The 60,803-nt window shown below is 60.5% G+C and overlaps 1 protein-coding gene across 1 annotated transcript; it reads right to left on the bottom strand.

Moving 5' to 3' along the window:
- Window positions 1-29,754: 29,754 nt before the first annotated feature.
- On the bottom strand, window positions 29,755-56,378 carry EPHA2 (EPH receptor A2). Its single transcript, XM_058304326.1, has 17 exons — window positions 56,235-56,378; window positions 51,781-51,848; window positions 49,367-50,036; window positions 41,215-41,370; window positions 40,759-41,091; window positions 40,158-40,273; window positions 39,536-39,689; window positions 38,900-38,999; window positions 38,420-38,475; window positions 38,031-38,156; window positions 37,730-37,915; window positions 37,359-37,420; window positions 37,067-37,276; window positions 36,725-36,874; window positions 35,762-35,955; window positions 34,983-35,138; window positions 29,755-30,738 (listed from the first exon to the last, which is right to left on the bottom strand). The coding sequence occupies exons 1-17, from the start codon at window positions 56,311-56,313 to the stop codon at window positions 30,633-30,635; spliced, it is 2,922 nt and encodes a 973-aa protein (XP_058160309.1). The 5' UTR covers window positions 56,314-56,378; the 3' UTR covers window positions 29,755-30,632.
- Window positions 56,379-60,803: the final 4,425 nt, after the last annotated feature.

Below are 60,803 nucleotides of genomic sequence, written 5' to 3'. Positions count from 1 at the left end.
TATGCTCTCGGGGGCTCAGAGTCCCCAAACCCCCAGAAAGGTGGCTGCAGAGGGACAAGTCTGCCCTGCTCCCCGTGCAGGTGTAGGTGTGTGCTGCCCCCGTGTGGAGCAGGGAGGACGGGGCTGCCTGTGGCCCGGGGCCAGGCTCCGGGGTCAGGCTCCGGGGTCCCGGCCTGTGGGCGTGGGAGTGGGGGAGGCAGAGGTGTCCTTTCTCTCTGTCCTGGAGAGCCTGGGGCTGGCTTGGGGGGAGGGCTCTGACTCACCATGACGCAGGCCGCTCTGTCACAGCTGCTGATGCTCCAGCTGGCAGCCTGGCAGCTTTGGGGACAGAGGGGTCAGCGAGAGGAACCCCTGCAGAGAGGAAGGGGTGGCTCACAGCGGGGAGGAGGCTGGGGACCCCGCTGTGCCCCCTACAGCCTAAGACAGGGGCAGTGGATGACACTGGGCGGTGTCCCCCCCCCACCATGGCCCATGGCCGACCAATGCAGAGAAATGGCTGGAGTGGGGGGAGTATTCTGGCCCCAGACATTTGTACTAGTCAGTTTCATGCTGACTGGTGTTCAGAGAGGGACAGGGCTGGCCCAAGGTCACACAGCAAGTCCTTGGCAGAGTGAGGACTGGAACCCAGGTCTCCTCCCAGCCAGCCCAGCCCTGGCGGCCTTGAGGCTGGGCCAAGAGGGGAGGGCAGCTCCCCCTTGTGCTCCCTCATTCACCTTCCCAGTCCTTGGACTTCTGCTGATGCTGACGATTCCCAGTCAATTCCAAGATGTGTGGTTGCCCTTCCCCAGGGGCAGGCTGTCCTTTCCCGGCTCACCCCATCTGCCCCGGGACCGTTCACCGCCCACCCCAGTGCCCTCCCTGCTCCACCCCTCCAAGGAAGGGCGAGGAGGGCGGGAGCGAGCACCCCGCCGTGCCCTTCACGTCCTGAATCTCCTTCTCCCATCATGGTTTTGGGGCTCCAGGCTGAGCCCCCGCTCCAGCGGCTGCCCCACTGGCCCTCACCGGCCCTGAGAGCCAGCCCTGGGCGGGGCATGGGAGCGTGGAGAGGAGATGCTGCGGGGTTCGCACAGCGAAAGATTAATCAACAGGAGTCGTTACAGTGATGAATCAGAGCCGGGGGGGGGGGAGGCCATGTGCAGAAATAACTCGGGGTCAGCGTGGACAACAGCCAAGTGCAGAGAGGACAGCCGCTGCTGCCAAGGGCCACGGGGATGACTTCAAGGCGATGATGACCCTGGAAGCAGAGTTTGAAGGTGGAGTAGGGTGTTGGCACACAGAGATGGTGGAGGGCTTGGGAAGCCAGAACTACAGAGGCAGGGATGCGGGAGGGTACCCAGGAAACTGGCATATGTGAGGTTTGGGGGTACTCAGGGGGAGAAGAAGAGCTTTCAGATGGCAGAGTGCCCTTCCCCAGTCCTCAAACTCCTCCTCAGTATTGGTTTTCTCTGGAAAGACAGAGCTAGATAAGTAGAAAGAGAAGAGAATTTGAAGCTAGACAGATCCTGCGCCCAGAACAATACGTAGAAGAGACTCAATAAATGTTTGTTGAATGAAGGCAAGAAAGTAAGACTTGTCCAAGGTCACATATCTCGGAAGAGGTTATAGCTAGGACTGACTGCATTCACCTGGCAAATATTTGTTGAGCAACTGCTTTGTGCCAGACCCTGACTGGTGCTGAGATTTCTTCCTGAATGAGACAGGAAGCCCCCTGCGCACTGAAGCTTACAGCTCTGGGGGGGGGGGGGGGGAGGCTGGCATCGGTCAAGTCATGACCCTGATGAACTTAGAATTACAGCTCTGAGAAGTGCTAGGGAACAGGCGTCTGATTTGATCTTGGGCTTGGAGGGAGCACTCAGGAGCGTGTGACAATAACTGAGCCCAGAGCTGAAGGAAGAGTAGGGCTTGGATAAGCAAAGGGAAGACCCTCCAGCTCACAGCAGACAGTGCAGGCTGAGATCAGGGGGAGGAGGGGAGAGGGGCTGGCAGGAGCACCATGGAGAGACCAGCTGGGTGAGTTAACAGGAGCTCTGAGGTCGTCTGTTAAACGCCTGGCCCGGGTCTGGCCCGGGGTGGCTGCTTCATGACGGCTGTTTCTCAGGGTTTGGAGGTCTGGTGTACCGACTCAGGGGTGTCAAGATGTCTGCAGGCGAGGAGGAGACCCTCGGCTCCAACCCAGGTGGGGCGCCCCAGAGTCGGTTTTCCTGGACCATGGGTGTCATGCATGAGGTGACCACCAGGGGGCAGCCGAGACAGCACCATTTTTAACTGCTTTCATTTTTTTTCCTCCCTTGGCCACTTGACCCAGAAAGTACCTGGCTAGCAACCCAGCCACCTCTCAAGCCTGCGCATCTTGTGCCCTGCACAAAGGTGTCCAGCTGAGGGGCAGGGGATCGGAACCCCACCTGTGCTCTGATCACCAAACCCTGAGCTCTGGCATGGGAGTGTGTCTGTCCCAGTTCAGGGAGCCTTTTTCTTAGCACGAAGGTGTCATCTCCTGGCTAAGCGTGTGCGCCAGGAGGTGCCCACCCATAGGGAAGGCTTTCTCTAGTGTGCACAGAGTGTCTGTGCAGGGCAGCAGCAATCCTGCCCTGGGACCTCACCGTCTCAGTCCCCACTGTGCAGAAGTGGAGGCCGGAACCAGAGGGCATCAGGGCCCCCTGGGCATTGGGGAGCAGAGCTGAGACTGGACGCCCCCTGCCGGCTGGAGTGCCTGCTTCAGTCCAGAGAGTTGCAGGGCTCTGTGCTACCTCGGGAGGCCAGGCCTTGCCTGGGAGGCCCTGAGGTCAGGCCTCGGGGACCTTTTTGAGGAGTCTAAGAAGGAAGTCTATAGACTGACCTTGGGAAGCGTCCACTCCCAGCTCTGCCCTGCGATTGTGCCAGGACAGGCACCCCGCAGCTCCTTGAGGACGCGCTCTTGCAGACATACCAGGTCTGTGCCCAGCGGGGAGAGCCCTGCCGTCCCAGGTGGGGCCCTGGGGAGGGGCTGGAGGCAGTTCTTGATGTCTGCGTTTACAACAGCAACGATAATAGCCCTGGCAGCGGAGGACATCCTGCGGGCTGGGCACTGCACCCGTCCCGTCCCGCCTACTCCTCTCAGGAGCCATGGCGGGCAGCACTGCCCTCTAGCTTGACCTCTGGGGTGACTCTGAATCTGGAAACTTCTGGGGCCTCAGGAGGTCCAGGAGCCCCTCCATTCCTGCCTCTGGATGTTTGCACAGCTGTGGGCCCCCCCCCCCGATCCATTCCCATCACACGTGGCCTTTGAGTCCCACCCCCGGAGGCCTTGCCTGTTTTACTCCCTCGCTCATCCTTCATTCACCGAAAGTTGATTGAATCAGCGTCTGTCGCCTGCTGACTGCCCACACACCGGGGGGGGGGGGGGGACAGCTGAGAGTAAACAGGCAAGGCCTGCTGCTGTCTGGGAGATTGGAGCAGGTGTCTGCAAACTACAGCCCGCGGGACAAATCTGGGTCACTGCCTGCTTTTGTAAATAAAGTTTTATTGAAACACATCCATCCTCATTAGTTTATGTCACATATGTGACTGCTTTTGCGTTACAGTAACAGAGTGGAGTGGTTGCCTCAAAGGCCATACGGCCCTCAAAACTGACAATATTTGTTATCTGGCCCTTGGCAGGAAAAGTAAGCCAACCCCTGGCTTCGAGTGTGGCAGAGGAGACAGGCACGACCAATAAGCAGACTGACAAACTGTGACCCGGAAGTTAGCCTGGCCGGCCGTTTCTTCTGGTCTCCCTCTGGTGATGGTGCTGGGACCCTGACCAGGGCTCAAGGGCATATCAAATCCTGGCCCCTCTGAAGGCCAAGCCTCCGGTGGGAGTCTCCTCCCGGGTTGGCGTTGATGGCAGCCCAGGTGAGGGTCCTGCTGACATGTGCAGTTTGGGTCAGTGCCCCTTGCCCCCTTCGCTGCCTGGCCCCTGGTCCCCCCTGGCCCCCGACCTTCACAGCTGACGTGGGTGCTCATCTCCCGAGAGGGAGGAAGGAGCGGGAAGTCTGTTGCTTTCACAAATGGGACACCGAGGCTTGCTGTATTTCCTGACTTGGCCGAAACCTCGCTGCGCTGCAGGCGAAGGTCTTGATGTCGTGGGAAAGCCCCAGACGGTATTTAGCTCATCTGAGTTCTAGCGCCAGCACTCATTCGGGCACGTCTGTTCTTCTGGCCTCAGTTTGTCTGTCTATAGCCGAGAGGGTTGGGTCAACGGGCCCGTAAGTTCTTTTCTGTAAGACCTGCCAGGGGCACGCTGGGGCTCGTCCGGCCTCTCTCCGGCCTGGGTTCCTCTCTGTAGAATGGGGAGAGGAAAGCTGGGGCCTCCCACACTCCTGGGCTGGTCCTGGGCCAGGGAGATCACAGATGGGAAAGTGCGCTGAGCGTGGGGGAAGAACGGCGCTCTATAAATCGGGCGTTATTAGGGCGCAGGCGGTCCTGGGGGTGGGGATGCGGCGGGGGGGGGGGGGGGGGGGCGACGGCCCCGCAGCCCTGGGGCAGGTTTTAGGTCTGGCCAGCAGGGGGTGCTGTGACGGACGCCAAAGCCAATCCTGAGCCAGACTCCACTTTGTGCTGCCCAGGGCCCGTCCTGAGGCCCTACTGTGTGCTACACCGGCAGTGCTGGGTGTGGGGACACGGTGGGAATGAATGGGGCAGAGAGCACAAGGGCGAACAGGCCACACGGTGAGATGGGAGCTATCGTGGGGCCTGGGTGGGAACAGTGCCCCTCACCCCTTGCAGGAGGCCCGTGGGAAATCGGCAGGAGGGGCACTCGGAGAAGTCCAGCTCGGGGTCCGGGCCCAGGCTGCCTAGGTTCAGGTCTGGGCTCTGCCACTTACTGGCAAGTTAGGTCGCCTCTCAGCTTGCTCACCTGTGAAATGGGAACAGCAATGGCACCCAGCTCTCAGCACTGCTGTGAGGATTACGTTAGCCCAGCCCGTGCGGGCTCCTCACAGGCTGGCTATTCCCACGTGAAGCTGGCAGTGTGGACACTGACAGCGGAAGCCACTCTGTGGGAGAGTGCTGGGGACGGAGGAGCAGAACACTCTGAGAGCTTTGGGGAAGGAGCATAAGGACGGGGTCCTGTCGAGGAGGGAGAGAGTCACAAGGACTCTGTACAGCCCCTAACTAAGCCCCTAACCAAGCCCCTCCCAGCCCCCTTCTCGGCTGTGTGCCCTTGGGTAAGTCCAAGGGCCTTTCTGAGCCTCAGTTTCCTCCTCTATAAAATGGGGGATAGGCGGTGGACTTGGCCCAGTGGTTAGGGTGTCCATCTACCACATGGGAGGTCCGCGGTTCAAACCCCAGGCCTCCTTGACCCGTGTGGAGCTGGCCCATGCGCAGTGCTGGTGCACACGGGGAGTGCCCTGCCACGCAGGGGTGTCCCCCGCGTAGGGGAGCCCCACGCGCAAGGAGTGCGCCCCGTAAGGAGAGCCGCCTAGCGCGAAAGAAAGTGCAGCCTGCCCAGGAATGGCGCCGCACACACGGAGAGCTGACACAACAAGATGACGCAACAAAAAGAAACACAGATTCCCGTGCCGCTGACAACAAAGTGGACAAAGACGCAGCAAATAGACACAGAGAACAGACAACTGGGGTGGGGGGGCAAGGGGAGAGAAATAAATAAACAAATAAATCTTAAAAAATAAAAATGGGGGATAGCTCCAGTCTCACAGGGCTCCAAAAACAGCCGGGCTCTGGGCCCAGTATAGACACCGCCCCCCCCTCCCCCCCCCCCCCCCCCCCCCCCCCCCGCCCAGCCGCCACTTGGATTGTACCTCCCTGGCCCCCTGAGGGGCTGGGCTCCCTGGCTCTGATTTCACAACCACCCAAGTTTTTGTTTAGAAAAATCAGCCGAAAAGGAAAACCCCAAAAACAAACACAGCCCAGCTGGGCTCCCCTGCCCAGCCCTGCCCAGCCCTGCCCTGCCCACTCCTGCCTTCCCAGCCCAAAGCGGGGCGGGGTGGGGGGACGAAACCACCGCTCTGGGAAAGCGTTGTTCCCAGCAAAGCTGGTGGGGTACAGCAAAACCGGCTCGGGCTGGTGCTGCCAGAGGGGCCCCCAGGACGCGCTGAGGTCGCGCCTGCTCCAGGGGGCGGAGCAGGGGACCTCAGAATCCACTGGGTGTCCGTGAAGCATGAGGATCCCAGAGCCCGCTCTCCCCCACCTCCCACTGCGATCCCAGTGAGGAGTCCCAGCCCCCGGGGGCTCTGACTTCGGAGGTCCAGCACCCAGGTGTTGAGACCCGGCAGGAAGGACAGAAGCTGATCTGGGGAGGGGGCAGAGGTGGGTGGGGAGAAGCAGGTCCCAAGGCAGGCCCTCTCTGAGGGTGGGAGACACTTCCAGCAGCCTTGGAGGCTGAGGAGGTGGCAGCTGTGGAGATAAGGGAGTCAGATGCGCAGGTGAGCAAGGGACGGGCGAGGACGTGCAGACGCTGGCAACCCAATTCAATTAAAAACAACTTCTGGTGGGTCTGCACCCGCCACGCGCCGGGGAGGCACCCAGGAGCACCGTCTCTTTGTCCCCCGGCCTGGAAAGCAGGGATTGTTTCGAGGCCCATTGTGCAGGGGAGGAAACTGAGGCCCAGGGAGGCAAAGGGCCGGGATGGCAAGTCCCACCCGCCTGACACCCGGGCGGGGCTCTTGCCATCAGGAGGTGGCGACGGGAGGGACGGCGGGGAGGATGGGCTATGGGGCTGGTCCCCTGGGTCCCTGAGCTTTGGCGCAGGGTCACTGGCGACGCGGCCAGGGCCTGGCTGAACAGGATGGCGGTCAGGGCTGCGCAGGGGACGGCGGAGGCTCCTGGTCCTGGGCGCGTGGGGGTGGGGACGGGGTGGGCATCGGGCATGTCTGCCAAGCCTTGGACCCCGAGCCCGAGGACAGGGGAGATGTGTGGCTGCTTGCCCCCCACCCCACTGAGTGGAGGGGTCCAAAGTCGGGCCCCGGGTCCCAGGGTTGGGGTTGGAGAGGCTGCTCTGAGTTTGGAGGGGAAGAAGTTGGATGGGGCAGTGGAGGGGAAGGTGGTGAGGAAGGAGGGGGTGTAGGCCACAGGCCGGGGAGTTCTGGAAAACGCCCTGGCGTCGGCGGCATCGGGGACTTGCCAAGGCATTCTCGGCCCCATGCAGGCCGGCTGCTTCCACTTCCCCCGCTCTCGGCCCCCCTAACTGCCCGCTCCCCACCAGCTCAGCCAGCAGGCCTGGACCAACCTCCCGCAGGTGCCCTGGGAGCTCCCTTGCAGCTTCCAGCGCTTCCTCCCATTTCCCCAAGCCGCCACCCCCCCCACCCCCCCCCCCCCACCCCCGACCGGTGCCTCCTGGGAGGGTGAGGGGGACGATCCCAGAGCAAGAGAGAGGGAAGAAGCTCTGAGATTTGGGGCACAAAAGGAAGACTCAGCTGTGGCCAAGTGACTAACCGCGCTGCAGCAAGGAAGCCCATCGAGGCCCGACCCCCTGGGCCGCAGTGAAGATGCAGGGGTGCGGCAGCTAGCAGGTACTCAGCGCTCTAGGGAAGTTTGCTGTTATCATTCTCGGGAAGTGGCCTTGCCCGACCTTGGCTCACCCCCTCACTTCTCACTGGGAAAACCAAGGCTCAGAGAGGGTGTGGGCCCTGCCCTGGGTCACACAGGGCCCAGGAGGGCAGCGCTGGCGCCTCCCCAGGGCGGGTCCCTCGGGGCGCGCTCCATTGTGCTCTCCCCAGCAGGAAACCGCTGTGCTCAGCAGCCTGGGCCTCGCGGAGGAGGAACGAGTTTGGCTACGTGACTGGCAGGCCCTGGAGGCTGAGCCAGGCCCAGCGCCAGGAAAACAACCTGCTGGGGGCGGCCTGGGCAGGGCCAGCGGGTGGGCACCGGGGCCGAGAGGTCCCCAGCCAGAGATGAGCACGTGGGCCCAGCTGCACCCTTCTCTGGGGCCGTGCTGGGAGCAGGCCTGCACCCCTACCCGCCGGTGAGGGGGTGGCCCGCTGGCCCGCTGCTCCCCTGGGGAAGAGCGGGCTTGTGGGCGGGCGGCCAGGCCGCTGGGCGCGCGCAGCACCCGGGGCTGGTTGGAGCAGGGCGCCCGTCTGCCCGTCGGCTCTGGTTGTGAGGTCGTGGGCAGCAGCCAGGAGGCGAGAGGGCTGAGCCCTGCCCACAGGCATCTGGGCTCGCAGGCCCCAGGGCAAGGGGCCGGCCTCCGCTGGCCTGCCCTGTCCCGGGACCTGGAGCGAGGCAGAGTCCCTCTCGGGGGACGTTTCCCCTGGGGACCCATGAAACCCCTGCCTCCCTCCCCCCTGCTGGGAGACGCCCCCCCCCCCCCCCCCCCGTGGCCCCGCTGGTTGGGGGCGGCCCGGCCATTGCCCGCAGGGAGGGCCCTGACACCAGGCCTCGCTGCGGGGACTTTGGAGCAAAAGGGAGCTGCGGGAGGGACCTCGGCTCGGGGCAGAGGTCGGCTGAGGCTGCCGGGAGGGGCCCGGCTGGGAGCTGGCAGGCGAGAGGGAGGCAGGTACGGCTCAGGTGCAGGAGGCGGCACGGCTGGGGCAGCAGCCGGCCGGGAAGAGGAGGAAAGCGAAGAGAATAGAGGCCGCACGGACTATGGGAAAGAAAAGAAAAGAAAGTGAGCGCGCAGGAGCCGGAGCTCAGCTGCCCGCCGCTCCGGCCGTGACCTCGCGGTCCGAGCAGAACCCGCCGCATGTCCCTGACGGGGAATCGCCCCCTCCATCTTGTTCTTCGAACCGAGCAGAACAAAAGCCAGGTTGGACCTAGACAGACCCTCCCTGCCTCTCTCCAGGACACCCAGCACCTCATGCCCCTGGCAGAGGATGTCCTGAGTCCGGCAGGGTGCACCAGGGGACAGGGGACATCCCCTGGACAAAGCCGTGGGTGGCCTCCGTGTGCCGGGCTGGCGGGCACTGGGCAGTATCTCAGCAGGGGCCCGGCCGCCGAGCGTTACTTTCTGGGCCTTGTTAGGGGAGGCCACCTCTGCAGCCGGGACCCTTTCCCTAAGGAAGAGGACACGCCGCCCGGCTGATGGGACAACCCTGGCCTGTGCAGTCAGCCTCGTCCCCTTGCAGGATGCACTCTGTGGCCGCCTCCTTTGTCTGCACTCTGGGAAAGGAGGACAGGGCTGGCACCCCTCCTTGGGGGACAACGACTCTCCTGAGTCTAACTTGAATCCTTCCTACTTTTGCTGCCACCTGTTTTCCTGGTCCCTGTTTCCGGCCTTCAGGGCTGGCAAGTGGCAGACACCCTTACTGAGTGTGGAGACTCAATAAGATGCGGAGAAAGTGGCCTCCAACCCCTTCTCCAAGGCATCGCCCTTTCGGGCCGGGGGTGCCCTGATGCTGTGCCAGCCTCCGTGGACCCAAGAAAGAATCAGGCAGAGAGGGAATCAGGTGTCTGGTTTTAAGAAAGAGGCCAGGGTCCTCCTCTAGCCACTCCTTTCTGGTGCCCAACGGAACCAGGTGGGGGCCAGCCAGCCCCTCCTGGCACACCTGGCCAGGTGAGCAGGCAGCAGAGCCAAGAGCCAGCTCATCGCTTGGGTGTAAACAGCAGCCCAGTGGGAAGTTGGCAGCCGCCTCCTCGGTCCTGTCCCCCGTTCCTCTCCCCGTGAGCCCTGCCCGGAGGAAGGCGGGTGCGCTGACTTGTTGGGACTCTCCATCCCACACCTGCGTCCACACTGGGCGGGTGTGAGGACGGCTGGCAGAAGCCCAGGGCCCTGCCTGGGGCCTCGGAGAATCTTTGTCCTCCAGACCCGGCCCCTCACCTTTTCCCCTGGGCTGGTGCTGGTGCCAGGGCTCTCGAAATGCCGAGGCCCCATCCTCCACCCCAGATGCCTTTCTGCCTGCTCCCAGGGCCTGTGCCAGCACAGCAGAGCAGGATAAGCCCTCTGCCGAGACACGATGTCCTGCATTTCACAGACTTCACCTGGGAGTTGGGGATTGCCACTCCCACTCTAAAGATGAGGAAATTGAGGCTAGACTATTGGTGCATGAGGACCCAGCACTGGGTCTACCGCAGAGGCTCGAGAGGTGGATGAATGAGGCCCAGAGAGGGAACGTGACCTGCCCAGGGACACACAGCTAGAAAGTAGCTCACCTGGGAATGGACCCAGGCCAGTTTGAATCCTAAACCCATGCTGTTTCCCAGACTCACCCACCGAAGTGGGGGCATCACACAGGTGCATGTGCACGTGGGCCCATCTCACTGCGCACACACACATAAACCCATGGGTGTGCACGTGCCCACACACACACTTCAACTGCCAGCCCCCCCCCCCCCGCCATACTGCTCAAGCCCGCGTGACGCCCCTTCCCCCTCCCCCCACGCCACCTCCGGCTGGTGCACAAGCGCCCTTCTGTGCCGGTCTCGTTCTCACACCCTCCTCTGTCACCACCTCCTCCCCCACGCCCGGGGAAGGCAGGACGGCACATGTCCTCCTCCACCTCCGCAGCCCCGGTGTTCCCTCTGCCTCCCCAGGCCCCGGTGGCTACGTTGGCACCAAAAATGCTCCAGAATAAGCCAGAGAACCACAGAACATCCGCACTGGAACCCCCACCCCATGCCCATTGTACACACGGATGGACTCAGGCCCAAGGAAGGGGCAGCATCCTGCCCAAGGTGTGGAGCGGGTGCCTGGGCAGTGTCGGGGGGCTCAGCTACCTGCAGAGAAACTCCAGGATTGGGGGCCACCTCCTGGCTCCCCATGTGGTCCAGGCCTGGGGAGCAGCCAGAGGTGCAGGCCCAAAGGGCTCCAACTCCTGGGTCTCCTGCTCCAGCTGTGAAGAGCCTCAGTCCTGCTTGGGACCAGCTGGGGTCTCAGGTCCCTGGGCAAGGGGGCAAGACACTCCCTCTCCAGAGGAGGCTGAACGTGGAGTGGGCCCCGCCTGCTTCCCACTGAGAAAGGACCCATGAGGCAGGAGAGGGCAGGAGAGGTCTGGAGCAGGCCCCTCTGGGTTGTGCGGACAGCATCTGCCCAGCTCTGTGCTTGAGAGTCTACACACAGGCTTTCGTCTCCGCTCACGGCAACCCTGGGAGATAGGCGCCAATTCATCTTCCGTGCTGGAATCATCCCCATTTTCCAGAGGGAGAAGATGAGGCCCAGAGAGTTAAGGCGCTTGCCCTAAGTCCCCAGTCAGGGCATACAGGAGGTGCTCACTAAGTATTTATGGAGTGGATGACATTGCAAGAGGGTATGGCTTGCCCGAGAGCTAGGGTTCGAACCGTGGCCTGTCCTGGAGGCCTCTGCCACCTCGGGGCTGGCAGCCGGGGAACGGCAGTCGTTACCCCTCACGGACACCTGCGTGGTGCGGCCGTGCCAGGGGGCCGGGGCTCCCACTGCTTCCTTTCACATGCAGGCAGGTCAGAGCAGCCCAGCCGGCCAGGAGCTGGCCCGGCCCGGTGGCCAGCCCACGGTGTGTTGCGTCCTCTGAACATGACCTCTGCCCACCGACATTGGGCAAGGGCACTCTGTGACCACGATGGATCAGGACAAAAACCAAGGCCCATCCGCAACCGTGTACGAGCACAGACCAAAAAATGACCCGCTCGCCTTCATCCTGGCTACCTGAGGGACAGCTGCTTCTTTACAAATCATAGATTTGTCTTCAACTCACTCCCCGCCCCCACTTCTAGAGAAAAATTGAGATACCCAAGTCACAGAATGATCCCTGCTTCCTAATGGCATCCAATCCGGGGCAAAATCCCACTTCCTTGAACCCTCCCCCAAAGCACTGAGCGCAGGCCCAAATCCTTTAGTAAGCCTTGCTAGCACCCTCTTGCTGAGACGCCCCGCGGCTTCTCGGGGTTGTGGGTCCTCCTGTTGCAATGAGCAAGACACCCTGGTTCGTTCAGGTGTGTTTCTGGTGGTCTTTGGCTTGAAAGTTCTGGAAAAACCTTCAAAACTGAACCATCTGTGTTGTTGATGTCCGTTTTGTTGATGTCCTCGAGCCCCAGGCTCTGATGAGGGACGAGGGGTGGTGGAGGAGCCCAGAGTCTCAATCTGCTCCCCCAGAGACTTTATCTGCGGTCCTGGGGCTGGAGAGCAGGTCCCCTCTGGCTGGGACCAGTTGTCCTGCAGCACGCACAGCCCGTTCCACCACCGCGGAATGTGAGGCCCGACCCCCAGGACCACCGGGGGTCAGACACCCGTGCGGAGAGGGCTGGAGAAGGGAGGGGCGCCGGAGCAAGTGTCAGGAGACCTGAGTTCAGGTCCTGCCTCTGCCGGCCACTCCTGCGCCCTGGGACCTGAGCCTCTGTTTATCCACCTGGAGGATGGGGTGGGCTGAGGCTGTGTTAGGAGGACTCCACCCACCCCTGTGGTTAACCCTTCAGAGGTCGGGAAGGAAAGCTTCTGGTCTCCCCTCTCAACCTTTGGCTCCACCAGGGTGAACCCAGGGGTCTCCCTCCAGGTTGTGTTGAGGTGACCTTGGGGGAGGAAGGTCCTGGGGCTGCTGTACATCCCCAATCACCAGAGCCCTGGCTGCCTAGGACCCAGTGTTTGTGACCCTCCCGAGGGCTCAGGGTGCAGGGCTCTAGGCCCCACCCCCACCCTCCTTGTCCCCTGGATCAGGGACCGTGTCCAAGCCAAACAGGATGGTCAGGACAGAGCCGGAGGTGCCTGGGCAGGGCCCGGCCAGCCTCGGGGCTGGCGTGGACACCCTGGCAGGGGCCGTGGAGGAAGACCGACTCTGTAGCTTCATTCAGCTCGAAATCCTGCCGCTCTTGCGACAAAGGGATGTGGCGGTTCTCCAGGTGTGCCCCAGGCGGGAGCAGACCAAGAAGGCTGGAGCTGAGGCCGGGGTAGGAGCCAAGGACGTGGCCTCTCTCCCTACAGGGAATTGTTTCGTGCAGAGGATCACGGGAGCTTGCTTTCCCTGGAGCATAAGGTCCTTCGCTCCTCTGGGCCTGTCTTTGGGAGGCAAAAGGGGAGGGGAGGCCCCATAAAGACTGACAAGGGGCTTCAGCCCCCCAGCTGCCCCCGCTGGCCCCTTCCTCCCTCCCACCGCCTTCTTTTTTTTTTTTTAAGATTTATTTATTTTATTTTATTTCTCCCCACACCCCCTGCCCCAGTTGTCTGTTCTCTGTCTATTTACTGCGTATTCTTCTTTGTCCGCTTCTGTTGTCAGCGGCACGGGAATCTGTGTTTCTTTTCGTTGCGTCATCTTGTTGTGTCAGCTCTCCGTATGTGCAGCGCCATTCCTGGGCAGGCTGCACTTTCTTTCGCGCTGAGCGGCTCTCCTTGTGGGGTGCACTCCTTGAGCGTGGGGCTCCCCTACGCAGGGACACCTCTGCGTGGCAGGGCACTCCTTGCGCGCATGAGCACTGTGCATGGGCCAGCTCCCCACAGGTCAAGGAGGCCCGGGGTTTGAACCGCGGACCTCCCATGTGGTAGACGGATGCCCTATCCACTGGGCCAAGTCTGCTTCCCCCTACCACCTTCTGACTCACCGTCCCTCCCCTCCCTGCCGAGCCATCAGGGTGCTCTGCACCCTCCTGGGGCACCCTTCCCGCCCCAGCCCTGTTTGCCTGGCAACTCCCAAGCATCCTCCAAGCCTCCATTTAAACGTCACTTCCTCTAAGAAGCCCTCCTGGCCAGAACCCCGGGCCTCGTGGCCCCTGGCTCCTCTGCTTCTCCATCCCGACCTTGATGGCACGGGGTTGGAGCTCGCTGTTTGTCCCACCCCCGCAAGAACAAGGGCAGCCTCTGTTTTGTTCACAGCTGAGTCCCCAGGGCTTGGGACGGGCCTGGCGCACCGTGGGTGCCGCACGAATGTTGGATGACGAGTAAATGCAGTGATGGAGATCTGGACTGGAGGGCCAGAACTGAGAGGAGGGGACCTGGAGGCCAAGTTCTGCGCCAGGCCTTGGGAGCAGGAGTGCCTGAGACCAGCAGGGAGGAGGCGTCTGGGCCGGGCACAGCCGTGCACAGGCAGGAGGTGCCAGTGGGACGTTAACAGATTTGCAGGGGGCCTCTGCTTCCATTTCTATGAAGGCCGGGGGATTTGGACCTACTCCCCTGCCGTGGACCACCAAAGTCCCTAACTCCAATTTTTTTTTCAATCGTTTTTTTAGGAGGTACTGGCGCTCAAACTCGGGACCTTGTGCCAGGGAAGCAGGCGCTCAACCACTTGAGCTATATCCGAGCCCCTAAAATCATCTTTTTAAAACCATCAAGGAGTTAACACTCTAGTGTCGACTTCCCTAGCAAGGGTCTAGAAAGCAAGAACCCAGGGAGGAGAGAAAACCCAGTGTGGAAACCGCATTTGCCCCAAGGGCATTTGCCAATCTGGAAGAAAGAGCTTTGAAGGCGAGCTGGGGTTTTGATGGCCCCATAGGGTGAGAGTGGGGATGGAGGGATAAAAAGTAAGCCCAAGCTTTCATCCAAGTCCAGGAGTTTAATTCCTCATATCCTCTTTAGGCCAAGACACCCTCAGGATAAGAGCGAACCAGATGAAAACCAAGCCTTGAACCCAGTAACTTGGGTAATTCAAGGAAACTTAAGCCTCCAACTTAGGTTATGAGGGCTCTAGATAAGTAATGTCCCCAGGTTCTTGGTAGAAGCAAACAAATATCTTGAAGGAAGAGTCATTATCCTTGGCCTCAAATCATTCTCACAAATAATTTTCAAATGCAGTGAGCAGAACCATTCATGAAACAGGACGCCACGAGCAAGAATCAGCAGAAACAAAAGACAGCAGGAATAGCTGCGGAGTGATCTCAGCTATTGATATTATCAGAAAGGATGGCCTGAGAATGACAGGGTCACAGGCCCTCACGGACAAGCTGGTCCTAGAATTCATGTGGAAGCACACGGGACCCAGAATAGCCAAAACAATCTCAGAAAAAAAGAAAAAGGTTGAAGGACTACCCTTCCTGTTGTGTTTTTTTAAACCACATTTAGATATATATTTCAGGGCTGTTAGCACACTTCCTGGTTTTAAAAGCTACTTCAAAGCTACGGTAATCAAGATTGTGTGGTGCTGACACAAGGATACACTTATAGACCAAAGGAATAGAGCTGAGAGTCCAGAAATAAGCCCATACATTTACTGTCAATTGATTTTCAACAAGAATGTCAAGAAAATTCAATGAGGAAAGAATAGTCTTTTCAACAAATTGTGCTGGGAAAACTGGATTTCCACATGCAAAAGAATAATGTTAGACCCCTACCTCACACCATGTACAAAAATTAACTCCAAAGGGATCAAAGACCTAAATGTAAGTGCTAACACTATAAAACTCTCAGAAGAAAATGTAGGGGTAAACCTTTGTGACCTTGGGTTAAGCAATGGTTTCTTACATGTGACACCTCGAGCACAAACCAAAAAAAAAAAAAAAAGTAGATAAATCAGACTTCATCAAAATTTAAAAATTTTGTCCTTCAAAAGACACTACCAAGAAAGTGAAAAGACAACCCACAGAATGGGAGAAAATATTTGCAATTTATATCTGATAAAGGTCTAGTATCCAGAATACATAAAGAACTCTTTTCTTAAAAAAAATATTTATTTATTAATTTTCCCCCCTTCCCCATTGTCTGCCACTCATGTGCCCACCATTGGCTGTGTGTTCTTCTGTGTCTGCTTGTATTCTCATTTGGTAAATTCAGATGTGTTCATCTGTGTCTGCTTGTGTTCTCATTAGGTGGCTCTGGGAACCGATCCTGGGGCCTTCCGGAGGGGCAGAGAGGCGATCATTCTCTTGAGCCACCTCAGCTCCCTGATCTGTTGCATCTCTTATTGTCTCTCTTCTGTGTCTCTTTTTGTTGCATCATCTTGCTGCGCCAGCTCTCCGTGTGGGCCAGCACTCCTGTGCAGGGCAGCACTCCGCACGGGGCAGCCCTCCTGCGCAGGGCAGTATCCTGAGCAGGCCAGCACTCCGTGTGGGCCAGCTCACCAGATGGGCCAGCTTGCCTTCACTAAGAGGCCATGGGCATCGATCCCTGGATCTCGTATATGGTAGATGGGAGCCCAATTGCTTGACTCACATCCGCTTCCCATAAAGAACTCTTAAAACTCAATTCTAGGGAGCAGGTGTACCTCAGTGGTTGCATGCCTACTTGGCAAGTAAGAGGTCCTGGCTTCAATCCCCATTACCGCTTAAAAAAAAACAAAAACACAAAAACTCTAAAAGGTCAACCCAATTAAGAAATAGGCAAATGATTTGATTAGACATTTCTCCAGAGAAGATTTACAAATGACTGATAAGCACACGAAAAGATGTTCAACATCATTAGTCACTGGAAATGTAAATCAAACCGTGAAATACCACTTCACACCTACTAAGATGGCTCTAATTTAAAAAAAAAAGTCAAACAATAACAGGTGTTGCTGAAGATGTGGCGATTGGAGCACCAGTACATTGCTGGTGCAGCTGCTTTGGAAAACAGGTTCTCACAAAACTAAACATACCAAACATGGAGTTACCATCCGATCCAGCCATTCTACTCCTAGGTATATACCCCCAAAGAATAAAAGAATTGAAAATACATGTTCAGACAGAAACTTCTACACGAATGCTCATAGCAACATTATTCATAGCAGTCAAAAAGTGGAAACAACCCAAATGTTCATCAATGGGTAAACAAAATGTGGTATAGCCATACAGTGGAATATTATTCAGCTGTAAAAAGGAATGAAGTTCTGATATGTACTAGAACATGGGTGAACCTTGAAGACATGATGCTAAGTGACAGAAGCCAGACAAAATATGCCACATATTGTAGGAGTCCACTTAAAGAAAATATCTAGAATAGGCAAATCCTCAGAGACAAAAAGTGAATTAGTGGTTGCCAGGATGGGGTGGAGAACGGGGAGTGACTAATGGATATAGACTTTCTTTTTGAGTTGATGAAAGTGTTCTGGAAGTCAGTGGTGATCGTTGCACAACCTTATGAATATGCTAAAAACCACTGAATTGTATATTTAAAAGGGGTGAGAATTGTGGTGTGTAAATTATATCTCATTAAAAGATCTCCAGAGATAATGTTAGCTAATAAATGGCTACCATCTGCCGAGCACCAGGCATGACTCGGGCTTGCGCTAAATGCTTTCCATGTATTGACTCACTTAGTCCTTCTGCGTGAGTTGGGTACTACAATTATTCCATTTTACAGTCGAAAACTGGACAGAGGAACCTTAGATCAGGAAAAGGCAGAGTCAGGATCCACTGACCTCGTCAGCCTTCACTGTACTGATTCCCTGACATCATCCAAGCCAGCCGGTTGTTGTTCAGACAGGAAACCTGAGGCGCAGAGAGAGGCAGGGCAGGTGCGCAGCGGCAACGCAGGGCTGGAGCCCAGGACGCCTTCCTGCCCTTCCCCTCGGAGACCCTCACGATCAAGTCTTGCTTGGGTTGGGGGTTACCATTTGGGATCAGAAACTAATGTACTATCCAGGACGTTAGAGGACCTTCCTCTCTGTGTCCCGAGAGGCCTTGGAAAGTTCTCTCGGAGAATAAAGAGAACGGCTCCCACTGACAGAACATCTGCCACAAGCTGGACGCTGGGCGAAACGCTCCACTTGCCTCATCCCAAAGACTGCTCTGAACCCCACCTTCTCTTCCCCTGTTCACTGCTGCAAAAGGGGGCTCAGAGAGATGACAGGACTTGCCCAAGCTCACACGGCAAGTAGGTGGGGGAGCCAAAATATTAACTCAGCCACGTGGATCCAGCACCCATGCTTCAGCCACTACACTCCGAAAGAATGAAGGAATAAAGAAATGAGTGAGAATCAGAGTCCCCTGGCAGATCCCAGGCCCTGACTGTCACTTAACTGGCTCCACAAATGTGGGCGGAAGGGTCAAGGAAAGTTTGGGGAGACTGGGGCAGGACTGTGCGGCCGGAGGGTGAGTCGGGGAGGTGCTCGTGCCTGCAGAGGGGGTGCAGGGATGCGGGAGGGGGCTGTCAGCGGGCTCCCGACCAGAAGGGGCTTCCTGGCCAGGAATCTGGGCAGCTTCCGAGCCCCTCCTCCCACCCCCGACTGCACCCACAGCTTCCTGGTGAAGGTTTCCAGGGTCCCTCTAGGTCCCCCTTTTCAGTGCAGGGCTCGGCACGGCCCTCGGGGCCTGAGACCCACCCCAGCACCCAGCCCAGGGGGGGCTTGAGGGAGGTGGGTGCCTCGTCCCCAGTCCGCACGCAGCTCCTCCTGCCCAGCTTGGGGTCTCGGGGAGGGGCGGGAGCTGTTACAAGCCTGGGAGACTCCACGGTGACTCGGGGTGGTCCAAGTGCGGTGACTTAAGGCCTGGGGACCCCCGCGGGAGGAGCCCGCACAGCTGGCTCCTAAGCCCCTCGATACGGGGACCTGCCAAGAGGGTCCTCACCTCCCTGTGGACCCAGAGTTGCGGGGGAGGTCTCCTCAGCGGGGAGGAGAGAGGGGCCTGGGGTGCTGGGCTTGCTTCTGGGTGACTCCCTCACGCATTCCTCCAACTCCCGTTCACAGAGGGGCTGGAAAGGGCAGGAACTTGAACCAGCCCGGCGGGGTTCAGTTCCCAGCTCAAGCCTTGACTTTGGCCACTATTTGAGGTCTCTGGGCCTCAGTTTCCCCATCTGTGAAATGGGCATAATGACGTGTGAAATGAGTTAACACGTGCAAAGTGCTTGAGCGGTGCCAGGTGCTCCTGAGCGGACACCGCTGGGAGCCAAAGTCTCCAGCTTCCGTGGAGCTCATGGCCAAGTGGAAGGTAGACAAACTCTGAACAAGGATCTGAACAAATAAACAAGGGCGTCACAGCTGGGGGATAAGTGTTGGGAAGGAAGTAATCAGAGGTTTGTGAAATAGTGGGGCAGGGGTAGGGACGTCGGGGCAAGCGGCTCTTGGGAGGGGACATTTGAGCAGTTTCTTGAAGGAGGAGGAGGCAGCTCTGTGAAGATCTGGGGAAAGAGCAGTTAAGGCAGGGCTAAGGGCAAGTGCAAAGGCCCTGGGGCAGGAGCTGACTTGACCTTGCCTGGGAAGGGCAGGTGAGTGCGGCTGGAGAGCAGGGGTTAGGCTGGCTTCTCAGCCTCACGCCCCCACCATGCCAGGCTGGACAGTTCTTCGTTGGGGGGTGGGCTGCCCTGTGCCTTGTGGGATGGTCAGCAGCACCCCTCTCCACCCCCTAGCACCCAGTAGCACCCCCACACTCCACATCGGGACAACCAGTCATGTCTTTCCTCTCCGAACAGCTGGTTAGGAGAGCACGTGGTGGGGGTGAGCGGGGCAGGTTGCCGGGCCGGGGGGCCTCGTAAGCCCCTTTGAAGACTTGGATGATGGGCAGTCACTAGAGGGCCAAGGGGGCTGGGACGGGGCTGTCAAGGATGGCGTAGACGTCCTGCCCCGGTGGCCCCCGCCCAGGGGTGGACTCAGGCCTGCTCTGCACCAACTCCCCTGAGCCACAGCCCTCGGTGCCTGCTCCCCCACCCGTGTTGCCTAGGACCCCCTCCCTCTGCCCCTCTCTGGCCTCTCCTGGGACCACCCCCCCCACCCACCCACCCCCGGTCTCCAGCCTCTGAGCCTTGGCTCCTTCAAGCAGGCCCCACCCGTGGAGTGCAAACTAGAGATCCTCAGAAAACTGCCTTAGGAAGCAGGGGAGCCTGGACCCCCCAACCAGAAGAAAAGACAGGTGGAGGGGTGCTCCCTGCTGGGGGTTCGGGAGCGCAACCCCTTGGACAGCAGTCCCCTCCCTGGCCAGGGCGGCCGCCTCCCGGCCTCCGGGTCTCTGGGTCTCTGGCTCACTGGCCCCCACCTTGCCCTCTTGGCACCTCTTGGGCCCATCCTTGTCACCCAGCACACCCCGGCCCCCTGCGTCGTGGTCTGCCTGTCTGTCCTGTTCTGCCTCTGTCTCGTTCCTTTGTCTCCCCTCCCTGCCTGGGTCTCTTTCCCTCCCCCAGTCGAGCTCAGCTTCTCCAGCCTTCCAGCACCTTCCCCCATCTGTCTGTCTCTCCCTCCGTGGCTCCAGTGGTTTGGACAAGCTCGGGGCCCTTCTGCCCAGATGACCTCACTTCCCACCACACGCACGCACACAGGACACACAGACACGCTCCTCACCGTCGCAGACTCACGTGCACTGCCACACACAGTACACACAGGCACAAGCACAGGCACGCAAATACACAGGGACATAAACACACACACCAACGCAGACGCACACTGAAATACACACTGGCGCAAACTCTCCCCCCACCCCCCAATGTCTCAAGGCTGGCTTTCACTCTGAACCTGGGCGGCCCTGTCCCCAGCTGGCCCTTCACCCTGGCCAGGTCCCAGGGGAGTGGTGAGCAAAGCCACACGGGGGGCCCAGGCCAGGCTAGCAGAAGCCCCCCGGCTCAGAAGCCCCCCTGCCCACTCCCTCGCCAGCCTTTCTGCACAGAGACCCCCAGCCCCTCTCCCCAGGCCTCCCGCCCCCACCCCCACTTTCTGCAAAGGCTGCCAGCCCTGGGCTGGGAGAGGAGACATGGCTCAGCTGGTTCAGCCACCGTCGCCCTCTTGGAGCCTCAGTTTCCTCCTCTGTGAGCAGGCATCTTTCCATCAGACTTGCAGCCCTGCTGGGAGGCCCAAATGAGCTAATTCAGAGCAGGGCCTGGCACACAAGAGCACTCGGCAAACGGTGCCAGGCAGAGGATTCCGTACACAGCCGCCCTGCCCAGGCCTCTCAGACGCGCAACCCATCTGGGCACCTCTGGAGTTAGCCCCCCACCGACAGCCCCTCTCCAGGAGGACTTCCCGGCAGTCTCGGGGGTCAAAGGGAAGGGGGAGCGGGCCTCCTGCCTTCTAATTTAGATTCCTGCGTTTATGGCAGGAAGTGCAGGGAGGCTGACGCTGTAATTAAGGCCGATTCCAGAGGCTGTGGGAGGAGCAGGGAGAAGAGCCTGCCACGGGGCTGACCCCCACTTATCCCTACCCCTGCCAGAGGCCCCAACCTCAGACCTTCTGCAGGCGCCTCTGCCTTGGATCTCCTGCGCGAGCATGCCTTTTTCGGCCCAGGAATCCAGAGACAGGCAGTCACATACCAAGAATCACACAGCACGCAGCTGCCCCTCTGCCAGCTGGGGTCCAGCCTGGGGAGATGGGGGACTCTAGGCACGTGGCTCCGCTCTCCCGGCTGCCCTGGACCCCAGGCCCCATCTTCACGGAACTCCCTGCCCCCACATTCCTGAGGCATCCGGGCAGAGTCTGGTCAGGGCTGTGGCGGGGTGGGGGGTGGGGAGCGTTGCACCCTGCCCCAGGGTCAAGACCAGGGCAGCAGCCAGGGGACAGCAGTGGCCGAGAGGGGACCTGGAGGCTGGGCAACTCCAGGCATCTGTCCCTTCCGCAGGGCCCCCGGGCCCGAGCTCACGCCCTCCCTCTTCTCACGGGCAGCTGGGCCTCTCCTCTCCAGCCCGGGTTCTCCTCTGGGCTGTGCTGGGGGGCATGCGTGTGGCCTTTGCCAGCCCTGTGCCCCCCAACTCCCAGCCCTGCCCAGCTCTGCGGCCAGGGGCTCCCCAAGCCTCTTCCGGGCCTCAGGCTTTGGGATCTCAGCAGCCAATAACGATTCAGAAAAACAGGGGCAGTCCAGTGGGGCTGCGAGTTTTCGCTTTGCCACGTTAGGATATTTTTAAAAGCATCGTCAGCCTGCTCTCGTCACCCTTTCACAGCACGAAGACACGGGAACGGGGGTGGGGGGAGCCAGGGGGCAGGGCGTGAACCCAGGTGCTCGGCACACAATCCTGGACTCCCAGCCAGCTGGGGAGATCCTCACCCCAAGATACCTCGGCTTCTGGATGGGTTCTGGGATCAGACAGTGTGTGTGTGTGTGTGTGTGAGAGAGAGAGAGAGAGAGAGAGAAAGAGAGAGAAGGGGGCTGCCGAGGGGCAGGGCAGGCACCCCCACCACCCTGGAAAGGGCCCCACAGACTGGACCCCAGAGTCTGGGTCCAAGTAGCAGATACAGATCAGGGTGGGGGTGGGAGGGGGTGCCAGGCATTCCTTGGGCTTGGGAGAAAGGGGCTTTGTTGCCCGAAACTGAGCTGCCCCCAGCCTCCTTGCCTGCCTGGGCGCTCAGCCAAGGATGGAGAAACCCACACTGGTGAGAGTGGGCTGCACCAAGGGCTCTGCTGAAGCCCCTGCCCCCAAGGCCGGGGTCTCCCTCGTCAGCTGTGCCCTCCTCCTGGCCTGAGGCCTGGGAAGGGCAATCGAGGGTGCAGATGCCAGTCTGGAAGAGGGCTTGGCTGAGGCCCAGAGCCCAAGGAGAGATGGGGGTGCCAGGACCCGGGGGGCGGGCGGTGAGTGATGGGCTGGTGACTTGGTGCCACATTCCGGTGCTCTCCTCACTTTCGGTCCAGTCTGCACAACACCACCAGGAGACGGCTGTTGTTATGTCCATTTTACAGATGAGGCAGTGAAGGCTGAGCTGGGGAGGGTCCCCGAGAGCTGGTGGCCATTCAGGCCGGCTCTCCCCAGGGCTTGAACGTGAAGGAGACCTGCCCCCTCCTCCAGGCTGAAGGGGAGGCTCAGAGACACCTGGGAGAGAAAGGGGGGCCCCTAAGCTGTCCCCAGGCTGAGGCCTCCCTGCGAGTCTGTCCAGAGTGGCCAGGTCTGGGGTTGGTGGCAGCTAGGGTGCCAGGATGGCAAGGGTTGAAGGACCTGCATATGGCATCTAGCAGGTGTTTAATCAATGCTCACTGAGGCTGAGATGTGAGACAGGTCAAATCCCCGTCCTTCTCCAGGCCTCAGTCCCCCAGCGGGTCCCCGAGGCATCTGCCCGGCTTTCAGGGCGTTGTGTCTCGGGCCTCCAGCCTCTCCCTGACCCGAAGATCCTGGAGCCCCGGGCTGAAGGTCGGGGACCTGCCACCTTCTCATCACGGGGAGCCTGGATTCCAGGGTGCACGGGGCGGGGGGTGGCGACCTGGAGACCGCTTAGCTCTGTTGACCCCTTGCCAGGGAGCCCCGGCTACCCACTGCAGGGGCCTGGAGACGGCGACCGGGGGGACTGGTGGAGGCGCAGATGGGGTGTGGCAGCTCCAGAACACACAGCCTCCTGCCCGTCCCACCCCTGCTCGGCCTTGTGACTCACTTCAGACGTGCTTAAAACACAAAGCGCCCTTCCTTTATCCCCAACCCGTGCTTAATAGGATTGGGCCGGGGCAGGGAGCAGGCCTGGGGGGGGGGCACCTCCCCCTGTGCGGCCACAATGGGGCCCCTGCGACATCACGCTGTCCCCTGCCGGGATGTCACAGGCCACCACAATGGACCTTCCCAGATGCCCGTGGTGGGGGGCGGGGGAACAGATGGCTGGGAATGGGGCTGGGGGGGCGGGGCCAGGACACCTGGGATTCTGGAGAGCAGGCGCGGCAGGGCCAGGCAGGCAGTGGCCACCGTCCCACCAACGGCAGCCAAATAAATCAGCTTTTCTTTTGTAATGAGTCAACCGCAATTTTTTTCCAAGGGGACAATTGAAAAAAACAAAGTTAAGGTTTTCTTATCTGGCCTACCCCCGCCCCAGCTAAGAACCATGAAGTGGCTCTCTGGTGCGCCCCCTTAGGATAAAACAGGTTCGGGCCCCTGCCCACCCCTCCAGCCCTGGCGCTCTCTGCCGCCCGGCCCCTGCCCTCGGAGCTCCAGCTACACTGGTTTCTGAGCCGTATCTGAGCCTGTACCTGCTGGGAACACCCTTCATTCTACTCCTACTGCCTCATCCTTCAAGTCTCAGCTCAAGACACCACTTCCTCCAGGAAGCTCTCCCTGACTCACCCCAGGCTGAGCCAGTCACTCCTCTGGGTCACACGGCCCTCGGGCTTTCACACCACAGCACTGATCTTTTGAGTGTCTTCGATGCTTCTGTAGGCCTCTCTCCCACCCCCAAGGACTGGGTGGTCTGAGAGGACACTGCCCAGGTTTGCCTGTTCCCCACCATCTCTCCAGCACCAGGCACGATTCATTGATTCATTCATCAAACAGGCAGGGGCTGCCCACTGTACAGCAGGTCTGTGGCAGGTCTGGGGACCCAGGAGCCACACAACAGACCTGCCAACTGTCCTCATGGGGCAGGCCACCAAGGGGGAGGCAGGGGTCAATGACAAATAAGTACTACATTATGTGAGCCCATAACTGCAAAGAACCAAAAGTGGCAGCAAGGGCCGTGGCTGGAAGGTGCGGTGGTGGCTGCTTAAAGAAGGGTCACGGGCCTCTCTGCGGACGGGATGGGCGCGGGAGTCGTGCCAAGCGCGTGGGAAGGGCAGCAGGCAGTGCGTGGCTCACAGCAGGCCCTGGAGAACGTGGGAAGCGGGAGGCAGGGAGGCGTGCAGAGGCCCGGCCAGCCCGTGGGCAGCGTGGAGGCGGAGTGGAGCTCTTGGTAGCCATGGGCCTGGGGCAGACCTTCGCTTCTCTGTGCCACATGGCAAGGAGGGCACATAAATGATTGTCCGGATAAGGACAGAGAGTGACGAGGGCGCTACTACTAGTTACGCCAAGACTCTAGGCCCAAGCAGGACTGCCCTGGGCAAACCAGGCATACCCCCTGCCATGGGATAACAGTAGGACCAGTAGGTAGAGTTATTTGGGGGATTCAATGAGCCAGTCCATCAATGGGGATCCGTGCCACCTGTGCAGTGACTGTTAGCTGCCACCATTCTATTACACACACACAGAGGCAGAAAGAAACAATTGGGGAGGGGGCTCCAAGCAGAGGGCCAGGGACAGACAGACACCTCGGAGGGTCCCACAAGCCCCGCTGCGATGCGGGGGCTGCAGACGAGGGATGGGATTGGCAGTGGGGTTCTGCAAAGGCCTCTTAGAGGACGGGGAGTCCGCGTTGGTCCTGGAAGGGTGGGTACAGTTCCCCCATGCAGAAATGAGGTTGGGGGTGTGAGGGGGGGCGGCGCAGGCTCGGGGGGATGGAAGAGTTTTGGCGTCTGGGGAGTCTGGGGGGAGAGCTGCGTACGGTGGGCCGAGGGCAGAGTTTGGGGGAAGGGGGTTTCTTGGGGCGTGGCTCTCCTGCCCAGAGGTGGGACTGGTCGGCCTGACCCCTGGGGCCTGGTCCTCGTCCCAGCACGAGACCTGGCCAAGCAGCTGCCGGGCTCTTGCCAGACCAGCGTGGAAATTTCATCCTCGCCGGGCGGCTGGGGCCGCTGGGGAATGTGATGAGGCTGCTGAAATAGGGCCCGGCAGGGGCGGGCTGCAGCCGCAGCTTCCCAGAATCCCGGGGCTGGTTCTGCAGAGGGAGACGGGCTGCCAGGGCCTGGATCAGAAAGCCAGACCCAAGAGGGGCTGGGGGGGAGGGAGGGGGCAGCTGCCTGTGGCTGCTGGGCAGCGGACATGGCCATGGAGGGCCGGGGAGCCCAGGCCCCGCACCCCGGCCAGGGCGGACTTGCCGGAACCTTCTGCAATGCCTGTGGACAAACCAACAGGGGCCCCTCATCCCGCCAGGGCAGGCTTCCCTGAGCTCCCTGTGTTACAGACGGACACATGGAGACCCAGAGACCCTGAGGGACAGGCCCAGGTTCCCACAGCAAAGTCAGTAAGACACGCCAAATGGGACCCCTAGCTTCATTTTCTAGGCCAAGGGTCTCCCACGGCCCTACTTCCAAAAGACCCCTTAAAGCCCCAAAACCTCACTCAGCAGCAGGCAGTGAGGAGCGATGGCCCCTGCTGCACACCTCACGCTGGCCCCGCCTAGTGGGGGGTCTGGCTCTGACGACTGGCCCCTCATCTGTACAGCGGGGGTAGATCCACGCCGGCAGAGTCAGCGGGGTCCTTCGGTAGACGGTGTAAACGCCGTCTGGCCCAGCGAATGAGCAGCTCGTAGTAGGTGTTGGGAGATGCTCGGCCCCTTCCCCTTCCCTGGCTTTGTGGTCCCCGGGCAGCAGCGGGAGCTGGTACAGTGTGCGCAGCCCTCACCCCCGCCTCACCCACCTCTTGGGAGATTGAATAACCCGACAAGAGCAGATAGAGAATTTTCCACAGAGCTCCACTGTGTCCCCTTCCCCTCGTGCATTTATTGTGCAGATGTTTACCGAGAGCCTACTGGGTGCCAGACACAGAGTCCATGAGAGGGCACGCCAGGCGCGTGGTGCAGCCCGGGCAGGGGGCCCCCAAGCCCTCCCATACGCACCCATCCAACTTCCGTGCCAGGAGCGCCAGCTCCGTGCCAGGCCCCACCAAGAACCCAGGGGGCTGGGCGGAGGGCAGAGAGCCCATCCATTCCTCGAGCAGTTGCTACTTAATTAGAAAAGCTGAGCCCCGTGCCCACGACACCGCTTCAATTTGCTGCCCAGACTGGGAGCCGCCGAGGGAGAGGTCCGGCCCCCTCCTAAGAGTGGCCTTGACCTCCTTCAGGGCTCTGCCGAGCGCATCAGAGGGCTGTGGGGCCCCTGCAGCTCGGAGCCCAGGGAGGGCAGCTGGCTGCAGGCCCACTTCCCGGCTGAGACGACTGAGGCCGGAGGTGAAGGCTCTGCTCGAGTGCGAGTGGGAGCAGGGGCTGGCACCCTGGCAGAGCAGCCAGGGGCTAGGATGGTGACGGAGGCCAAGAGGATCCTGGGTGTTGGAGGGGAGCCTCGGGTTTCACCCACAGAGGGCCGGAATGTGGGGGTGGGGGCAGGGCAGCGACAGGCTGTTCAGGGGACACTTCTCGTCTCCTTTCACTTGGAGGCCTCTCACTTGTCCTCATCCGCAACTTGGATGGTGCCTCCTCCAGGAAGCCTGCCGGAATCTTCCCAACTGGGTTGGGGGCTCCCCTCTGGCTCCTATGACACCCAGCTCCTCCCCTTCTTTGCCCGGGTCCCACTCTACTGCCATGGCCTCCCCTGCCGTGCTGAGATCTCCAGGAAGGAGGGAAGGGTGGGCCTGATGCACTTCTGTGGCCCTATTGCCCCAAGCTGGACCTGGCACAGAGCAGGAAGCGTCCATCTCCATCATCTCCCCTCCCTGCCATCCGAATGCCTGAGGCACAGGGCATTGTGAAGTGTGGGGACCTTGGGCAGACTACGGGGCCTCGGTTTCCCCAGAACCAGTGCTTCTCAGTCTGTATTTAGGAGGTGCTTATCACGGCAAAGAGTGCAGGAAGTCTGGTCTTGGCAGATGAGGGTGAAAAATGGGAAACCATTTTATCAGCAGCCCTGCGGTACGGGGGTTAAGGGCACCCAGCATAGACTCCTGACCCAGACTGCCCTGCCATCCATAAGCTGTGACTCTGGCAAGTTACTTAGCCTCCCTTTGCCTCAGTGTTCAAATCTGTCAAATGGGGATAACAATAGTAGCTACTTCACATGGTTGTTGTTAAGATTAAATAGGTAAACACACACAAAGCACTTGGGATGGTATGGGACACACAGAGAACTGGAAGTTTTGCTAATACTCAAGCTTAAATTCAAGCAAAGATTTTCCCTCTGCTCGGGGTTGATTCATTCCTTTTTTCAGTGGTAATGTTAACTTTGATCACTTGAAAGTGTTTGCCAGGTTTCTCCTTCTTTCCTTCCTTCCTTCCTTCCTCCCTCCCTCCCTCCTTCCTTCCTTCCTTCCCTCCCTCCCTCTCTCCTCTCTCTTTCTTTCCTTTCTTTCTTTCTTACTTTCTTTCTTACTTTCCTTTTTACCCTTTCTAACCTTTCATTCTTTGGAAGCCACCATCCCTAAGTTCAGTCCACACTCAAGAGGCTGGAGGTATTGGGCTCCATCTCCTAGAGCCTGGAGAATCTACATGAATTATTTGGAATTCTTCTATGTAGATTTGTCTAGTCTCCCCATTGATTTATTTATTCAGTCAGTTATTTATATCAGTATGGACTCACGGGCATTTATTTTATGCTTTGGGTTATAATCTACTCCTGCGTTCCTTGTTTTGTTGCTCACTTGTTCTGGCTTTGGCCATTGGGACCTCTTTCAGGTTGGTGCCTGTTTGTTTGACATACCTCCATCTGTTTCTTTTTTTTTTTTTTTGAGGGCCTCCTTACTTTCTGGCACTGCTCCAGGCTCATCTTATGTTTTTCCTATCTTGGAGCTAGAATTGGTCAGTTCTTGAAGGAGTCATACTTCCTTTTATGGGAGAATGGTATTTAGGAACCAAGATCTGGGAACGGAGTGTGCTCATTGCTACTAAGATGTCACTGCTTCTAGGCCCTCTCAGCAGAGAGATCAGTGTTTGCTTTAATTGAAACATAAAGCTTCCCCTCCTTCTAGTCATGGGATCTGCCACCACGAGTTCCTGGCCTTTGAGCACCAGGAAGTCTGCATGGTCTCTTATGTCCATCACAGCTCTGAAGGAGAGAGAGTACATGAGGACCACCCTCACTTGCCCCTCCTGCTGAGCCGCTTCCTGTGCCCAGTCCTGCTTCCAGGGGAGCCAGCAGGGGCCTGAGCTATTTCGGGAACAGGGCTCAGACCTGGCCTCAATGTATCCCCATAGCCCAGATCTCTGTGGGTTTCAAAAACTGCGGGCTTATTCCCTGCTGGACAACTTTGTCAGTGGTGATGGCAGCAGCCATAGCACAGCCACTGAGCCTCGGTGGCCCCTGGGCCAGGCTGGGCAGATGTCAGGAAGGCCTGATCCAGCCACCAGAGTCCAGCATACCCAGCTGGCCCAGTTCTAACGGGAGGAAAGCCTGGCCAGCTGCTCCCTCCACTCCCTTGCCCCACCCACCCCCAGCCCTACGTGACCCACACACCTCACGGACAGTCCGAGTGGGACCCAGAGCTGGCGCCCCATGGAGGCAGCTCTCTTCAGCGCCAGTCAGGAAACAGCAGGCCAGCCTCAGACCCCAGAGCAGGCTGAGCACCCTCCCAGCATCTCCCCCATCTCCCTCCCGCTCTGGGCTGGCAGTCAGCAGGCCTGAGTTCTGGGCCTGCCTCTACCAGGTGACTTCTGTTCGGGACACAGTAATCATGCCACACTCACCTAAAACCTGTGGTTCCTCCTTGTCCTCAACTTAAAATCCTCCCTCCTGGACTTGCCTTATGAGGCCCCGGAGACCTCGCCAGCATCTCACATCATGCCTTAATAACACCAAATTTCTTGTGGGTCCCCTGCACAACCACTAGGCTTCGTGCCTCTGCACCTTGTTCTGCCTGCATCCCTCTTCCCCTGCTAGTTAATTCCAACTTGTTCCTGAGGTCTCAGCTCTGGAGTCACCTCCTCCAGGAAGCCTTCCCTCTATGCCCTAGATCATCTCCGCTGGTCATGTCCCTGGACGCCTGGGTGCCTTCCTAACTAAGCGCCATGATGAGTGACCTGTGACACGCAGGACAGTGGCCTGGTGTCATGGAAAAGGCTTGCAGTTTGAAAGCAGGAATCTGGCTTCCCTTCAGGCTACTTCCTGCCATGTGACTCTGGGCAAGTCACTGTACATCTCTGAGCCTCAGGCTCCTCGTCTGTGAGAAAATGTCTAGTCGGGATGCGTGGCTCAGCTCTCAGCTGGGGCTTCTGCCCCCTAACTTGCTGTGTGGGCTCGGCCTCAGTTTCCCTCTTCTGTAAAACGGGGCTGTCCAGAAAACTCGTAACAGAATTCTGAGGCTCCAACAAGCCAAGACCTGTGCAAAGCTTCCTCAAGGAAGCTATTTCAGTAGCCCCATGGAGACAGCTGGGAGGGAAGCTGACGTCTGCTCTCAACGCTCTCCGGCCTCCTGGCCTCTGCAGAAGCCTCAAGATCAAAGGTGATGAGGGCCTGTTGCCTGGACGCTGGCCCCCTGCCCACCCCCCACCCCACTCCCAGGGCTCCAAAACATGTCTGCTTTGTGCAAGTTGCCGTTAACACACTCGGGATGGGGGTGAACCCTTCGCCCCCAACTCCTGAAGCAGAAGGGAGACCCTCAGACCCCACCGCTGCCCCAATGACTCAAAGCCGAGATTGGTTTGAACCATCTGCAACTTTATTCCAGAGCAGAAATAAGTCGTTTTCTAACAATAAATATAAAAAAAATAATAAATTAAGGTTCGAAAAAAATAGTCCAACAAAATAAAAGCATTAACACTGACAGAGGGGCGAGAGGTTGAACAGGCTGGGGAACAGGCAGGAAAATTCCGTCAGCACCGGCCCCCCCCAGCCCTGGGAATGTTTGGTACAGGCTGTCATCCTCTGCCCCCAGCCCGGGCGGGGCCCCCTGCCATACACACATTCTCTCCACAAAGTACAAAATATATATTTAAAAAACCTCAACACAACCAAGCGTTCTGCGAGGGCCCCACGGAAGCAAGAGTTTGGCAAAGGGCAGGGCCTGGGAGTCTAAGAAAGGCACTGGAGGGACGAGGGCGCCATCTTGGATCTCCGGGCCAGGCCGAGATCACCGTCCGTCCTCTTATAAAGAGTAGGTGGGGGGTGAGGTACCCTGTTCACATAGCCATGGGCTGTCCCCCCTGACTCTCAAGACGTTCCTTGTGGGAGTCGAAGGGAGGTCAGTTTAGAAATGTCCCCATGTGTGTCCAAAGGCCTTGGTGGAGCTCCTGTCCCAGAGGATGCTGGGAACATGGCGGTGCCGGCTAAGTGCTTCACTGTCCTTCGTAGGGGAAGAGTCTCCCAGCCCAGGAGAAACCCCTGAGCGTCACCTCAGTTCCGGCCAAGGCTTCGCCCCAGATCCCCGCCCCCCTCCTCCAGGCAGAGGCCTCGAGACGGCCTCCACGAGGAAGAGCTGGAAATAAATACGGACCCGCGGCCTGGCACGCGCCCGTGAGAAGGCCACTCTGTTTCTTCAAGTATTCTTGGCTGAGGGGGGCGTGAGGGCCTGGGGCTCAGATGGGGATCCCCACAGTGTTCACCTGGTCCTTGAGCCCCAGGAGGCTGTAGGCGATGCGCTTCTGGTGGCCGGGCAGCCGCACCCCGATTCTCTTGATGTCGCTGGAGTGGGGAGAGAGGGAGAGTTAGGGGCGGGGGCCAGGCCACGGGGCCAGGGGACAGCTGTGGAAGGGAGGCGGTGGGGGGGAGGAGAGGGGGCAGGCGGGGGGTCTTGGGGACCTGTGGGGTTAGAGGTCCGGTTAGAAAACCTGAGACCTGCTGAGAGCCACCCCCACGCCTGCGCCACTGACAGGAAACCGATAGAAACGCCCACTGGGGGAGAGTCTTCATGATTATCTTGTGAGGTAGGAACCGACTGAAATGCCCACTGGGGGAGAGGCCTCAGGATTATTTTGTGAGGTAGGTGCTGTTTGCACCCCATTTTGCAGATTAGAAATTTGAGACTCAGAGAGGTAAAGTGACTTGCCCAAGGCCACTCAGCTAGGAAGTAGGCATTGCTGGGAATCAAACCAGGTGTGAACAAACTCGCCTCCAGGGTCTGTCCCTAATGCCGCCAGCTAAGGCCACCTCTCCAGGAAGCACCTAGCCATCACCAGGGGCCCGAGGTCAGGGACCTCCCAGGGGTGCTGCTCAAAGCCCCTGCGCCCAAGGTCTCAGACCGTCGCCTTATTTCGCCCTCACCCCTTCCATGTTCCCACTGGAGGTAACCGAGGAGGGACTCAGGACGACCAAGGGTTAAAGCTCTGTAGGCGCTAATGGGAGGGGCTGCCAGGTCACCTGACCCTGGTGACTACAGTGGCCGGAGGCAGGTGTCTTCCCTCGCCTTAACCTCTCTTCTCTCCCGTAAAATGGGGATAATGGCACTGACTGGGAGGGTGCAAGACCCCCGAAGCTGGAGGTAGAGGGGGAGGCGGCCTCGGGACCAGCCAGAAGATGTGCCCCAGAGCCCAGGGCCCTGCCTGCCTCCGCCTCCCCCGAGATCCAGGGGCCCCGGCCTCCCCTTTCCAGGCCCTCCGTCCCCTGTAAAAAACCACTTCTGCACCCAGGAGCCCACCAGCGGGAGGTCTGTGGCTCACGCTGGGACTTCTCTGCTCCAGTCCTCACCCAGCAGCCCCAGCCCAGGAAAACACCCACGTTTTATGGGCTTCTCTTGGCTGTAAACGGAGCTAATTACACGGTGCAAGCTCCTATTTGCAATTCTGGAGACACGACTTTCCCACAGGCCCTGGGAGCCTGTGGAGAAGTGCTGAGCAGGGAAGGGCCCGCCCAGGTGCCTGGGAGGGTGGGGCCAGGGACCTCCACGGGGGAGCTGGCTGCCCCCGCTGTAGAAGGGAGACCAGAGCTGGGCCTTTGCGGGGATTTCCAACCTCCCCCTGCAGTGACGTTGGGGGGTGCTGAGAAAGGAGAGGTGTTTTCCCCCATACCTGTAGGCCTCAAAAAGCGGTCCCTTGACCACACACCGTTCAGACGACTAGGAGAGGGGACTTTATTGGGAAGGCAGTTCCTTGGGAGGTTCTGAAGGTGGGGTGAGGCATCTGCATTTTTATCAGGCCCTAGAAGACCCTGCTGTACAGTTTAAGAACCGGGTAGGGGGTGGGGGATGGGGGTGGCTGTGTGAGCTCCCCAGGGCAAGGGCTGAGGCCTCCCTCCTTGGGGCCCTGGATAGGCCTGGCTGCACAGTAGGTCCTCAGGGAGTGTCTGCTGAATGAGTGAGTGAATGAATGAATAATGAGTCAGCTGAGAACCAGCAGCCCCTCTCCCTGACCAGCTCAGTTCCTCTGGCGTGGAGGGAGCTGAGGTGGCTTCCCAGCCCAGCTGGGAGACAAAAGTCCCCTGCTGGGCGGCAGGAGGCTGAATTCTAGTCCCAGCTCCACCCTGGACTCTTGTCAAGGCCTTGAGCAGGTCGGCTCCTCACTCCTGGCCTCAGTTTCTTCATATGTAAAATGGGCACCCTTGATGAGAGCCTCCACCAACAGCATGCCCCCGCCCCTGGCCCTTTCGACACAAAGTCCCCGAAACGTCCCTTCCTTTCCCACCTCATTTCCTAGCCACAAGGGAGCAGGAGGGTCCCAGATAAGCTGGCCCTGAGCTTGTTCCTGCCCTAGTCTACTTCCCCCGCGGGAATCCAGGCCAGTCACTAGCACCGGTCAAGGCCACCCCGTGGACTCTCCTCCCGTTGCTTTCCCTCCTGGGCACTCAGTGCCAGCCTGGCTCTGGGAAACTCCAGGCCACCCTCGAGCCTCAGCTGTAAGCTGGCCGGGGGCGGGGGGCTGCATGGGGCTGCTCACTGTTCCCCCAGCGCACCCCAGCACAGCACCTCTGCTAAGGGGCCCATCAGCCGGTCCCTCGACACCCTCACCGGAGGCTGTGACGTCAGACAGGGTCTTTTGTTGGACTGGGCAATGGTCAGGGGTGCCACTTTCACCAGCCCCTCAAAAAGGACTAGAACCACCAGTCTAGCTGGAAACCCACCTGACTCCCAAAACGACACGGGGCCCACTCAAGTTGAGATAAAGACGGGGGCTGTCGGACCAGAGAGGGATGAGCAGTCAGCTGCTTGGGGAGAGGGTCTAGAAAGCAGGGGTGCCAGGCAGGGGTGGGACGTTCAAGCCTAAGTTACTGCTGAATGACGACCCCTTCAGGAAAGGGGCCGAATTATCCTGCGACCAGCTCTGAGCCTCCCACTGGGATGCAAGGCAGGTGCAAGCCTTCAGCTGCAAAGGTGCTTGGGGACCCCCGTTTCTCTGAAGTCAGAGGTGAAGGAGGAGGCAGTGGTGGCAGTGAGTTAGGCAGGCACCCGCTCCGAGCACCACGGGGCGGGTGGGAGGAGGACGGAGTGCTGGACGACTTCCTGCGTTTATCCAGGCCCTTTCGAAACCAAACACACAACCTCAGCCCCCTTCCATCCAAGATAGCCCTGTCCCTGCTCGTGGGAAAGGAATTGGCCATGGAGCACCCCGGGCTATTTCTGGAAACTTCTAAGAACATGTGTTTCCTGTAAGTACTTCTTGCCCTGAGCTTTGGTCACCCAGATGAGAAGCTGCGTTGTCCCGGGTGGGAGACCCCAGAGGGGTGAAGGGGACTGTTCCAGGTTCCCAGGGAAAAGAAGGCGGCCCAGGAACCCTGGTACTTGCCCACTGACAAGGGGCGGAAAGAAAACAAGGGAGTGGAGGAAAATTGGAGTGGCACGGATTAAGGGATTACGCCTGGACTGCACGGCAGGCGTGCCATCTGAATTACACTCGTGTAATCCCCACCATGGGGAAACCAAACCTCAAAGATGGAGTCTAATTTATTAAGGTCACCTGCTAGGAGGTGGCAGATGCAGAACTGAACCCAGGTGCGACCACAGAGCCCAAACTGGTGAACCTGCCAGCGTCTGGGAACAGAAAGATATCCTGGGACTCATCCCCCGCCCCAGGGCACATCCCACTTCACAGCGCCACTCCTCCTCTGGCTGGCTGTCCCTGCCTGATTCCCATCCCCAGCTGTCCCCTGGGGCAGGCCATGGGCTGGTCCAAGAGGGCTTGGCCCACTGGTCAGAAGCCCAGCTGAACAAAGGTCCCCAGAGACCCCAGAGAATGTTCACGCAGCAGCCCTAAGCCCAGAACTTCTGTGACCCAGAACCGGAAAACCCGCTCCAGGCGGTTCCCAAAACCTCCAGCCCCAGGACCCATTCCTGCCCTGACCTTGGAGCCTGCACAGGCTGGGCCCTTGGGACCCACCGCTATTTTTAGAGGCACAAAAGGCTAAGAGGATAATGCTGGCTCCCTCCTGGGAAGGGGTGTCCCAGCCAAGGCCATGCCGGGAAGGATCCCTGGTGCTGGAGCTGGGGAGGCGAGAAGAGCTCCCAGGGGGCAGCCTGACAAGGGCCAAGCGCGGGGCCGGCAGGACATAAGTGGCCCTGCTGGCCACGTGAGGAGGGGTGACGGGAAGGGCTGGCCCAGGCCCGCGCTCAGGGCGGTGGGACCCTGGGCAAGTCACCGTGCCCCGCTGCATCCCTTTCTCACCCAGCCACGGGGAGACTGATGGGGCAGATCCCACCGAGCTGGTGCCACGTGCTCAAGACAGACAGGCACGCGGTCAGCCCTTGACAAATGGTCACCGCCGTGATTCCTAGAGGGACTCTGATTTTCCTACCCTGGAAAAAGATGCTGGAAGGGAAGGGAGCCGAGAGCGGGAACTGCTGGCTGCTGGCCCGGCCCCCACCCATCCCCAAAAGAGGAGAGAGAGAAAAGAGGTGATTGTGGGGAGGGATGAGGGAAGAGCTGAGAGGGGAGCCGGGGACGATGTCTGGAGGGGGGCGGTGGGCGGAATGGGTGGGGTCGAGGGGGGGTCCGACTCACTCGTTGGTCATCTGCACCACCTTCTCGATGGCCGTGTAGCCGGCTGTCATGAAGTGCTCTGTGTACTGCTGCATCTTGATGGACTCCAGCCACTCGGACACGGTGCGGAACGGCACCCCCTCCGAGCCGCTGGTGCTGGGCAGCCGGATGGACACCCTGCAACGGGAAGCCCCCCTGCGGGTGAGGGGTGGCGGCACCCAGCCCACCTGCTGCCCTGAGCCTGCTGTCCCCTGACCCGGGCCATTCATCCAGCCGCCCCCTAACTCAGCTTCCCCCATCTGGGCAATGGGGAAGCCAATTAAGGCAGGATTCGGGGAGCCAGCCTGGTATGCTGGGAGCGCTCAGCTAACGTTTATCTACAGCGGCCACCTCCACACCTGCTAATGGTCCCACCACCACCAACCCACAAAATAACAAAATGTTAAGAGCAGAGGTTTGCATTCCTGGAGTCACAATCCTGGCCTGACCCCTTGCCAGCCACGTCAGATACTTAATCGACCTGTGTCTCAGTTTCCACACGTACAAAATGGGGATAATGATAGGACCCATCTCAGAGGCTGTTCAAACAAGTTAAAACACGGTAACGCCGAGCGCAACGGCTGGCGCGCCGCCCGGGTGTGCTGACGGCGTCTCTAGCACACTAGCACCCCTTGTCCCGGTGAAGGAAAGCTGGGGTATAGCTTCTGCGTCTCCCCCTCCCTGGTCCCTGTCCCAAAGTGGCTCAGGAGCCTGCAGGAGGGAGGTCGGCGGCGGCCACCGACAGAGGACACAGGACTCACCGGGGGTCGAAGTCAGCCAGGGTCTTGAGGGAGTCGGGGGCCCGGATGAGCTTGTCGAGGATGCTCACGATGTCGGGGAACTTGGGGCGGCGGGCGCGCTCCTGCTGCCAGCACTGCATCATGAGCTGGTAGATGGCGGACGGGCAGTCCATGGGCGTGGGCAGCCGGAAGCCTTCGTTGATGGCCTTCATCACCTGGCAAGCGGGACGGTCAGGGAGGCCACGGAGACCCCGCGCAGCCCGTAAGGCCTCCAGACCCAGGCAGGGACCCCAGGGCATGGGGGGGGGAAGGGAAGGGGAGCCCCCAGAACCGCCGGTATGGGCCTCCTTTCTCAAGACCTACTCACACCCTTCAGAGCTGCACAAACGGCAAGTGCCAACACAACCACTGTGAGCGACTCCTGACCCCGCTCCCTCCAGGACACCCCAGGCAGTGGCCACACTGTGCGCCCCGCAGCCCAGCCTCCCTCCACCCTCTGGACTTCTCTACGCGCTGCTCCCTTTGGGGAAAGCACTCTTGCCCGCCTCTTCCTCTGGCTTCCTTCCTCTGCCCTTAGCCTCAGGAGAGGCGTGAGCTCCTCTGAGAAGTCTTCCAGGCTCCAGGCTGGGCAAGGCACCAGGCAGGCACACGCACACACACACACTCACGCTCACGTGTGCGCACACACAATGCACACACCTGCACGTGCACTCTCGCACAGCCCGTGTGTACGCACACACATGCACACACAGATAGTACACACACACTCTTCGCTCTCTGGACAATAGGCAGGAACTGGCTCCCTGGAACTTAGCACAAAGCCTAGCACAGAGTAGGTCTGCAATAAACATTTCCTGGATGGATGAATAAATGGTCTGTGCCAGGCGAGGAAGCACCAAGCCTTTTCAGGCCAGCCTTTGGGGCTCGGGAATGGAAAAGAGTTTCCATTTGCCAGGCAGGCCTGGGCAGGCCAGGGGGTCCTACCTCGTGGTTCGACAGCTCCCAGTAGGGCCGCTCGCCGTATGTCATCACCTCCCACATGACAATGCCGAAGCTCCACACGTCGCTGGCCGACGTGAACTTGCGGTAAGAGATGGCCTCTGGGGCGGTCCAGCGGATCGGGATCTTGCCACCCTGCAGAGGCCCCGAGTCTGGTCACCCCTGCCCCCTCCGGGCCAGCCCCAGGGGCTGCCAGGCCCCCTCCTCCGTGCTCCCTGGAGGTGCCTCCCGAGGCCCAGCGCCAGGTGAGCAGGCGAGAAGGCCCTGGAGCGTCGGGCCCTCCTGCCCCCCGGGCCCTGGGGGGGGGCGACACGCTCCCCGACTCACACTGGTGGTGTAGGTGGCCTCGGGGTCATCCTCCAGCACGCGCGACAGGCCAAAGTCCGAGACCTTGCAGACCAGGTTGCTGTTGACGAGGATGTTGCGGGCGGCCAGGTCGCGGTGCACGTAGTTCATGTTGGCCAGGTACTTCATGCCGGCCGCGATGCCCCGCAGCATGCCCACCAGCTGCAGCACCTTGAACTCGCCGTCCTTCTCCTGCCGGGGGCACGGGCCCTCAGCAGCCAGCCGGGCGCCCCCGGGCGCCCCCGCCCCCACCCCCCGCGGCCCGCGCCCTTACCCGCAGGAACTTGTCCAGGGCCCCGTTCTCCATGTATTCGGTAATGATCATCATGGGCTTGTCTGCAGGCAGGGGTAAGGGGTGGCCAGAGTTGTGGGGAGGTGGGAGGGGTGGACATACGTGTAGGGCGGGCACGGCCACAGCTGTGGCTATGGGAGGTGGACACAGGTGGAGGAGAACGGGCACAGCTATGGGGGGTGGACATGGGTGGGTGGGGGCAGATGCACATAGGTGCTGGGCAGAGGTGGGCACAGGGAAGTCCCCTCCAGTGACCCCAGTGGGCAGTGGCCTTAGATAACAGGCACCCTCCCCCCCCCCCCCGGGTCAAGGTCCCTGGGGGCGCCCCTGGCATCCCGGGCGCCGGGCCTCACATTTGGAGACGACGCCCTCCAGGCGGATGATGTTGTGGTGGCTGAACTGGCCCATGATGCTGGCCTCGCTGAGGAAGTCCACGCGCTGCTTCTCGGTGTAGCCGGCTTTCAGCGTCTTGATGGCCACGGGCACCTCCTTCTTCCCCGAGGCCTTCAGCGTCCCCCGGTACACTTCCCCGAACTCCCCTGCAGGCAGGCGCAGCAGGCGAGCACCCCCGTCAGCCCGGGCACCGGGGTGCTTCTGCCCCGTCCCCACCCGCCGCGGGCTCGCGGCCCCCTGGGCAGAGGGCACCAGCCTCACCTGCTCCGATCACCTTCTGCCGCGTGATGCAGGACGGGTGGATCTCGGTGGTGAACTTGAGCACGGCCTGGTTGGGGTCCTCGTAGGTATGGGGGTCCACATAGGTCTTCAGGGGCTTCAGCTGTTCTGCAAGGGGGCAGGGGGGGAGGGTCACGGACACTTGGGGAGGGGTCCCTGGGAGGGGCGCCCGAGGGAAGGAAGCCGCATCCCCAGGGACCCCGGGGGACTGGGCCAGGCTGTGGGGCATAGAGCTCGGCTCAGCCCCTTGGAGCTGCTCAAGGAAGCCCCTGGACCCCCTCCCCCAGCACCTGGGAACACCCTGGGGACCCCACCTCCACTAAAGAGGCTGGTGGGGATGACGGCGGGGGCGATGGGGGGCTGCATCTCACCTGACTTGGAGAAGTACACGTCCTCCGGGGACTGGCGGGCCCGCAGGCTCTTCTTTCTGCAAGAATCCCACGGGAAGGTCACCCGGGGAGGCCGGTGAGGCCCGCTCTGCCCGGGGCGTGGAGCACCTGGCTCCATCCCCACCTCGGAGCATGGCGGGAAGGGAGGAGGGGGGAGGACGTGGGCGAGCCCGAGGCTCCCTCCTGGGGCTCCTGTAAGAGCCTTGACGGGGCTTTCCTCCCCGCACTGCCTGGAGCCTCCTGCCTGCAGGTCCAGAGGACGCGTGGACAGGCCGTCGAGAGCCATTGCCAAGAATGACCCCTGGGCCCCGAGCCCCACTTCCCCGCTCATTACGCCTGCACGCCGCCCGGAGGCAGGGCTTCGACTGCGATCATTCTCGTCTTTCAGGTGAGGAAACAGGCTCTTGCCCTCGGGGGGCCCCCCTCAACCCTCGGGGAGCCCGGGTATGGGTTTTTCCAAACCTGCGGCGGATGAAGAAGCCGATTCCTATCAGCGCCAGAAGCAAGACGACGCCGACAGCCACGCCACCAATCACCGCCATGTTGTTAGAACTTTCCGTGGCTGTTGGGGGAGAGCAGCTGATGACCAGGGAGCCTCCTCCACCCAAATCAGGGCTACTCCCCTCGGTGCACTCAAGCCCGACTTTAAGGGTCCAAGACCCCCTGAGCATCTACTTGGTGCTGGGTGCTTTCCCTTGGGGTGGCTCGTGAACCTCAGTTAGGGGGGGATAAGTATTCCCATTTCACGGATGAGCAAATGAGAGGTTCCGAGAAGTGGCTGCCCTCAGGCGCCAGGCGGTATCCTCCGACTCTCGGCTCTGGCTCTGGCCGTGATGCTGGGATGTGAGCTCGGGCCTGCCAACGCCAGAGCCCACGTCCTTCCCTCTCCCCACACTGCCCTGAGCCCACGTGCCTGGTCCAGGGCCTTGGCCCGCCCCCACCAGCCCCCGGTTCTGGCCGCTGCCCTGACCGTGGCTGTCCCGGGCTCGGGCCGACCAGGGGAGCCTTTCTGAACACTCGGATCCACCCCTCCTCCCAGAAGATTCTGCCAGCTCCTTTGCAGGCCCTGCCCCGGCCCAAGCCCCCGCCGCGACTCACAGAGCGTCTGGAACTCGTGCACCCTGCTGCCAGCACCCTGGCCCTCCTGTGTCAGCGCCTGCACCTGGACCAGGTAGGTGGTGTCTGGAGCCAGTTCGTCCAGTGTCACGGAGAAGCCCTCGGTGCGGCGCACGTTGTAGCTGTTGGAGTCGCCCTGCGGGTCACGGGCGGGCGGGGGAACAGGCAAAGGGAGCGAGGCCGGGGCGTCAGCTCAGCGCTCCAGAGACCCCCCACCCAGCACAGCCGGGGGGCTCACCTGGTGCTAGCCAACCTGATGCTCGTATTACAGACGAGGAAACTGAGGCCCAGAGAAGCAAAGTGGCTCGTTCAAGGTCAACCAGCAAATGCACAACCCAGGGCTCAAACCCAGGCCTGTCTGACCCAAAGACCTTGCACTGTCCCCACCCCGGCTGCCTCTTCCTGGGATTCCGGAACACTGCAGCCTCTCTCCTGTAAACCTCGGCTGGGCTGGCCTGGGAGGCCACTCTCTGGGTGGCCCCAGACCTCAGTTTCCCCATCTGCAGAACAGAGCTTCTCCAGATGGCTGTGTGGTGCGGTGAGCACCCCAGGCCCCCTTCAGGAGCCCCCCGCTGTGCCCTGCTCCGGCCCCTCGGGTAGTTACCTTCTTGCGGTAGGTGACCTCGTACTTCCACACGCGGCTTTGCTGCCGCAGCGGGATACTCCAGGACACGCTCAGGGAGGTCGTGCTGCGCCCCTCCAGCTTCACCTTGGGGGGCTCTGGACGGGACAGCGGGGGGAGGGGTATGAGCCCCCCCTGATGGGCTGGCGGACACTGACCCAGTCCACTCAGACCAGGCTCTTCAGGTCCCACCAGGGAACCTTCACTTCCAGCTCCAGATCCCAGAGCCCCAGGCCCCCAGCCCCAGCCCCAGCGCCCCTGCCTCCTGGCAAGCATTTAGGAATGAGGATAAATAATAAAAACAAAAGAAGAGCTGACACTTGCCGAATCCTTCCTACACACCAGGCACTGTTTAAGAGCCGTATGTATAACTGATTCGATCCTCTCAACAGCCCTTTTATTACTCCCACTTTGTAAGTGAGGAAACGGAGGTCCAGAGAGGTTAAGCGACTAGCTCACGGCCACACAGCTCAGCTACATCTCCCGAGTCTGCGTTTTTAACCACGGCTCTTTGTCTTTCTCTGAATAGACACACTTTAAGGACCCTAGCCCCCCAGGGCACAGCTGCAGGCCGGGCCCTCACCTGTCTGGTTGATGCTGACGCTGGCGGTGCGGAAGCTGCGGCTGGCCACGAGGCTGGAGACGCCGTTGCGGGCCTCGACGGCGAAGGTGTAGTTCATGTGGGGCTCCAGGTCGCTGACCAGCAGGCTGGTGCGCGTGAGCGCGAAGGGCGGCTCCGAGTAGCGCACGGTGGCGTCGCAGGGCCCGCACTCGCCCGACTCGGGCCAGCACTGCTCGCAGGTGACGCTGTAGACGACGTCCTCGCGGCCCCCGCTGTCCTGCGGGGGCGTCCAGCGCAGCTCCACTTTGGCGCCCATGCCCAAGGCCGTGAGGTAGTGAGGCGCGGAGGGCGGGCCTGCGCGGGGAGCAGAGGGCAGCGCCGGTCACGCCCGGCCGGACACGGCAAGTCCTGGGCGGGTCGGCCGCGACGCCAAGTCGCCTCTGTCGCGCCCCCGGAGCCCCGCGCCGCGAGACTCACGTGTGCACGGCATGGAGAGCGGGTCCTGGGGGGCCCGGAAGTAGCCGTCCTCGCACTCGCAGGAGGTGGCGCCTTCTGGGGAGGGCAGCGTGTGGGCTGGGCACTCCAAGCAGGAGCTCTCGGACGCCTCAGGCTTGAAGAATCCGGGGGAACAGGCTGGTGGGCACAGGGACAGAAGGGCACAGGGGCATCAGCTCAAGCAGCAATGACCCCAGTGACTTCCCCACTCACACACCAAGGGGCCCGGGCATAGCCTCTCCAGACCTGTCTTCTCGTTGGTCGTCTTGGAACAATGAGAAAACACGTAGCAAGCACCTAGCCCGTGGCGGGCACTCAGGGCATGCCTTGCCTGCATGCTCCGAACCTTTGCATCACTCCCCACGGGTTCTCGAGAGACGCAGGATGCCCCCCAAGCCTGGCATTCAAGGCCCACATCTCCCCTTGAGGCCTCCTAAGAATCCCCCCGTGATGGCGCCCGCTGCCTGCCTCCTCCTGCCGTCAGGTGCCAATAAGGCTGCGAGCTGCCCAGGGCGGCGACTGCATCTGCTTCACCATATGTTTGTCGACTGACTTTCACCACCCCCTGACTAGTCCTCCGACTGCACCAGCTCAGGACACCACCCCTGCAGGTGCCCTTCTCTTGTCTCTTGTCCTTGCCGCCTCCCTGCCCTCCAGGACCCAACTGCTTTCCCCTTCCGGGGCTGGCCGGCCGAGGCAGGAAAGGCCCGGCCCTCTGCATTTCTCTGGATCTGTTTCCAGGGACAGAGTCACTTCCGTTCCACGTGAGAGCAGCCAGGAAGCGGCTTTTCCTCCCCGGTGGCAGGTCCTGTCCCAGCCCAGCCAGCCGGGGGCTCGGGCACCTGACTCCAGGGGTCTCTTCCTCATATGCTGCTCCATCCTGTCCCTGCCCCAAGCCCCATCCTGGCCACACAGGCAGGAAGCTGCGCAGGCAGGGGACACACTGTGCAGGGCTAGGTCCCAGAGTAGGCTGGGGTCACCCCAGGGTTCCCACTCCCAGGCCAGCCTACAATTATCCCCTTCAGCTTATTCCACGGAGAGGGTCCTGAGACGCCCTTGACCCCAGTGCCAAGTCCATCGCTCACTCACCGCCCCTCCATGCTGTGCCAGGCTCTGAGATGAGCCACACAAAGTTCCCGGGAGCAGGGAGCTAAGTGGCCGGGGCAATGTCTACAATAAAGGGGTGGGCAGAGCTCAGGAGGTACAGCAGGGGAAACACCTTGGCCAGAGGTCTGAGGAGTCGCTGAAGGGATATTTCAGCTGGGGCTTGGAGGTGAAGTAGGAGTTCAACAAGGCAGAGATACTGAGAGAGAGTTGAGGGTAAAAAAGGGCAGAGCTGATACAGACACTGTGAGTGGCTCTGTGGCCGGCAACAAGGCTGAGAGGTCTCCAGGGACCAGGTAGAGACTGGCCTTGAATTCCAAGCCAAGGAGCCAGGACTTTATTCTGGGCGCATGAGAGCCATGGACGTTTACCAGGAAATAACGGCACAGTCGGATCTGCACCGTAAGAAAAGTTCTTGGCCAAAGGCTGCCTGGAGCACCCAAGGGTCAGCCTGGCCCCTCATGGGTGAAGCCAGCCAGTGACGCTAACTGCAAGTGCCCTGGCCCAAGCAAGCCCCTGATCGAAGCCAGGGCCCACTGAGCCGAGCCCCAACTTATCCAGTCCCCTGCGTGAGCAGAGGGAGTCTGGGAGACAGGACTGCGGAGGATGTCCGGTCACCTGGATGGTGGCTTCCTGTTAGTGACTCTGCTCCCAGGGCGAGGCTATGTCCCTGCCCTTGGCCTCCAACTTGAGGCAACCCAGCCCCCTCCCCACCCTGGCCCAGGAACCACACTCTCTCACGCCCTCCCCCATCCCCCAATGTCAGAACCTCAGCACTGTCCCAAAAGAGCACCCGCACCCGCCACAGGGGTCCGGGACCACCCGGCAGGACGGAAGAGGCCCTGGGCCTGATGCTGCCCTCTGCAGAGCCTCGAGCCCAAAGTAAAGCTGCAGAGCCCGGAGCCCGAATGACAAACCGCCGCCACGGAGTAAGCCCTACTGTGTGCAGCTCCTGGGCCATGCACTTTACCTTCGTTCAGTCCTCGCGAGAAACCTGTCACCTGTGGCACTGCCGTCATTGACCCCACGTTGGGGAGGAAACCAACATCGACAGAGGTGGAACAGCTTGTCCAAGGTCTCCAGGACCAAGACATGAAACCCAAACTTGAACCCAGGTCCCCGGGATGCCCAAGCCTGAGTCTCTCTCCTTTTGCCACGTCTGTTTCCAGGAGCGCCTCGATTTGGAGCAAAGGGAAATCAGCATTCTGGAAGAAACTTGAGGAGGAGGGAGATAAGTCCCAACCCCCTTCAACCACCAGAAGAGCCCAGATTCAGGTATGCCTGTGTGTGACCCCCCTGCACCCCCACATAGACCTTCTCAAATGGGCACCCAGGGGGCTGGGACAGCCAAAGCCATCTCCCTCAAGCCCCAAGTGTCTTTCAAATCTCCTATTGTATCTAAGAAATCCATGTGTACTCTGCATGCCTCTCCAGACTGTATCTGTTACAATATAAAGATAGCTCTCTTCTCCCCCAAATCTGCAAAAAATGAGACTCCAAAAAGCCAGGCCAGCCTAGCCCGGGATTTCAACTCCTGCATTGCCCTGACTTGTCCCCCAAGGGGCCCGCGTCCTGGTGGCCGGGGCCGGGGCAGCTGGGGTGTGCGGGGTCAGGGCCCAGCCTCTAGAACCAATCACGCCTCCCCAGCCCCGGCGCCAGCCCCGCAAGAGGGGCGCAGCCCCGCACCTCTCAGTTCAGTTCCACTGAAAGCTTCGGCCACCTGCAAACTCACAGGATGCCCCCACGCCCCACTGCTGTGTAGCCCTCAAGTGCCCCCCACCCACCCCTGCCCACCCCGTGCTAAGAGGAGGAAGGAGGGGAAGAGCCGGGTTCTATTCTTTGGCCCCAGAGCCCGGGGGTGGCCTGCCTGCTGGTGGCAGGAAAGAAGGAATTTGGAGAGATTTCCGCTGCGGATGTGCCAGATAATACAGTGGAGAGGCCGTGACAACAGGGCATGTGCTTGCCTGACGGGACTCTGCCACCCCCTCCTCCAACCGCGGAGCTGCAAGGGCATGGTCCCTGGGTCCCGCCAGAGCCGCCAAAGCCGAGGGGCCCCCGAGTTAGCGTGCAGGACGCCAGCAAGCCCCCGTGCCCTCCTGACTGTGCCCAGTTAGGCTTCCTGGCACTCTCAACAGGCCTGTGGGAGAGGATCACACACACTCACACCCACAAACGTGCACGAACACCACACACCCTCTGCCCCTTTAGCCAGCTAGCAAACTCCTATGCATCCTTCGATACCCCGTTTAAGCAACTCTATACAGCCTTCTCAGACTATCCCATTCGGGCGCCTATTACTCAATCTTCTATTTACCAAAAGAGAAACAAAGCCCTTCCTACGTGTCTGGCACCACGCTGGGAGCTGGGGATGTGATGGAATACAGGCCGTTTCTGCTCCAGGGGAGTTCAGAGCCTGGCTTTCATGCTCCACTTGAATTACATCCGCACATATTCAGGCTCCATGAGACTGGCAGCTCCTGAGGAGCAGGAACGGAGCCTGATTCATCTGCGTCCTGCATCCAGGACAGGGCCTGGCACACAGTAGGTGCCAGCTAACGCTGGACGGCTTATGGATGGCAAGCCCACCGCACATTAAACACACGCTAGGGGACCAGCACGGAAGCGAGCAGGGCTGCAGGGCCCGGGCGGCCCGGCGGAGGAGCTGCGGGCACGCCCACCGTCCTGGCACAAGAGCCTGGGCACGGCACACCCGCGGAGAGCTTCCTGGGCCCAGTTGCCTGGCAGGCCCGGACCACTCCGAGCAGGGGAACTGGGGCACGGTGGCTGCACCCAGGGTTGCACCCTAGTTTTTCCAGTTCCCGATGCCCGCCCCTAAGGTGGCGGAGTGGGGTGACTCCGGGACAGATGCCCTCTGGCGTGACACAAGTCCAGCGCCCGGCAGAGCCCCTCCCCCTGAGGCCCAGCCACCTCCCAGGCCGGGGGTGGTGAGGTCAAGGGGTGAAAAGGTCGCAGTGGCAAGGCCCCTGGGGCTGGCCACCTCCCGGAGCCAGGCCCAGCTGGCGGCCCACTGCAGCGCCACCTCAGCCCGGGGACACGGGGCCTGGACTTTGTCTCCACACACTGACGGGCGCAGGAGTGGCGACCTGTATGTTATCGACCCAACAAACGAGGGGGCTGGTAACTTCCCCTCAGGCCTCCCAGCGGGCCCTGTCACCTGTCCCCGCGCCAGCACCCTGCCCTCTCACGCCCGCCCCGGGAAGGCGCATTCCTCCACAGAGCCGCGATAAGCGGCTCCCACCCTGCCCTGCCGGCCGCCGCCTCCTGCTCTCTCCCTGCCACCGGCCTTTTATCTTCTGTTTGCTTTCCCTCGCCTCCTTCCTTCCGTTCTGGGGACCCATTTACCTCCGGTGAAGGAGGAGGGGCCTGGCACCCGCCACCAGAGCCACCGGGGCCCGGATTCCCCCTCGGCGTGCGCTGGGCCGGGCAGGGCCTGCTATCCACGGCCGCACCTCTGCCAGGCCAGAGAAGGCCCAGGGGCGGTCCCCAGAGGGGACCAGCCTGAGGGTCACGGTCACCAGCTGGCCAGAGCCGCCCCCCACTGGGCGTCAGCCGTGTCCTGACGAAGCAGGGATCCGGCTAACCGCCCCTGCCTCCCCTTCAGCTGGGGGTCCTGGGTGAAGCCTCAGCCACTTGGTGGCTCGCCACACACCGTGAGTCCCGGCCGACAGCTGGCCAGAGCACCCCAGGTGCTCAGAGCGAGCCTATCAGAAAGTCATAGTAGGTAAGACTCCGTGAGCGTCATTAGAAGCCGCTGGCCCAACCCACCCATTTTACAGAAGGGACAGCGAGGCCCAGAGGGGGGCTGCCAAGGTCCCACAGCTTGTGTGAGGAAGGACACACCCCAGGGGCAAGTGGGGACTTGTCCCGTCCTCCTCGTGCCAGGCCCTAGCTCTTTTTGTCACCATTTCCTCTCTGGGCCTCAGTTTCCCCATCCATAAAATGGGGATAATGTCCTCCACCGCTCTGGATTGTTTGCAACCACCGGGCAAACATGCTCGTGAAATGCTTAGCAAGGTGTCCCCCCATGACCTGGGGGACAGTGTAACCAGAGGGGGAGGGAGTGTCCCCAAGGGGCTGGGCCCCTTGAGTGGAACAAAAGCCCCCAAGGAGGGAATTCTCGACCCTGCAGTCCCCCACCTCCAGTTCTGGCCTCCCAGCTGCTGGGCCGAGCCGCTGGCCACCTGCTCACCTGGCTGGCGGTCCCTGTGGGCCAAGGCGCCAGCCGGGGCCCGCCGGCTCAGCGGCCGATGCCAGCACAGGAAGCGGAGACAGACAAGGAGACAAAGCCGCCCCGGGGGAGACGGTCAGCCTGAGTGACTCCACTGTCCCCTGGACAGGGCCGGGGGGTGGCAGGGGAGCCGGAGAGGAGCTGGCTCATTCCTGACATAGCTCCCGGAGTTCTCCCAGGCAGCATGCCCACCTGGCCACACGAGGCACCTGGGAGGCTCTCTCCCTTCCGCTGCCCACTTAACTCTTTCCTGAGCTCCGGGCTTCCTGGGAAAAGCGCCCTGAGGAGAAATGACGGCCTCTGGGAAGAAGCAGGACAAGGTGCTGGGTGACCTTGAGGTACCCGCACTCCCTCTCTGGGCTCGGTTTCATCATCAGTAGAAGCTCCACTGGGGAGCTAAGTCTACAGCCCCCCGGGAGGCTCAGGCAGGGAGGGTGGACCTTGCCCCTCCCCCCAGCTTTCCCTCAACCTGCTCAGCAAGGGTTTCGCCACCACTCGGCCTCTGGCTGCAGCCCCAGCACATTCGACCAGGGCCCGTCATCCCAGGGCTGCCCAGAGAGCCCATCCCTGGGCCAGGAGCTGAGTCAGGGATTCCAAAGGAACTGGTCATTTCCCGCCCCACTTCCTGAGCCGTCCTCCGGCTCACATGCCACTGCCTCCCCTGGATTCAAATCCCGAGGCAGCCACGTCTTGGCTGTGTGCCTCCAAACAAGGCTTTCCCTCTCTCTGGGCCTCAGTTTCCTCGTCTGTTAAAGGAAACTGATGACAGCCCCTGCCTGGCCAAAAGGTGGGGACGACTCAGCAAGGGCGTGCAGGAGAGGTGCCTGCTCGGCTCTGCACCTGCCACCGGGAAAGCCGTTGGTCCACAGCAGCTGTGGCTTTCTCCATCAGCATCGTGGGCGGGGGGCTGCTGAGAAGAGAGTCTGAGGGCCACAGAGCAGCCAGCCTGGGGACTCCTAGCTCACGGGGACCCTCAGGCCACACTGAAGGGAGTTTGGGTGGTGAGACAGATCCCCAGGGTGACAGGTGGCTGGCAGCCGCGAGGATCCCAAAGCTAAGTGGCCGATTTTGCTCTTGGGAACCGGTCGACCCACCCACTGGGCTGCGTCCTCCCCAGTTGCAGCCCGCTCCTTGTACAAACAAAGCGCTGGTCAGGTCCCTGCCCCCCCCAGTCCAGAAGAGGGAAGGCCACCCCCCTTCCTAGAGAGACCCCCACTTCCTCGCCAACCCCGACCGGCCACTTATCACACCCCGCCTGAATCACCAGCCTGTGGAAAGTTTTCAGCAGCCCCTCACCCCCACCCCCGCATTCTTCTGCGAGGATGTCATGTGGGAGGGGCCTGTTCGCCCCACTGTGCTGCCTCGTGTGTCCGTCCTTCCCCCCCCCCCCCCCCCCGCCGTCATTGTCTGAGACTGGGAGTGTGCATTTGAGGTCACCCAAGGCAGGCGCCACCTGGAGTGGGGTCTCGCTCAGGATAGGGGAGCCAGGAGGACAAGAGGGTGGAGGGAAGGGCCGGAGCTGACTCCACTACAGGATTATGGTCAGAAAGGCTCTTAAGGAACTTCTCCTCCAGGGGTTTACAGACCGTGTTAAGCAAGGTTCTGAGGATTTGCTTCAGGCAACAAGTGGAACCCATCAGAAGGGGCTTCCAGCTCCTCCAGCTCTGCGGCCCCCTTCAGGGGTTGATGAAGGAACCATGGCTAAACTCAAGTACAAAGTCTGCTGGTGTAGTTCCACTTGATCATTTTATGGACAGGAAACCTGGGGCCAGAGAGGAGGATTTGCCCGGTCCCTCAGAAGGTGTATGCAATGGCAGGAACTAAACCTGCTACCATTTCTCAACATCCCCTCTCACTCAGAGAGGGGAGCAGACTGGCCTTCCAAGGCCAGCCCGCATTCCACAGATGCCCTGCCCCACCGCCATGTTGAGAAAAAGTGACCCACTGAAAACTCCATGTCGTTGTCAAGATTTCCATGGTCACAGGCTCCGGCCACACCAAGCTGTGGCCTCCTTGACGTCTCTGAGGACCTATCATGCAATCTCACTAATGCCCATCCCCAGGTCCAAAGTCTGGTATAATTGGCCCAGTCATAGGCATGTTTCAAAAAGCTCCCAAGGTGCTTCTAATGTGCAGCCAGCAGGTGTGGACCCCACGTCTAAAAGAACCAATTCCATGCACAGAAGAGGAGCCTGAAGGTCAGAGAGGTTAAGTGACTTGCTTCAGGTTACACAGTGAGTTAACAAGAGAGGTGGAACTACTTCCTGGGAGTACACCATGTGGCCACAGTGCTGGCATGTAGCAGGTACTCAAGAGATATTTGTGGGATGAATCATAAATAGCCATTTATAAAGCGCTTTTGTGTCAGGCACTGACCTAAGCTCTTTATGGGCATTAAGTCATCCGGTTATCACAACACCCCTATGAGGTGGGCGCTGTGATCTCCTCCAATTTTACGGAGGAGGAAACCCAGGCACAGAGAGCTTAAGGGATGGCCTAAAGCCACTCAGCTAACCGGGGAGCTGGCATTCTCGTCCTAGAGTCCACAATCATAACACTAGGCTGTTTCTCAGTTCATTCATGCCCAAGGAATGAGTGATCCAGTTATAAATAAGGAAACTGATAGCCAGGAAGGCCCCACCGCTTCCACAAACAGAACCACTGCGTGTCAGCACAGGGATGAACTTACCGAGATCCCACCGCAGAGCCGGGATTAGAACCCGGGAGCACAGCCTTCCCTCCCAGCACCCCCTTCCCTGCCACCCCGGCATCACCACTCACCCTGGCAGGCGTCCTCCACCTTCTCGTAGCCCGCCTGGCACAGGCACTGCCCGATGGGCACCAGCCACTCGCCGTCCACCGCGCAGTGCATGCGGGGCTCCTCGCCCCCCGGCGGCACCACGGCGTGGTCCACGCAGGTGCCGGCCACGGTGGCCAGGGAGGGGGCGTGGGAGCCAGCGATGGTCTCTGGGAAGCGGGCCAGGCCCTGCAGCAGCTCGGGGCACTTCTTGTAGTAGACCCGGACAGAGAGCAGCGCCACGCAGGCGCCGATGTCCTGGAAGGCCAGGTAGAAGCCCTTGCGGCTCAGCGAGCCCACGGAGCGCTCCTCCACGTTCAGCTTGACGTGGCGCGCCTCGAAGTCGCTGCTGACCGTGATCTCGTCGGGCGCGATGGTATCGATCTTTGTGAACTGGCGCTTCTGGAAGTTGGTGCCGTAGTCCACGTCGGACTCGGCGTAGTAGAGGTTGAAAGTCTCCTTGCAGGAGCTGGCGCCGCCGGGGAAGCTGTTGCAGTCGCGGACGGTGAACTTGAGCTCGATGAAGATGCGCTCGGCCTCGCCGCGGTACACCCAGTTGGTGCGCAGCCAGTTGTCCTGGTCCCCCTCCACCACGTTGCACACGGAATACATGTAGATGGGCGCGTCGTCCATGAAGTTCTGCATCAGGTCCCACTGCGCGGGGGCGGGGGGGGGGGGCGGGCAACAGGTTAGCAGGTGCCTGGGGGGCCCGGAGGCCCGAGGCATGCCCAGGTGGCTGAGCCAGGCTCCAGTTCTCACCGTTCTCACTACACCCATTTTACAGGGCAGGAAACGGAGGCCCGGAGCCGTGTTTCCAGTCACGCCCACACAACCAGAGGTGACCGAGCCCGGATCTGACCCCTGGCCTTTCTGACCCCACTGTCTGGGCTCTGAACCTGGGAGCAGGTCTGGGGGCCCTGTGTGACTCCAAACAGGTCACTTATGCCTTCTGAGCCTCAATGCCCCCATCTGTACGATGGGGACAAGATCCCCTACCTCACAGAAATGCTGTGAGGATAAACGGCACTGTCTACAAAATGCTGAGCAGAGTGCCTGGCCCAGGGTAAGAGTTACACAGGGAGCAGCTATTACCATTGCTGTTGCTGTTGTTCACCGTGTGTGCATGTGTGTAAATGTGTGTGAACAGCAGGGAAAGGGATTAAGAATAAAGCCATGGGGGGGTCCTCCATTATTTAGACTTTGGCTTTGGAACACGCCAATACATGTTCAACTCATAGCTCGGCCTCCTCCAGGAAGCCTTCCTAGGTTAGGCCAAGGCTGGCCAAGTACCCCCCACTCTGGCTTCCGCAGTCTCCACGCCCCCTTTATCAGCACTTGGCACCTGAATGGCAATGCCTACATCTGGCTCCCACATTAGCCTCTGAGCTCCTGGAGGCAAAACGGTTTCTAATTAGTTTCTGGACCCCCAGGGCCTACTGGTTCAGAGAAGATACTAAAAGACGTATTTGTTGAGAAAAGCAGCGAGGCTGAGGAAAGGCACATGGCCTCGGCTGTTTCCCGCTCTGAATAACGCCTGGGTTGGATGAGAGGACCCGCGCTTCCTCCCTGCTGGACACGCCAGGATGCTGGCAATCTGCTCTGAGCTGTACCCCAGGCTGCGTGGGAAGCAGGGTGACCAGGGACAGGCAGCTGCCTCCAACAGCTCCGGCGAGAACTGGAAACTATTTCAAGTAGCCCCCTGGAAGCACCCCCTTTCCCTGGCTCAGGATCCCAGGACAAACTCAGCAAGTTTCCCATTGTACAGACAGGGAAACTGAGGCCCACAGAGCAGCAGAGCGGTGATACACAAAGCAGGGGGAAAGACCCCGCCCCTTGTCCACCAGTCCTGGCTACCGCCTGCCCCCATGGGCCCTGCCGGGCAGGGCAGAAGAGAGGAAACCTGGTGGGAATGAGGCAAAACTCAGCCCCATGCCGGAAGGAGAAGCAACGGCTGCGGGCCAGGAAAGGGGCCAGGCAGGAAGGAGCGAGATCTGTTTCCCCAGGGGTCATGGGAAGCTGGGAGCCGTCTGTCCTTCACCCCTCACCCCCTGGGCTGGCACCTCAAGGCAGAGGCAGCCTGTAACACTTTCTCTCCCAAGAGGTGGCTAGAAGGAGCCAGGAGGGACTCTGCAGCCATCAACCCTACTGGCTTAACCCAGGGTCCCTGTTCTGCTGGGACCATCAGCTGCCTCTCGGCCCTTCCCCATCTTCCAAGCCCCAGCCCTGCTCTGGGCTGGCCGGCTCTGAGCCTGTGTGAGAAGCAGGACCCTGAGCGGGAACCCTAGCTGAGCTGTTTCATTGAAGCCAGGCCCCACCCTCTCCCTGGGCCCCGGTTTCCCCAGCTAGACAGGGCACCCGCCGCCCCATTCCCACGCCTCCACCCAACCTGAAGGCTTACCCCTTTGCCGTATGGGTGTGTGAGCCAGCCGAGTTCGCCTTTAGCTGCAGCCAGGTCCAGCAGTACCACTGGAAGAGAGATGGCAGAGGGGACCGGGTGAGCTTGGGGCTAAATTCAGGAGTCAGACAACAGCAGAAGGACCGAGAACCCCAAGAGGCCCGGCCAGGCTCCCCGGCCCTCAGAGAGAGGCCTTGACACTGCAGGGCCACCACATCCAAGAAATCCATCCCCTGACAATTGGGGAAACAGAGGCCCAGAGAAGGGACGAGAGCCAGTCGAAGCCAGGCGGCAGCAGGTTTGGGTATGGCCGAGGGCCCCTGCCTCCAGGCCAGGGCTCCAGCCGTGTGCCCCCCTCGGCAGCCCCAGGACAGGGAGCTCAGCCCAGCGGGAGGACAGCAGCTGGGCAGAGCCGGGGCGAGCGGGGTATTAAGTGACACCGCGGCCGCCCCGTCTGCCTCCTGAACAAGGCTGCTCGGCCAGGGGTATGGTGTCGGCTGCGGCCACGTCCTCCCCGGCATGAAACACCCCACCCAGCCCACCCAGCTCACACACATGCACATGCGTGTACACATGTGTCTCGTGGAACTCCAAGAAGAGAGAGCTGTTCACCGTCGGGAAAAGCTCTGGCTAGATTGGGGGGTTGGGGTGGTGGTCTGGAAACTGATCCTCCCGCCACAAAAGCCACAGAGCGGTCGGGATGAGGCCCTGAACCCACAGGGGTCTCTGAGAGGTCCCCTCCCTGGGAAAGCTGCTGCCCCTGTCTCTCCCCCGGGCCACTGCCCTTTCAGAGATGCCTGCGGGACCAGGGCTGCAAATCCTGCTGAGGGGCTTTCCAGGCTGCAGGACCAGTGCCAGGACCGCGCTTTCCCCAGAGGGAGCCGGGAGCAGGGGCACGGGGTGGGGAAAGCCCATGGCCAAGGCCTTCCTCCGACCCCGCCCTGCCCCTGGCTTCCTCACAAGGGTCCAGACTTGGCTCTCTGCAGCGCCACGGCTGCAGCCAAGCCCGAGACCCCGGGGCTCACCCCTCCACCCTTCCCAAGGAAAGCCCAGGTAGCTGCCCCCCTCCTCGGATGGCATGGAGGCTGGGGAAACTAGAACCCACGCAAGGTCCCAGATCCAGACGGGAAACGCCTAAGGTGCAGGGAAGACCGGGCAGTCACTTCCTTCGGCCCTTGGAGCGCGAGGAGAGTGGCCTCAAGAAGCTGCATTCCTCCAGCCCAGGACCCGGAAGAGCGATTCTCAGGGCGGAACTCCAGGCAGGCTGGAAGCAGAGCCCTGCCCGCTCAGGCTGGAAGGATGGGGAGTGGGTTGAGGGGCCTGAGGCTCTCGAGTAGTCTTAGAAACCCTCTCTTGGGGTCCGACTGCCCTCCTCCCCTGGGCTGAAGGCCCCCAGGCCTGGGCGCGAGGCGGTGCCACCCCCACTGACCCAGGCCAAATCTCTCTAGGAAGGGGCCTGGCAGCCCAGACAGGGAAGAGGAAATCCGATGGGGAAGGAGGGGGCAGGGATGTGTTCGGACATGCCCAGGGCCCAGACTTGGAAAATTCACTAACCCCACTAGCAACTGGAATGTTCCGGCTGCACAGGAAGGAATCTGGGGGTTCCTGGCTCCAGCGGATTGGGGAGGAGGACGTTGAGTACTCCTGCTGGGTCCTCTGCGCTCCCCCTCCCAGGTGCCGGGAAGCCAACAGCCCGAACCCCCCTGCTCTGAAGGGTTAGCCTGGCACCAAGGGTCCCCCTCCATCCCTCTGGAGCCCCTCCCTTGCAGCCCCAGGCCCGGCTCTAGAAGTATCTCAGGACTCAATCTGAGAAGAAAAGAAGCCTTCTCTCAGGAAGGAGCCTCAGCCAGGGGCTTCCAGCCGCCGCCCCCTCCCTGGAAATTCCCCAGAACCAACCGTGAGGAACAGGAGGGGCCCAGCCCGGGAGCCTGGGTCCCTCCACCCTGACCTGTGCGGCTCTTTGGGCCGTGCCAGGGGCAGAGACTTCTGCTTCCCTGGATGGGGAAGGGGGCTGGGAACCCCCCTGGCTGCCCCAGAAGGCTTCCCTGAGTGGCTGTGGGTGAGGGGTGAGGGCCTTCCCCATCCCGTCCCCCCAAAAATGTCCTCCTGTGCCTTGGGCTCCACCATTAGGCCATCCCTAAAGGTCTGTACTGCTTTACAAAACCACACGCCCACCCACGCCTACCGTTACCTCCCCCTACCCATCTTTACCAAGACTAGCTCGTACCTAAAGACAGGAGGCGGCAGGGGAGTCCGGGAAAAATGAAGGAACACGGGAAGGAGGCAGAGGATAAACTGGCCCTTGCAGAACCTTCCTGAAGAGGCCAAGGGCTTTCCAGGCCTACTGGGCACTCTCCAGGCCTCTTCCCTTCCCCCGACTCAGAGCAGGAGCCCCTGCCACCCTGCCAAGACCCCTGCCCAGCTAGTCTGGCTCCCCAGGAAAATCTACCATGAAACCACGATGCAAGGGGCCCTTGGCTCTGGCAGCCCCAAAAGCCAGACGCTGGAGGCTGACCCTCTCTGGGCAGAGGGCCCTGGCTGGCAGGGGCTCAGGCCACTCACCAGCTCACCGCGGTGAAGAGGCCTCCCTGACTTTCCTCCCTCCGGTTGCTTGCGAAATGTGGGCGGATCCAGTGGCTGCTGAGACCCCAACAGGCCCCACCTGGGGTCTCCAAATGCAGCCTGGCTCCTCTACCCATCAGAGGGGTCGAGAAAGGAGAAGAGAAGTCACAGCAGCCTGGGTTAAGGGCAGAGGGGGCAAGTTGTGTCCTTCTCTCTGCCCCCCCCCCCAACTCACCCCAGCCACCTCCAGCCTGAATCCCAAAGAACGGAACAAACCAGCAGCTGCCAGCTGGACCATCGCTCTCCACCCCCCATGGGCACACCTCCTCTTGCTGCCTAAGCAGAAATGCGCCCCCATTCCGGTCCTCTCCAACACGCATCCCCTTCCTCCCCCATCCCATGGGGGGAGGGGGTGGTACGGAACTGGACTAGTCACATAGGCAAGGCAGGGGAGGGAGGGACACAGGGGCACAGGACAAGGAGGCTCCAGGCTCCCACGCCAGCAGCAGAGCAGCCAAGCAGCCGCGAGTCGCGTCGGTGCTGCCTAATCCCCCACCCCCCATGGCAGCCAGCTCGAAAGGCCTGTAGTGATTCCAGCTGTCTCTCCCCTTCTCTCCAACCACAGCCCTCCTGAGAGGGGGAGGACCCGGAGCTGGGGAGAGGGGGATGGGCTGGGGGGGGGCAGAGATCCCTGCCACCCACCCCTCTGGCACGCAGGGTCCTGTCTGCTCCAGGGACTGGGACACAATGTCACCCCCAAAGCCACTCCGCCCAACAGCGGCTCCAACTCTGACCTCTTCCTCCCCCAGCCCCTGGACTAGCAAAAGGGCAAATCGCAGGTTGAGAGGTGGGAAAAGGGGCCGCGGCTGCAGGAACCGTCTGGCCACCAGGGTTTCCCCTGCACTTCTGGCCTGCGGAGCCTGCAGCCCCGGAAGCCTCCCCCAGCCCAGCCGGCAGGGAAAACTTCTTCTCATTGTTGGAATCTGAAGCCGGCCTGGCTCGGCGGTCAGGAAGGTCCCCGGCCCGCCCCGGCCAAGCGCCGTAGCTTCCACCAGCTCTGCGACCCCAGCTGGGGGCCAACTGCCCGAGACACACAGCGGCCCTGCCCGGAACAAAGTCGGGGTCCCCTCTCCCAGCTCCCACCCCCGGAGGCCCGGGCGTCCCGGCGGCCCTGGAATGACGGCTCAGCACCTAGAGGGGCCGCGCCCCCACCTGCCGCATTTCCTCGTTCTGAGTCACCCCTTTCTCAGAACGCTTGACTTTGGGACTTCCTGTCCGCACTCGCGGCCGTGAACCTGCCCCGCTCCGCGTCGGGGACTGCGGTTGGGAAAGAGGGAAGGGGTGCGTGCGCAGGGTTGGCCCCGACACCCACCCCCACGCTCTCCCCCGCGAGCTCCCTTTGAAGGCGAAGAGAGCCGCGGAACAAATCTCAGAGAGCGGTAACTTCCGCAGGGGGCTCCCCGCCTCCCCAAGGGCTGTCTCCCCAAACCGAGGGGCACCCCAGAAATGCCTTCTCCGCAGGGTAGGGGCAAGCGGGTTACTGACTTGCCCCAAGAAGCAGAGCCCGCGGAACTGACCCCAGACACGCCTTCCTCTACGGGACCCCCGCGCCGCTCGCCGGGACGCCTTCCTGGAGCCGCCGCCCGCGCTGCAACCCCTGAGCCCCCGGCGCCCCCGGAGTGCCGGCGGGGGTCCCAGACTCGCCCCGGGCGCCGTCCGCGCGCCCTCCCGACTCCAGCGCGCCGGACGGGGCGGCGCCAGGTCGGTTTGCAAAGTTGCGCTGAGTTGGGGCGCGCCGGGCTCCGGGGCAGCGCGGGGCGCCGGGCTCCGGGCGCCGGGGAGGGTCGGGCGGCCGGGGAGGGTCGGGCCGGGGCGGCCGCCACGCGCGCACTCACCTTCCTTGGCCTGGGCCGCCGCGGCCAGCGCGCAGCCCCACAGCAGGGCCAGGCAGGCGCCGCGCGCTCGCCGCTCCATGCCGCGCTCCTCGCTCGCGTCCCCGCGCCCGCCTCCCGCACGCCGCCGCCGGCCTCCGAGCCCGGCTCCCGCCCGCCTGCCCGCGCGCAGCTCGTGCCCCGCCTGCCCGGGCGCTTAATGGAAGTTGGGTGAGAACCGGCTCCTGTTCATTCATGCCCGCGTGACGTCAGCGAAGCCACGCCCCCAGGAATGTCTTTAAAGGGGCCGGGCTGGCACCGGGAGGGGAGGGAGGGAAGTCCCGCTGGGGGCCCGGGGCCCTCTCCCGTCTCCGAGGCCCTCCCGAGGGGATCTCCGAGCCGGCAATCTTAGCCCCACCGGAGGGGCTCGCGTTCAGAGCCAGCCTCACACTAGGTTTGGGCCCTCCTGGAATTGGGCTCCCGTGGGCCTGGACGCCTGCGCTGCAGGGGATTGACAGTCCCCACCGCAGCAGGCTGGGGAGAGGGAGTGGGTGTCTCCCTTCCCGAGACCCGCGGAAGCACCGCCAGCATGGCACCCTTGGAAGTTTAGGAGGGTGTCTGGACTCAGGGGCCTCAAAATACCATGCTCTAAGAAGAGCCACCTCTAGGGACCCACTGGCCATGCACTAGGTCATTTAATTCTCATCTGGGAAGCAGAGGTCATTATCCCCATTTTACAGAAAAGGACACTGGGTTCCAAGAGCTCAAGCAACTTGCTCAAAAGTCACACGGCTCACAGGTAGCGGTCAGGATTTGAACCCAGGATTTGATATCTGCTTTAAGCACTGCCCTGTACTGGGGCAGGGTGGACCAGGGGCTGCTGTGCAGAGCCCCCCAACCCTGGCATCAGAATCAGCTGCTGTGTTTTGACACTGGAGGACACCTGCTCCCACCCGTGCCTTTAAAGGGCCTCTCCCCCAAGATTCCTCAGACCCGTGATCTCCTCCCCCTACAGCCAGAAGCTGCCAGTGCTAGTGAAACAAATGGGAAATGTCCTCCCAATGGCCTGCCCTCCCCGGCCACCCCACCCCGGGCTGCCTTGCCCAATTGCCACTTGGCCATTCCGGAAGGAGCAGCTGCAGCAGGCCTGATTGCACGGAAGCACAGGCTCCCTCTGCCCACCCTGCAGCCATGCTGGGCTACTCAGGCACCCAGGGCTGCCCTGGCAGCTGTGCACACCTTGGCCTCTAAGCCTCAGCGTCTGCCCTTGGGAAACCCGAAGGCGGAGGCCGGGGTCACTGCTCCAGGTGTTGGGAGGATGCCACCAGAGCCTCTGAGCAGGGCGGTAGGAGGGGAGCCTTGGTTTTCTGTGAGTGGCAAGTGTCTGTGAAAGCAGTTGAGTTTTTGAGATTGTGCTCAAATGTGACGCGTGTGTATGAGTGTGTGTGTGAATGTGTGTGCACGGAAGCGTTGGAGTCCGTGTGTGCATGGATGTATTTGTGCATGTGTATGTGGGTATATGTGGGAGTGTTGGTGACTGCGTGTGAATGTGTGTGCACATTTGAGTTTGTGTGTACTGTGTGTGCATTTGTGTGAAAGTGTTGATGTGATTGTGTACGTGTGTGTGTATCTATGTAAGACTGTCGGTGTGTGTTATGTGACTGTGTGAGTGTGCCATACTCGGCAGTGCTTGAGAACGTAGGCTGTGGAGTCTGACTGCCGCTGAGTTTTTGGAAAAGATCTTTCACTTCTCTGAGCCTCGGTTTGCCCATCCAGAAAGTGAGAAAACCTACTTTGGAAGGTTATTGTGAAGGTCAGCTAAGGTCATGCATTAAACCACATAGGCCGGAACAGAGAACGCTCGTTAAATCTCAGCTGTTACTGCGGTCGTGCGCGGCAGGGCCAGAGGAAGGAGCGTCACGGCCGGCACGACGTGCGGTGTGCCCAAGTTCTGCAGGGGGGCACTGGGTGGGTGTGGGTGAGTGTGGGCATGGGAGTCACAAGTGGCATGGCTTCGTGTTTCGCTGGACCCTCTGGGCGTTCGTGTGCACTGCATGGAAGGCCCCGCAAGTGTGGTGCACACCATTTGCAGAGCGTGGCTGTTGTGTCACTAGAGTTCGCTCCAGGGCAGGGATGTTTGTCTGTTTTCTTTACTGCTGTATCCTCGGTGCCTGACACACAGTAGATATTCAGCAAACCTTTGCCGAACAGATCAACTCATGAGTGGGTGAAGGTTTTGGCAAGTTCTGCATTGCTCGAAAGGTCTCTGCGTGCCTTTGTGGAGCTCGCCTGGGTTTCATTGTGTGGCCCCCCCCAGTCGAACCCACATGCCAGGGGAGGTCAGACCCTGCTGGCCCCGGGGGGTGTGCCCAGCGATGTGTGCCCGAGTCGGGGGCTGAGAGCACAGGGCTGTGTGTCACTTGTCTCTGACGTGTAACGTGAGCAGAGGCCTGGGGGCGGGGAAGTGTGTGAGCTGGCAGGAGGGTGGGGGTGGGGGCAGCTACCTGGCCTTTACTCACTGGCCTGGTGACACGCCCTTCCCTCTCTTCCTGTCCCAACCCTGAGTCCTTCCCGCTCTGGGTGACTGGATGCTGAGGAGGAAAGTTCTCCTGCGAGTCTTCCAGAGCAGCAGCGAAAGGTGGTATTTATAGTGACATAATAAGCCCTAATGGAGATGGAATTACCCCATAAAGGTCCCAAAGAGCCCGCGGGGCCTAAGTGCCACTGCAGCAGGCCAGGCTTCAGCTACAGGCAGGTGGAGCCTCAGTGCTGGTCTGTGTGCCACCGCACCAGCCTCACCTGCTAACCGCGCCCCCAGCCTGCTCAGGTACCCACCTGCGCCAGGATTTGGCTGAGGGCTGGAGGATGGGTGTTGAAGCGTGGGCTCCACACCCACCCCACCCACCTTTGATCTGTGCCTGCCGTTGGCCCACGGGCCCCAGAAAACTAATCACAGCCAGCACTTCCAGAGCACTTACTGGGTGCCAGGCTCAGCCCTGGGTGATCTACCTCTACTGACCCTCTTCGTTTCTCAGTCATGAGGCGGGCACTCTTACCAACCCCACTTTGCAGAGGCACAAACTGGCTTGTAAGAGCTGGAGCTGGCTGACACACGCCCTCACCAGCACCTCTCTGCTTCTGGAAGTGCTGAATACCATAGGACCAGAGAGCATGTCTGGGTGACAGGCCTGCTCTCTGCTGCCGGGTCTTCAAAGCAATGCAATTTCTACCTCCCCAGTGAAGCCGGCAGCCATCACCTCCTGCCCTGAGCCCTTGGAACTTGACACTGTAAACCCACCAGGACCTGGCCTCAGCCAGCAAGGCCCTTCCTTGTCTTCCTGAACCCCTGAACCTTCTAGACTGTGAGCTCTCTGAGGCAGGGGCTATATGTGACACCGCTCTGCATTCCTGTCTCCAGCTAAAACAATGCCCTGCACACAGGAGTCACTCCTTGATGTTCGCATTTGACGGTGACACTCTAAATCAGCCCCTCCGTTCATTTCCATCCACATTTACTGAAGGCCTTACCTGTGAGCTCCTCCAGTTTCACCTATGTGCACTCATTTAATCCTGCTGGCAGCCCTGGAATGAAGAACTATTATTGTCTCCATTTTTGCAGAGGCTGCAAATGAAGAAAACGGAGGTTCAAAGAGGCAAACTGGCTTGCCTGGAGATATACAGCTAGTAATGGCAGAGGTGGAATTAAAAAGTTAAGGTGTCTCACTCCCTGCTCTTTTTTGAACAGCCGTACCCTCCTCCTCTTCCTTTTCACCTGGGCAACTCTTACTTATTTTTCTAGACCTACTTGGAAGAGTCACAGGAGAGGAAATACTAGAGTCCATGGCATAGCACAGTGCCTGGTCTACAACATGACCAAGGCAGATTTGGTGAAAGAATGAACAGGTGGATAGACGGATGAATGGATGGATGGATGGATGGATAGTGGGCCCAGCAGACCAGGATTCTGCCACAGAACCAACTTGCCTTGGGCAAGCCACGTGACCTCGCCCACCTGATCTGTAAAGTGGCCAGGATAATCATGGCGGCCCCACTACAGGACTGCAGGGGCTGGATTCACTGAGGTCATCTCCATAAGCCCTTAGCGCAGGGTCTAGCACACAGAGAGCACACGCTCAATCTTAGCTATTGTTACCTTCACAATTAAAAGTCATTTCTGAAAAGCCATCTGGGCTTGCCCAGGCTAAAAAAAAAAATTGTTTTACCCTGGAACCCAAACCTTAGCTCTCACATAATTATAATTATTTCCTTTTCATCCTTCCCTGGTAGGCAGGGAGCTCCTTGGGGGGCAGAGGTACACAGTAGGTGCTCAGTAAGTCTTCGCGGTCTTGTGAACACATGAGGTTACTAGGGCCCCAACTTTCTCAAAAGAACACATTCCTCAATTGTAACCATAAAGTGAGAGTCAGTGTTTGGCTTTTCAGGTGGGGCTTTTGGGGTAAACTTGCCTGAACAAAAGTTTTGGTGGGCTGCCCCACAAATGAGGCTGATTTCGAGGGGGTGGCTTGGGAGGAAGCCCCCCTCCCCATAATTGCTGGGTTTCCCCCACCCCCAGAGCTGGGCTATAGGCTGCGC

Source organism: Dasypus novemcinctus, chromosome 9 (assembly GCF_030445035.2).
Source record: "Dasypus novemcinctus isolate mDasNov1 chromosome 9, mDasNov1.1.hap2, whole genome shotgun sequence".
Classification (NCBI taxonomy): domain Eukaryota; kingdom Metazoa; phylum Chordata; class Mammalia; order Cingulata; family Dasypodidae; genus Dasypus; species Dasypus novemcinctus.
This window is presented reverse-complemented; position numbering and strand designations above follow the sequence as displayed.

What these genes read in the sequence shown, in the direction of transcription:
- EPHA2 (XM_058304326.1), bottom strand. Translation starts at nt 56,313, where the DNA reads ATGGAGCGGCGAGCGCGCGGCGCCTGCCTGGCCCTGCTGTGGGGCTGC. An exon ending in CCCTGGACAAGTTCCTGCGG is followed by an intron (nt 37,277 to 37,358) that starts GTAAGGGCGCGG and finishes TGCCCCCGGCAG; the next exon opens with GAGAAGGACGGCGAGTTCAA. An exon ending in CTGGCTGACTTCGACCCCCG is followed by an intron (nt 35,139 to 35,761) that starts GTGAGTCCTGTG and finishes TTCCCGTTGCAG; the next exon opens with GGTGTCCATCCGGCTGCCCA.